This window comes from Mustela putorius, unplaced genomic scaffold (assembly GCF_011764305.1).
Source record: "Mustela putorius furo isolate JIRA1106 unplaced genomic scaffold, ASM1176430v1.1 tig00000281_pilon_pilon_pilon, whole genome shotgun sequence".
Taxonomy (NCBI): domain Eukaryota; kingdom Metazoa; phylum Chordata; class Mammalia; order Carnivora; family Mustelidae; genus Mustela; species Mustela putorius.
In genome coordinates, this window is record NW_025421343.1 from 25,020,566 (window position 1) to 25,092,654 (window position 72,089).

Below are 72,089 nucleotides of genomic sequence, written 5' to 3' on the forward strand. Positions count from 1 at the left end.
TCAGTGATCTCTTTGCAAGTGCTACTTGAGCAGCTTTTAAATTCAGATATAAAGTTGATGCTTTTCTTACCCAATTATTGAAATACAAGTTAATCTATAACTGAGACCCTGTTAAACTTTTTCTTCTTCTTTTTTTTAAATTTATTTTTTATTTTCAGCATAACAGTATTCATTATTTTTGCACCACACCCAGTGCTCCATGCAATCCGTGCCCTCTATAATACCCACCACCTGGTACCCCGACCTCCCACCTCCCGCCCCTTCAAAACCCTCAGATTGTTTTTCGGAGTCCATAGTCTCTCATGGTTCTTGGCAAGTACCTGTTTATGTAATGATTCTTTATACGTTGTAACTCAGAGATTTTACTAAGTTTAGGCATTTTCCTTATTAATCAGCATTTGTTAATGAGGGTGTTGTTAAAGTATTAAATTAGGTTGATAGGAATAACTTTTGTCCTAATCAGATCCTCATATGCCCATGGTACATAAGAATGGTGTATGCATATTTGTGTATACCACAAAATTAGATTTGACTTATATGGTCTCTTAAAAAGAAGTCTGTGTCAGTGCTTACTGGCTCTGTCTGAATAAATTAAGCCTATCTGATATTTTTCTTCCAAGGATGTCTGTTAATTAGCTCAGCTCTACACAACTTGGTTAAGTGTACACATCATAGACTTGACCATTGAATCCCTTCTGTTCTAATTCAGAAAGAGAGCTGCCTCAGACTCCAGATCCAGAAAAACTATTACCTAAAAAAGTTTATTTTGACTTTAAATCCAGGGAGTTTGGTGAATTCAAAAAGTTTTTGCGAATGTCCTCAGTTCACCCAATCAAGCCCTGTTGAAAAAGAGTCCGGATGACACAGGCAATATCACCACCCTGGATAAAACCCGAAAAGTTGTTTTACTTAATTGGAGACGGTCACGATTCTCCTGGTTGTACACAATGAGCAAGAAGACCCTTGCTACCCTCTTACCCTACTTTTTTTGTGTCTTGTAGAGTCCTTGGGAAGGGTTTCTTCCTCCCACCTTTCACATTTGTGTGCTCTAGCCATTGCTAGTAATTGGAGTCTTGTTCTCCCTACTGTTTGGGTACTGGTGTATCTCCGCTTCCATAAAGAAGTGTCAGGGTTTTGGGGCACCTGGGTGGCTCAATTGGTTAAACCTCTGACTCTTGATTTCAGTTCAGGTCATGATCTCAGGGTTGTGAGATGGAGCCTTGCAAAGAGTCTCAGGGCCTTTCTTTTAGCTACTGTATGCCTGAAACTTAGACTCCAGCCCAGGCTCACTGACCTCCTAAGAGAGGGAGTAAATCATCTACCTCTATCCTATAGGGATATAGTATCCATGCAAAGGGCCTAGCATGGTATCAGTTTGAAGGACAAAATCTACAATTTGTTACTATGTGGAATGGTAGATCACCTGAAACCTGTATACAAACACTGGTCTTGTAGGTTCTGTTTTCACAATGAAAATTGGCTACAAGATGATTGAACCACCAAGGAAAACAATTTGCATTCTGAGGACCAGCATAGTTATAACTTGAAACTTCTTGGAAATTAATATTAATCCTCTAGGAAGGAGTCTGGCACATCTGTTGAGTGTTCTCTTTGAATGGGTCTTACTTTGCTTTTCACAGCACTGAATGATGAGAAGGTAGAAAAGGCTTGTCCTGAGGGGTGGCTTGGAAGAGGATCTCCAATGTGGGCCACTGCCTGAAGTAGTAAAAGCAAAGGCATTCACTCAGAGGTGTTTCAATTCGATAACTATGAGAAAATACTTGTGCTTATATCAACAGTCTGCCGCCCTCTCTCTGTTAGTCTCTCTCTGATAGTCATTTAAAAACAGAGTACATTAAGTCCCTACTGTGTGCTCACTCTGGTGAGCCAGAAGTTAAACATATTTAAGCACAATATTTGATAATGCAAATATTTTAAGACTCCATGTTTATCTAGAACAGGAGGTGTTTTAGGGTCACATTTCTCTCATTACAACAGAAAATCGATTGTAAAGACTGTGTTTCTCATTCTAAAGCTCCTCAAGTGAAATTGTGTGTTTCCTGTATTTCCCTTCCTCTACCTTTAATGCATGCACATGAGAGACATTAACTGGGCATGCACCATGGTCCAGAATTCTGAAAAGATCTGGGGAGAAGGAGATAATGAAGGTCCAGTTTCTGCTTGAATGGAGCTCACAGTGTATTCAGACTGTAAATGTTGAACAAATAATGAATCACACCATGCTGTGATAAATGTAGGAGTAGAAGTCCTCCTAGAGCCCTTCAGTGGGCTACCTGCCACAGCCAGAAAGCTTGTGAAGGAGTCTCAAACCCAAAGAGATAATCTTATCTAGTTTACAGGTTTGGGGCATTTAGTGAGATATTCTATCTAGACCACTCAGCATATGGTAATCCTTCCCACAGTTATGATGATGACGAATGCGCTTTGTTTCTTTCTACTTTTGGACTAGAGAAATTTTATTTAAAACTATCTTAACACTCCTAGCATGTTGAACTCATGTCTACTTTCTTTTTCTTTACAATCTCCTTTAAGGAAAAAAAAAAAAAAAAGAAGACGTCTTCCTTATCTATTTTTCTTCTTCTTCCATTCTAGAATACTTGTCTATCAATTTGGCTAAATTAAAACAAAAGATCTAAAGCAGAGATGGGGATGGGGTGGGAAATGGAACTGGGAAAATAAAAGCAAATGGAAATTGGACTGTTGCAATTCTGTGCACATCTTTTCCTAACCACAGAAATCGGAAGTCACATAAGCAAAGCGCCCAGAGAATGAGGATGTTTCCCTTCTGCTGTACCCGAGAATAATAAGATCAGTCAGTGGGGATGGGATAGAGTTTTCCAGCCCATGAATAGAAAGCATGGGACAGATACTGCTCTCAGCATGTCTGCGGTTCTTGAGCAGGAAGACAACAAGTGGGTTTAGAATAACAGAGTTGATTTGTACTTACAAGAATTTTTTAGAGAGGTACTTAATATAATTTCCAACTGCCACGTGTAAATTAATGTATTTTTCTAGGGATAAAGAGTCAAGGGGTAGCAGTGCCCTTGGTGGATGTGAGTAGATAACCATCTTGGAAAAGTATTGAGAGCACGAAGCTACCTGAAAATGAGCAAATGCAGCTGCAGTCTTACTGTGTTTTTTTTATGACATTTGGTATTCTGTTTTTCTAAAAAGGTGAACAAAAGAGACAGTATTGTGTTGAAGTGAAAAATACAAAGTCTATCATTAGCTATGTGACCTTCAGACATCAGCTTCTTCTTTAAAATGAGTGCAAAACCAGTTACGTCACAGGGTTTTTGTGAGGATTAAATTTGAAAAAGGCCTTGATAAAGTGTTTGGCACTCAGTAAATTTTAACAATCACTATATGATCATGTATATCTATAACTATTTAGTAGCTCATGACCGTACCATGCAGCACCCACAGAGGCAGACATTAACTTCTTGTGATAATGTTCTGTTTCAATTTTTAGTCCTTTTGAGGATAAGGCATAAACTGTGATAACATTTCTGTGTAACGTTTTAGTTTAAGAATCTCTTTGTTTTATGGCTAACTGGGTATGTTCCAAGACTTGGGGGGGGGGGGCATGGTTTCTGCCATTACTTGTGCCACAGAAGTCTCTCACCTGGCCCTCCACCTGCTTTAAATGTGCTAAGATGGGTAGGCCCTGTAGCTCGTTTGGGTCTGTCATAAAATCAGCACCCCCTCTGTGACTTGAACAATCTGCCTCAGAGGAGACCAAGCCAACAGAAACACATGCTGCCTGCCAATATGAGGCTCGACCTGGCATCTGCATAGAAAGAAATTTCTTTTTGTGCCAGGTTTTAGTAGCAGCATGTTGGGTCATGGTATGAAGTCTTGATGCTTGGGACCTGTACTGGAAGGCTATGCCATACCTGTCAGCTTCCCCACGTGGTTGGAGGTATTGATCAGGGCAGAGAGACCTGGCTGGTCTCATACTTTATATGTGAGTTAGCATTCTGTAAAAGATAAGCTTCTAGAAGTGGTACTTTTAGAAGCAAGCAACCAAATGTCCGGAAGGTAAATAATGAAAATTATTGATCTCGGAAAAGTTTGTTGTTGCTTCAGGAGTGGTCTGGCCAAGTTTGCAGAATGCCCTAAAACTTCCAGTTCATCTTTCATCTGTCAATTAGCTAATGCCTGACTGCATTTATTATTAGCAGTGCCACTGTCCTGTTTTACCAGGGCACATAGTGACAGTGTCATTAGCTCTCAATGCTCATGGGAGTGGAGCTCTGGCCTGGGCTAATGCAGTGAGGTGGGCAATTAGTGAGATGGTGTATGTTGAAATACTAGTTTGTCATCACAAGATCTATGACATTTCAAGTTGTCCACATGCAGATTCTGAATTAGTAATTTTTTTTCTGAATTAGTAATTTTAACTACACTGACTTGTTAAAGCATTCAAAAATCAGTTGTTAATAATTTTTCCATTTATTTTCCTGGTTCTCTGTATCAGCCAAGCCCTTTGATTGCATTATTGCAAAAAAGGCACAATGGCAGTTGCTTACAGCGGTTAAGCAGAAAAAGAAAAGAGAGAGTCCTAGCCTCATGTCTCCATAAGGAATAGCATCGTTTTTAATGTCAACTTCAAAGGTTTTAATAAGATAACTTTATAAGGATCTATTTGAGAAAATATGTGAAAGTACCTTTATGCCAAGGCAGGACATTTCCAAACTGGGACTCATGTTGGAGAGAAGAGTTCCACTGGGATTATAAATTTGGAACCATCCAGCTAGGAAATACAGTTGAAGCTGTGGAGAATGAAGGAGGTCCTGGAAGAGAGAGAGAGAGAGTGGTGTGTGTGTGTGTGTGTGTGTGTGTGTGTGTGTCGGGGGTGGTGGGGGGCAGATTGAGAGGTGGGGGAAGAGGAGGGAGGGAAAAGGAAGGGAAGGAAGAAGCGGTCAAGTGTACAATTTAGAAAAGGTGGATGAGAAGACCCTTTACTCCCATGGGACGGGACCCAGCTCAGGCTACCCTGATACTCAGAATCTTAATTCCCATCACCATCTCCATCCCTGTCTCCAAAGGGAAGCTTTGCTTCTCTGCTGTTGCTATTTTGGGAGTTTTCTTATTCCTCATCCCCATGAATGTGATTTTAAAAAACACTGTAGAGTCATTATATAAACTGCGGTACTCAAAGGAAGTCCAGAAATAAAAAGAATACTGAACTGAGTGTACGAACATGTTTATTTTCTTTCTTTCTTTTCTTTTTTTAAAAATAATTTTATTTATTTATTTGACAGAGATCACAAGTAGGCAGAGAGGCAGGCAGAGAAAGAGAGGAGAGAAGCAGGTTCCCTGCCGAGCAGAGAGCCTGATGCGGGGCTCGATCCCAGGACCTTGGGATCATGGACCTTTAACCCATTGAGCCACCTAGGCACTTTGAACATGTTTATTTTTTTATGATAATTTTGCGGCATGTTCAGTGCTGATAACAAGAGAGATGCACCATGAAGGGCGTAAGGCTTGTTTTCAGCTGGCATTCATTCTTATTGGTTCGTGCCAATGGTGCCAAAATGTCATTTCCATCTATATATAGCGCAGCCACCTCCCATTCTTCTGCTCCTCTCCCCAGTACAAACAAACTCCACCTTCTCTTAGTTTTCCTCAGGTCTCTTTCAAATAATACCAGGGCCTGTCACCTAGGGTGAGAGGAATGAAGAAATGAATTCTTAAAAGTTAATGAATTTCATTGTTTCATTGCCAACTTCCATGGGAAAATAAGCTGTCCCCCTGCCTTTTTAAAAATAAACCTTCAAGTTGGAAGATAATCAAAGCCTGGCCTGTGAGTTAATGTTGGAGTTTTGTAGGACGACGTCTGTTTTGCAATTAGAGTTTGTAGAGCTTGTCAGAATTAAGGCTATGACAGCTGACTTTTTTATTTTGTAAAACAAAGGAGGCAGGCATTTACCAACATTTCTTGTGTGTGCATCTTATCTAACTGGAGGACTTGGAGTAAAATTTTCTTAGAGCTCATTGGTGTCCTTAGTAGCTAGTGTGAAGTTCCGGATCAGGCTTCATAATAATCTTCAGTCCTGTGTGTGAATGCCAGATTCATGGAAGTATATTGTAGTCACTTTGCTTTCCCTGCTTTGTTCAAACCCGCAAAGGGTGCCTTGGGTGAATAATGGCCTCCAGAGATATCCAGGTGCTGATTTCTGAGGGGCAGAGAGAGAGGGAGAGAGAATCTTAAGCAGGCTCGATACTCTGCGGCAAAGAGCCTGACACGGGGCCCCAATCTCCCGACCCTGAGATCATGACCTGACCTGAAATCAAGAGTCAGGCACTTAACCAACTGAGCCACCCAGGTGCCCCTGGTACCTATGAATGTTTCCTCATATGGCAGAAGAGACTTTCCAGCAATGATTCAGTTAAGGATCTTGAGATGGGGAAATTATACTGGATTATTCAGGGGTTCATGTAATCACATTTGTCCTTAGAACAGAGAGAAAAAGAGAGAGGGATATTTGACTACAGAACAGTGCGGGTAGCAGCTAGAGGCTGGAATCATTCCAGAAGGATCACAAGGGGTGTCCAGAAGCTAGAAAAGGCAAGGCAGCAGATTATCTCCAACAGTCTTTAGAAGAAACCAGCCCTGCCTGATTTTAGACTTCTGAATTCTAGGACGTTAACACATTTCTATTATTTTATGTCCCCGAGTTTGTGGTAATTTGTGACAGCCGTCATGAGAAACTAATACAACCACCTTTTCTCCACCCCTTGAAACTAGTTTCAATACCAGGGACCAAGAGATTTGTGTGGGGGAAGTTAAGGACATACAAGATGGCCATCTCTCTGCAGCATGGAGCTTCCCCAGGGCGAGGTTTGATGTCTGTCATTAATTCTGAAATGTTCTTGCTCATTGTCACTTCAGATGTTTCTTCTGTTGTATTTGCTGTTCTCTGGTATTCTAATCATATATGTTATTTCTTTTGATTTTGTACCACAGTTCTTGGATGGTTTGCTTTTATTTTTTCTTGATTTTCTTTTCTTTGGGAAATTTCCATTGACCTATCTTCAAGTTCACTGCTTTTTTTTTTTTTTTTTTAAAGTAGGCTCCATGCCCAATGTGGAGCTGGTACTCATGACGTGAATGAAGGTCAGGAGTCACATGCTCCACCAACTGAGCCAGCCAGGTGCCCCCAGGTTCACTGCTTCTTTCTTTATCTGTATTGTGTCTTGAGATGAGATCATTAACAACATTCTTCATTTATCTTACTGTGTTTCTGACTTCTAGAATTTTGTTTTGGTTCATTCTTAAGAGTCCCCATGTCTTCTCACATTACCAATCTTCTCTGTTGTCTGCCTTTTTGTTAGACCTTCTAACATATTAGCCATGGTTATTTTGAAGCCCTTGTTTGATAACCCTAACCTCTGTGTCATATCTGATCCTGGTTGTGATGCTTTGATGCTTTGTCTCTTCAGGGTGTCTTTTCTCATCTTTTGTCATTGTAACTTTTGGTTGAAACCTAAATTTGTTGTATGGGTCTTAGTTATGAGGTAAATAGGTCTTTAATGTGAGGGCTTGTGTCAATCTGGTTAGAAGCTGAGCCATATTTAATATTTGTTTAATTATAGGTAACAGAGGCTTCAGATTCATCTAGTGTCCTTGTTTCATCTCCTTTCGGGGCTTTGGGCCTTCTCTCTGTACTGCTTCTGGGAAGGAAACCATGTATTCTAGGTCTTTCAGGTCTCTTCCACTGTTACAGTATTAGAGGTCTACCTGTGTGGTAGTATCATGTGCGCAAGAGGGATGATTCTCTAAACTTCTATAAACTCTCAATCTTGCAGTGGGTCTGTACCTTAAAGTTGTGACTTTCACAAGTATCTGTGTTCCTCTTCATGGGTAGAGCACTGCCCCCCATCTTTCTTGGCCCCTGCTCCTTTTCCTGTCTGTAGCATTTCAGACCTATTTCCTTGAAGCCCTATCTCCAGTTGACTATGGATTTCCTCCCCTTCTCTTGATGAGATAGAAAGGTTGGAATAGGGAGGGATTTTTTTCTGCAAGAAGGGAGGTTTCAGTATCTTTCCCACCTCCATCCAAGTCTTGCCCCTGCAGAGTATGCTTTTGTTATGGAGAAGAATCTGGAATGGTTTCTCAGTGGGTATTTGTCCCTTCCTCCTGCCAGGGTCATGAGGGAACCTTGGTTGGATCCTCACCTGGAAGAAAAGGCCTTGAAAGTGGGGAGATGTTCCTTATTTTTGTGTCTCCCAGGAACTTCTCAGGAACTTCCCACTATCATGCTAGCCCCCACTGAGCCTCCAGCAGTTTGTTGAAATTAATAAGTAAGTGGTCCTACCACTTGTGGCATCCAGGAGCTTCTGCTGCAGTGCAGGTAAGCCAGTGTCAGATGTTAGGTCTCTCTGGATGTGTCCTTTCTCCAGATTTGGGGGTGGCAGTTTACTCTATGATATTGGTTCTCTAAAGGGCAAAGAAGAGTTGAAGTTTTATTGAGGTATAATTGACATATAACATTATGTATTGATGTGTTGTATACTTACATATTACATACTTGCATATTACATATTACAAAATGATTATCATCATAGCATTAGCTAACACCTCCCTTTTAGCACGTTATTACCATTTCTTTTTTGTGATGAGGAATTTGTTCACTTTGTCTTGTTGTAAGGACGAGAGCATGACTTCCAAGTTATTTACCTTTGGAGCTAAGCTAAATGTATTTAAGGAGTGTACTTAAACATGCAAATGAATGCCTTCTCCTTCAGGAATGGGTGACCCCTCAGCAGCCCTGAATTTCTGCACAGATTACTCAGCAGATAGGATGGAGTCATGTGCAAGTACATTTAATGAACTGGTGAGGGTTAGGAGATCTGTGAGAAGGGAGTGTGTGGGTGGGGCAGAGAGAGAGAAGGATGCCTAACTTGATTTCCTGCAAAGGAGAGCTGGACAAGATGCTGGCATGGGGGAAGAAAGTCTGCAAGGGTTGCTGGCTTTTCTCAACTCAAGGAATGAGAAAATCTGATAGGGCAGGAGAAGGAAATGTGAGTTCATGTGAAAGGGACAGTTACAAAGGGGGAGATACCTAAGTTGACAAACTGCTTAGTCTTCAGAGCTTTAAAATTTGACACGCTGCTGCCCTCTGGGGAGAATCCTTGGCACTTATAAAATAACTCTTGAATCTAATTATTAATAAATGTCTATGTGGTAAAAAACTGTTTTCCCTCTGCATTTATACTAGGAAATACTTTATTTTCTCATCTTCTCATATCTTCCCAGAGAATGTAGATTTTATTTATAATTTGTTTTCAAGGTTACAAATCTAACAGAAAGGTATAATTATTATGATTATTGTTTCTATAGTCTTGCCCTGGTCACCAATTAATTGTTTGATCTTGGACAAGTTCATTAAGTTAAGTTTTTAATGTGAAAAACCTGGATAACACATATCTCATAGAGTTATTGTAAGGTTTCAATGAGATAATGTATATAATAAGTGTGGTTGATGCTAGGCACTGGACTGGTAAATAGTAAATACTAAATAATGAGTATCTTATTATTATTGTATTCATTATCTTTATTATTATATCTTCTATTATTATATATATATTTTCCTGTGAGAAAATTCAGCCATGATCTAAATTTGGGAGGGCCTTTTTTCTGGGGTTCTAAAAAATCAATTTATATGATTGACTTCTAGCATAGATGTTAACACTAGTTTATAAAGAAAGATATAGTATGTGTGCATATATATATCCATATGTATATATGCATATGTATTCATATATGTATATGTATTGGTATACATGTATACCGATATATGCATATGTATATGCATATGTATATTTATGCAAATATATATACATTGTTATTTGCTTAGAAAAATTCTGGGAGGATACACAAAAATTATTTATACTAGTTATTACTAGAGAATTAAGATAGAAAATGAAGAAAGAACAGAGCTTTACTTTTTATTTTATACTTTTCTATTCTGTTTAAAGTTTTGCACAATGAACAGTATTACTTTCATTAATATAATTCACTTTGATATCTTTTACCTTTGCCTGTGTATATATGTATATATATATACATATATGTATATTTATGTATTTATAGTTATATTTTCATACCAATAAATTCCCTTGCTTTAGTCATTCAAGAGAAAGTGTCTAGTGAATGGTATCATTTTGTAAAAGAAGAAATAAAACTTGCATGTTCTCCATGAACAAACTTTGAACTGTACAGATTCATGACAAGGATTACATTATTCATTTTAAATGTCGTTTCAATAGTCATGATACAAAATGGGTTTTATTTGTGGTGAAATGAAAGGGACAGCATTGAAGTGATTTAAGGCAATGCAAAAAATAAATTTGAGTAACTATTTTGGACACGGCGTTGGAAACTTCAGCCATAGGAATATGTTAGGGACCAAACATGCTTTTTCATGTTGTCATACTCTTGAGATCACATCAAGAGAAGACTGTGGAGAGTTCTGCAGGGCATAGAACACAGTTCTGTGTTTTATCAGAATGGACACAAATCCTTTGGTTGTCTGACCGAACACTTCATATGCAAGTTCAAACCTTTCAGGAAAAAGTAAAATACTCAGTTAACACCCCCTTCTTTTAAAAAGAGAAAAACACATCCTTTGGGGTATTGTAGTGAACACACACAGCAAAGCCAGCCCTTCTCTTTTGTCGTGCACTCACAATCAAGATGTAAGCGCCCATAAGCCCTCTAAGCCTTTCCCAGGCACTAAGGTTCTTTGCATGCACCACTGAAACCCGACACAATACAGATCTCGAATTGCACTGGGTGCTTAAGGGTGGGCTAAATTATATCAAAACACATTTTCTGGTACAGTGATGATGACCTGAGCCATGAACGATTGTTATCAGTACTGACAGTTTACATTTCCCACCAGAGAACAAATACAAGCCCAAGAGTTTTATGTTAATATCACCTTTCAAGCCATAGTTTTAGAGCAGGTGGTATTACCGAGGGACTGAAGTAGGGGAGAATGTTTAAAGACATCATCTGATTTCATCGCTCCAGGCTGTACTGCTAACTCTGGGTGGCTAACCTGTGAATGTATGCAGCAGATCAGAAGGTGGGATTGGGGGGGGGGGTCGGGGAAGAGAGGGGATAGATGACTCTTTACAGATCTCTGTCTTCTACTGGAAATATCCCTAAAGCAGATAACTGCAGAGAGTGTGTCTGTTGCCTTATCATTCAAAGAATGGCAACTCATAGATCCCTAGACTCAGAGCTAGAAGGACCTTTTATATAATAGAGGCCCATTTCTCCTTCTTTTTTTTTTTTTTTGACTTATGAGGACACTGAAGCCCAGAGAGGCAATTGAGTTACCTAAGGGAATAACACTTATTATAAAAAAGTGACACTGGTATTCAGATGATGACTGGATATTTGTTTCAAGATTATTTATTTTATTTCTTGAGTATTCCAGATTGATACATGATATAGCTATAAAGGCAAATCAGTTGGTCAGAATTTAAATGCCTCCTTCCCATTTATTTATTTTGTGCTACATTTACTTTTGCCATGAAATTGTTTGTCTTTTATAGTGTTGATGAACTATTCTAGTTTCTTAACTGGCTACTCACTTGGCTTAGTAGAGACAAATATCTTCGGTGATCAGTAGAATACTAACAGGTGATCACAGTGGGCTCTCCACTATGACTGCTGAGTACTTATTTTTAAACTCTCCATGAAATGAACCATAGGCCTCACAAAATTCCTTCAAGCTGAGACTTCTTTTTCTGGTTTTTATAGACTTTTTGGCTTAGAAAGTTTTATAAGTGGTGCATGATCATACTGCATATAGGTTGTATTAGTCTGTGTGGACTACCATAGCAAAATAGCACAGACTGGGAGACTTAAAGAACAAAAATTTGTTTTCTCACGGTTTTGGGGATGGAAGTCTGAATCAAGATGGCAACAGTGTTGGTTTGTGCAGAGACCTCTTTTCTTGGCTTGCAGACAGCTGCCTTTTCACTGGGTCTTTGTATGACCTTTCCTCTGTGTGTGACTGGGGGAGGAGAGAGAGTTCTGGTGTCTCTTTTCTTACAAGGACACCAGTCCTATTGGATTGTGGCCTCACCCTTAGTTCCTTGTATAACCTTCATTACCTTCTTAAAGGTCGAATCTTGAAATACAGTTATATTGGGGACTAGGGCCTCGACATATGAATTTTGAGGGGACACAGTTCAGTCAGAGTAGCAGAGATAGAAGTTAGGGTATGAACCTGAGTCTGCCCAACTTCCAAAGTCATATTCGTTTTATGAAACCTGCTGATTCTTAGTGCAGGAAATTAGTGTATAAAATGGCAATAGTAGTATTTTTTTCCTATCATATGAATGTATTTGTACCATAGTTTACAATTTGACTCTGTTGTGCTTCTGCCTACCCACTCTCCCATAGTAGGTGGCTTTGGCTGATGATCCTAACTAAATGGTAGAAAACAAAATATTTTGTTACTGGTGTACTATAGCTCTAGAAAGGAGATTCCTTGTGGGCCTGTGAGTGATAGTGTGCTTACCTGCCAGGTCAGGTTAAGCTCCAGCCATTGGTTTAAGCTCCAGAACTTGGCAAACAAGTCATATGGTTGACTCATCCTAAGCAAGGAGAGTCATTTAACCTTGAGTCAAATCACAAAAATATATATTTTGTACTTATTATGTGCCGGGTGCTCTTGTAATGGCAGTGGGGAAGACTGACAAGGCCTTTGCTCATATGCAGAAGTAGAGGAAAGTAAGCAAAGAAATAAGAATTTCATTGGTGCTCTGGAAATAATGAAGTGAGGTAATAGGATAGAGGGGACTTGGGAATGGGATAGTGTTAATTTGGTGCTCTAGGGAAGATCTCTTTACTATTGTGACATAGAAGCTAAAACTTGAATGATGAGAAGGTATAATAGGGTTTTCCAGAGAAATAGAACCAATAGGATAGGTGGATGGTTGGTTGGATGGATGGATGGATGGATAGATGGATAGGAGAAAAGGAGGGATGGAAGGAAAAAAAGGAGGGAAGGAAGGAAGAAGAAAGAAAAATTATGAAGAAATGGCTCATGTGATTATGGAGGGTTATATAAAATCCCACAGTCTGCCATTTGCAAGCTGGTGGCCCAGGAAAGTACAATGGTGGTACAAATTCTAATATAAACCCAAAGGCTTGACACCCAGGGGAGCAAATGATGTAATTTCCGGTCCAAGTCTGAATGCCTGAGAGCCAGGAGCACTGATGTCAAAAAGGCAAGAGAAGATGGATAACCTGGCTCCAACAAGAGAGCACATTTACCCTTCCTCTGCCTTTCTGTTCTGTTCAGGTCCTCAGTGGATTAAATGATGCCCACTTGCATTGGTGTAGATGGTCTTTACTTAGCCTACTGATTCAGATGCTAACCTCTTCCTCAAACATCCTCACAGACACACAGAAATAATGGTCAGCCAGCTGTCTGAACATCCTTTGTCCCAGTCAAGCTGACACATAAAATGAACCATTACAAACAGGGTTAATGATGGAAAAATTGTGAATTAGAAAGTCCAAGCAGAGGAATAGTAAAAGCAAAGGCCTTGGGTGGGAAAATGGAATTTTTTGAGGAACAGAAAGGCCAGTATGGCTAGATGCCATGAGCAAGAAGGTAAAGTGGCCAAGGTAAGATGGGAGAAGTCAACAGGGGCCAGATTATAGAAGATCTGCTGCAGTGGGGAGAGGACATTGGCACGGATTTTAAATGCATTGTGCCTTCCTTGGGAGGTGTTACAGGAGAATAACAAGGTCTGATGGGCATTTGTAAAATAATCATTTTTGCAGGGTACTCATAGCACTTTTAACAGTTGTAATTTTGTTTCTCTCTTTGCCATGAGTATCTTCCTATGAAGCCCAAGGGGCAACCTATTCTGTGGTCGATTTAAAACTTGTTTTTGAAGAACCCCTGAACCCAGAAAATTAGAATATTTTTAGAAATACAGACCCATTTAAGCTTTGCTTGTAGCTAACCCCTGTCTTGTGTGTCAAGAAGCTCAGGCCACTTGTCTGTTATTGGCTGTCTTGTTTCTCCATTGTTCAGATCACCTGGATAATGTTTTAATGAGAAATGATTTGCAGCTTCCTTTCTTACTTACCTTTTTCCTTCCCTCCTCTGTCTATCCTTCTTTCTTCTCTTCTTTTTTTTTTTTTTTTTAATTTTTTTTTTTTTAATTTTTTATTTTTTATAAACATATATTTTTATCCCCTGGGGTACAGGTCTGTGAATCACCAGGCTTACACACTTCACAGCACTCACCAAAGCACATACCCTCCCCAATGTCCATAATCCCACCCCCTTCTCCCAAACCCCCTCCCCCCAGCAACCCTCAGTTTGTTTTGTGAGATCAAGAGTCACTTTATTCTTCTTTCTTCTCTTCTAATGAGGGAGGCGGTTTATGTTTTCTATCAGTAGGTGCTCTTTTTCTCCATGCAAATTCAGATTCTTGTAGTTACATTTTCTGGGCACTGATTTCATTGTCTACTTATAAACTCCTCCAGTTAACAGAATTCAAAAGCTATGATGGGAAGGAGACTTGAAGCTGGTGTGTGAACGGGAGGCTGGTAGATACTCGCTGCTTGCCTGGGATAGTTGGGTTGAGCCGGATTCGCCCACCAGAGGATTCCGGAAGGGGCTATGCCACTTCCGCCTGCTTCACCTCATCTGTCTACTCTGATGACACCTGGTGCAGCACAGGTGGTGTGGCGTGGGGGCTTTTGCAGCTGTTAGTATAGCATGCTCCCACAGAGCGACTGATGTCTGTAAGCAACACTCATGGGTAAAGCAGGAAGACTAAGAAACCAGAGGTGCAAGGCAGAAAACCTGGGAGGTCAAAGGAGTAAGGAGGACAGGATAAAAAGAAAAAGAAAAAAAAAGTCGGGGGAAAGGGAGAGTCCGTCAAGCTGTGCTACAGATGGTAGCAGGTTTGAGGATATGGAAGGGGTAATTCTAATTCAGTGTGAAGAAATAACAAACGAACAATGGAGCATTGTTCCAGGGGTTGTGGAAAGTGACAAGATATGCTCATTTGTGCCTGTTTACCCATGTGTCCATGATGTTGAGAGCCTGTCTTGGCTGCGGCCCTTTCTGGAACTTGGCTGGGTAGGATAGCACAGCCCTCTATCAGGGCTATCTCTGGTTCCTGGTCACAGCACAGAATTAAGCGAATGCTATTTTATGAGGATCATCATCGTAAATATCTGAATATCTCTCTTTTGGAGGGCCCCATATAGAATGGCCCTCTGCAGTATACCCCTGAAGTCCATCAGCTTCTAGCCTCCTAATCTCTTCCTCCTTCTCCCTCTCCTCCTCCTGGTACCATGTGTCCCTGCATACCATGTTCATCTTGGAGGGCAGGTGAAACATAAATTGAAGTACATAAAGCTACAAAGAGACCCAATTATACTGAAATATGCTATCCACATATTAAACAGCAAACATGATATGGCAGTTATATATGCTTTTTAATGAACATATTAAGGAACATGTTAAGTAAATAAGATCTAGATGGGTCTAATAACTTCATTATATTCAAAAGGCATAAACATACATTGAGATATCAGGGCTGACTGTAATATATGAAAATGTCTATGATTTCTACTGGTGGCAGAGTAACAGTTACGATTGATTTCACTGTGTGTTTTTTTTTTTTAACTTATTCATAATTAAATAACATGGGAAATTTCAGTCAGATGTTAGTAAAAACAGTTTTTGTTTTAAACATTCAAGGTCACAGATGCCCTTTATTCTATTCACTGTCTTCAGGTTAAGAGTTAAGAATTTCTGTCCTAGGAGGTCCCTGATGTAGAGGGATTAGGTGGCTAGCCTACCCGCCCCCAAATTGGTAGGTTCACTCTGGTGCTAGATTCTTTCTATAAAGTTTAAAATATCCCTGAGGAAATGGGGTGAGTGCAGAGGTACCGCCAGAATGCGTGATCTGCTTCCTGCTTACTGTTTCTCTTGGCATTTACCATGTGATTTCCAAATAACATGCCTTCTCTGCTGCTATTTCTTGACTTTTCAGTATTTAACTTTAACTGTTTGTTGACTTCCTCCTGTGGAGGAAGAGCTTGTGACTCTTTTCTGCCCCATACCTACTTTTCTATTATGTTCCCTGGCAGTCAGAAGCCTGTTCAATATGGAAATTTGGTCCTTCACACCTGATAGAATTCGTAGCTTCTGTTATTTGTTTGTTAACTTTCTGCCCTCTCTTTTCCTTGTTTTTGGTCAAGTGCTAGATCTTCTGGACTGAATGACTAATTTTTTCTTACTGTATTACTCCTCTGTCACTTTCTATTCCTTCTTTTTTTTTTTTTTTAACATTCTGGGAAATTCTTTCAACTGTTTTCCTACTGTTTTACTGAATTGTAACTTGTACTTCTCATTTTTTATTTCTGGGATACACCTTGTTCCTTTGTTGGAATGTCCTATTCTTCTTTCATAGATGTTACAGCTTGGTTCTTTGATGAAATTTATTTTGAATTTTTTAAAGAAGATTTTATTTATTTATTTGACAGAGACACAGTGAGAGAGGAAACAGTGGCAGAGAGAGTGGGAGAGGGAGAAGCAGGCTTTCTGCCGAGCAGGGAGCCTGATGCGGGGCTCGATCCCAGGACCCTGGGATTGTGACCTCAGCTGAAGAGAGAAGCTTAACGACTGAGCCACCCAGGCACCCCTATTTTGAATTTTTTTAAAAAAATATTTTATTTATTTATTTGACAGAGAGAGATGACAAGTAGGCAGAGAGGCAGGCAGAGAGAGAGGAAGGGAAGCAGGCTCCCCGCTGAGCAGAGACCCTGATGTGGTGCTTGATCCCAGGATCCTGGAATCATGACTTGAGCTGAAAGCAGAGGCTTTGACCCACTGAGCCACCCAGGCACCCCCTTATTTTGAATTTTTTTAAAATTTCTTTTGCTCTTTGGATTATTCCAATTTCTTCTGAGATTCCCCCCATTTATTTATTTTAGCTTACCTTTTTCATCTAAAAGTCTTTTAAAAATGTTTGATGATCCTGAGGTGTCCATATTTTAGAGGAAGGGGCTAAAAAAGCCAATTGGAAGTCGCTGTGGAGTACTCTTTGTGTCATCCTGTCCCCACCTTGAGTTCATTTGTTGAATGAACAAATCCCCAATGTGATGTTACTTAGAGATGGGGCCTTTGGGAGATGATGAGGTGGAGCCCTTATAATGAGATTAGTGCCCTTATAAGAGAGGATACCAGAGGATACCAGAAAGCTTTCTTCTCTCTTTCTCTGTCTTTGCTATGTGAGAAGGCAGGAAGAAGGTGTCCATCTGCAAACCAGGTGGTGTGTTCTCATCAGGAACTGAATCAGCCAGCACCTCGATCTTGGACTACCCAGCCTCTAAAACCACGAGAAATACATTTCTGTTGTTTAAGCCACACTGTCTATGGTATTTTTCTTACAGCAACTCAAACTGACAAAGGCAGAAGGTCTGTGTGTGGTAACTGGGATGGGGCTTTTTTACTGATGGGTTTATATGGCGCTAAGATTTTTTTGAATGGGGATTGCCTGATCATTGTAAGTCAGTGTATATTCCATCCTCTGTCAGAACTCTGTGTTGGCATCCCATCTATCTTAGAGCAAAGGCCCAAACCTAAAAATACCTTAAAAGGCTTTATGATCCACTTTCTTCTCTCCTCCAGCCCCTGTATTACCTTGAGACCCTGTTTCCTGTCCTTCTCCACCCTACTCATTCTCTCTGAGCCAACTTGGTCTCCTCGCGGGGAGTGTCACCTCACTAACCCCCACCAAGTGTGGTCACTCACTTCCTCATCAGGCCTTTTGCATTTACTCTTCCTACTGTCTCAAGGTTTCCTCAGATACTCATCTCAACTTCCTCAGATTCCTGCTCCACTGTCCCCCTCAGGAAAGCCTTTCCTGACCACCCTATTTAAATCAACGCCTTCCCCTTTGCCTTCTTGTCCACTATTCCTGCTTAATTTTTTTTCCTGTCATTTATCTCCATCTGATATTACTTTATTACTTTTTCGCTCTATTCTTCATTACTTTATTTATTTATTGATGCCTGCTGCCTCTCTCCAACATAGAAGTTGGCTGATAGCTGAGGTTTTTGTGTTTTGTTCACGTCCATAGCCACACGTCCCAGAGCAATGGTTAGTCCGTAGTAGGAACTCCATGCAGTTTTGAATAGATGCATTTTCTGCCATGTGCGACCATTGTTTAGCTGTATAAGATGGGGGGAGGTCTCCAGAGATATGACTTCTCCTTGTTTTAGCATCCATTCCCTGGGCCTGCCCCCTGCCCACCGCCCGCCAAGTTGATAATGACCATCTATACCCATTTTCAGAGCAATCACAATTCCTGAGCCTTTCCAGGATCCTGAGGTGAGAATGATCTTTCTTTTGGCTCCCAGCCCTCTGACATCTGTTGGACTTAGGTTCCAAACTTTCTAAGGTCTGCAAAGTCAGTGACCGCTTTCCTGTTTTCTGCCTCACAGCATTTGGGCGACTTCTTTTACTGTCCTCTCCTCCTGCCTGACCACCTCACTGCCCTGCCTGATGAGGCTTCCATGCAAAGAAAAAAGACAAATATGAATATTCTGGATTTTTGTTAATATAGATCTGAAATGGTATACTCAGGAGGAAAGAAATACTGGAGGGATCAAATAAGTGATGTGATTGTGTATGGGAGATGTTGTAGAACACACAGAAACCTGTGTGTTTGGAGTAGCTTAGCTTTTTGGTCACTTTCAACTGTAAAAGTCATGACTCAATGGTTCTGTGAAATGCTCTGAACTGTTAAGATAAAAGGTGCTATGGACACAAAAAGCATTATTATTAGCTCCATTTGTTGAAGTGATGTTATAATCTTTGTTCATTTTCAGTTTTATTATTCATTTGAGCCTAGTGAATCTTCTCGCCATTTCCCCTTTTGTATTATCACAGTATCTAACAGCTTTAATCAACCCATTTGTTCTTGACAAAAATTACATGGATGACTGTCCCTATTCATAGCACTGTGTTGTTTTTAAAATATCCATTCAACCATAGCTTCCTTCTCATAGAATATCCCATATGTATATTTGGTCTCAGTGTTTCGGTTCCACCAAAGGTCCCTTGTCTGTTTTCCACCAGTATAACCAGCGTTAATACTCATTGTCTCAGAGCATTGTTTTTAATCATTCCATATTCATGTGGAACTTCTATGTAGTTCCATTATCAAGAATCAAAACTAACCAGCATTACTTAATGGAATCTTTAAATAGATTGTTAGAAGCAATTTTACCCACTTGCTCCTCTCTTATCAAAAAATATTCCCTTTTACCTGGCCTTGTCGGACTTGATTACTAGATGGGGAGTGCATTCATAAGATAAAATTCTTAGGTCAAGATTAAAATCTTCTATGAAACTCATTGTTTGACTGCCCTGGAATTCTCTGGAATGTGGCCATATACTCAGTTTTAAAGTGGTTACATTGCTTTCTTATTGGTTAGACATACAGTCCTATTGCTACAAGGGTCAAGTTCTCTGGACTTCTGATGATCCATCTCAGTGTTTAAATTATGCATTTCTCTCCTTGAGGAGTATTTTAAAGTTTGTTTTGGAAGCTGACGATGGTTGCACAAGTTTCTGAATACACTGACCATGATCTCCTGTGGGGTATGCACTACCTGGGGCCTTGTAGACTAGATAGAACAAGTCTGCTGTTATCATATGTTTTGCTTTCAAAAGCAAAATTGAAAGCTAGCCAATAAATCCTTTCTTAGTCCTTGTTAAAAATCAGTCTCAGGCTGATCAGACGAATGCTGGAGGTACAGATACTTTCTGAAGTTCGATTTTAAAGTGAAATTTGTTTGTTTGAAAAGCATTAGTATTTAGTGGCCTGCCCTTAAAAATCTTTTAATTTTGTTTTGATCACTTAAAATCTGATAATTGCCTTTTGTCACCCTCCATGATATTTTCTTAAGAATTCTCTTCAGATTATAGCATGTGTTGGGGTTCTATTCCTGAATGTACTTCTCATAGACATTCTGCTTAATGTTACTGAACGTCAATTTATGTGCATGAGAAATTAGATTTCAAATGCCTATCTTTGTATTGCTAAACCAAATAAAATATAGCCAAAGGGTAAGATGAAATAATTTTGGAACTATCCACTCTTTAGTGTCATGTTTCTCTGCTTCTTCTATTGGCATGTTCAACTTGTGTCTATTTGTATATTAGTATTATGTACGGACAGATATTTTATAGATAAGGAACTAAGAGAACCTAATTATAAGCTTTAATATCAGAATGACTACTTAATTACTCATTTTCAATTTTCCTATTTACCCACAGAAACAATAAGGCAAATTTAGGCATATTTAGTTCTAACAATCTCTGTGTTTCCCTGACTTTGCATTTGATCTATTGCTGGCAAATCAAATCATATTTTTAGTACGTGGAGGTGGTAAGTGGAGGGGGCATGCTATTTATTTATAAATAAATAAATGAAAGATTTTATTTCTTTATTGGACAGAGAGAGAGATCACAAGCAGGCAGAGAGGCAGGCAGAGGGGAAGAGGTAAGCAGACTCCCTGCTGAGCAGACATTCCCCATGTGGGGCTTGATCCCAGGACCCTGAGACCATGACCTGAGCTAAAGGCAGAGGCTTAAACCACTGAGCCACCTGGGCGCCATGTGGCATGCTATTTAAAGAAATTTTTTTACGAATTTGACAACTAACCCCCTAATGCATCTGCCTTTATAAATTTGGATTTTTTAATAATGGGTTTTGGTAAAAGAGTAATTCAAGTTTTAGAAATGAAGTGATACTGTAAATGTACTAAGGATTCTTTTTCAGATGTTACCTTATCTCAAGTCCTTCCATGGATATGTTTTCTGTTTCATTATTTATAATTTCAATAAATTTTGATTTTTATAAGTCTTTTCTAGTTTATCTTAAAGTAGAGCACAGCTGGATTACTCTTCTTTTCCTGCAGAGGCACACTGTAGGGTAATTTGTTAATATCCCCACCATTCTGGACAGATGAATAAAACATGGAGGTGTATATGTTCTCACCTTTTCTCCTCATATGCTGCAGAATTTGTAGTGGTTGGAAAATTGGCAGGGGTATGTTACTGGTTAATTGACTCCATCTCAAGGCTTTTCAGGGTTCTCTTCCAAGTATGTTTTTCTTTTATGAAAAGAAATAAAAATAATTCAAGTAAAAGTAAAAACAAGGGCAATAGGAACTTGGCAGTTACAAAATTTATTACAAATAAAATGACAGGCATAACCAAAAAAATCCTGAATTCTGAATCATTCTTAATAATCATATTTAGTTTCTTCTAAAGCCCAGAGCACAGTAAGGGAAATAAAACTTTCCATTCTTGTATCTCCTGTATGCTTTGTCTTCAAGCATAAGGAACTTCTCTATCATTTCTGATCTGTTCTAGAAAACCTTTAAAATGTTCCCAGGCTCTGATGTTCAGCCTTAGCTCTCCCTGAACCTCTTCTCTCTCTCTCTCTCTCTCTCTCTCTCTCTCTCACACACACACACACATTTATTTTTTTTTAAAGTAACATATAGTGTATCATTTGCCCCAGGGGTGAAGGTCTGTGAATCATCAGGCTCACACATTTCACAGCACTCACCATAGCTCATACCCTCCCCAATGTCCACAACCCATCCTATCCCTACCTCCCCACCCGCCAGCAACCCTCAGTTTATTTTGTGAGATTAAGAGTCTCATATGGTTTGTCTCCCTCTTGATCCCTCTTGCTTTATTTTTTTCCTTCCGTACACCCTGCAACACCCCCACCCTGCCTCTCAAATTCCTCATATCAGAGAGATCGTAGGAAAATTTCTTTCTCTGATTGACTGTCTTCACTCAGCATAATACCCTCTAGTTCCATCTACATAATTGCAAATGGCAAAATTTCATTTCTTTTGATGGCTGCATAGTATTCCATTGTGTATATATACCACATCTCCTTTATCCATTCATCTGTTGATGGACATCTAGGTTCTTTCCATAGTTTGGCTATTGTGGACATTGCTGCTATAAACAGTCAGGTACATATGCCCCTTCAGATCACTACATTTGTATCTTTAGGATAAATACCCAGTAGTGCAATTGCTGGGTCGTAGGGTAGCTCTATTTTCAGCTTTTTGAGGAACCTCCATGCTGGTTTCCAGAGTGGTTGCACCAGCTTGCATTCCCACCAACAGTGTAGGAAGGTTTCTTTTCCTCCTCATCCTTGATAACATCTGTCATTTCCTGACTTGTTGATTTTAGCCATTCTGACTGTGTGAGGTGGTATCTCATTGTGGTTTTGATCTGTATTTCCCTGATGCTGAGTGATGTGGAGTACTTTTTCATGTGTCTGTTGGCTATCTGGATGTCTTCTTTGCAGAAATGTCTTCTTTTCATGTCCTCTGCCCATTTCTTGATTGGATTATTTGTTCTTTGGGTGTTGAGTTTGATAAGTTCTTTATAGATTATAGATACTAGCCCTTTACTTGATATGTCATTTGCAAATATCTTCTTCCATTCTGTTAGTTGTCTTTTGGTTTTGTTGACTGTTTTCTTTGCTGTGCAAAAGCTTTTGATGTCGATGAAGTCACAATAGCTCATTTTTGCCCTTGTTTTCCTTGCTGTTGGTGATATTTCTAGGAAGAAGTTGCTGAGGCTGATGTCAAAGAAGTTTCTGCCTGTGTTCTCCTCAAGGATTTGGATGGATTTCTGTCTCACATTGACATCTTTCATCCATTTTGAGTCTCTTTATGCGTGTGGTGTGAGGAAATGGTCCAGTTTCATTTTTCTGCATGTGGCTGTCCAATTTCCCCCCTACCATTTGTTGAAGGGAATGTCTTTTCCATTGGACATTCTTTCCTGCTTTGTCGAAGACTAGTTGACCATAGAGTTGAGGGTCTATTTCTGGTCTTTCTAGTCTTTTTTTTTTTTTTAAGATTTTTATTTCTTTATTTAACAGAGAGAGAGATCACAAGTAGGCAGAGAGGCAGGCAGAGAGAGAGGGGGAAACAGGCTCCCCACTGAGCAGAGAGCCCAATGCGGGGCTTGATCCTAGGACCCTGAGATCATGACCTGAGCCGAAGGCAGAGGCTTAACCCACTGAGCCACCTAGGCACCCCTGGTCTTTCTATTCTGTCCCATTGATCTATGTGTCTCTTTTCGTGCCAGTACCATACTGTCTTGATGACTACAGCTTTGTAATAGAGCTTGAAGTCTGAAATTGTGATGTCACCAACTTTGTCTTTCTTTTTCAACATTCCTCTGGCTATTCGGGGTCTTTTTTGGTTCCATGTAAGTTTTAGGATTCTTTGTTCCATTTCTTTGAAAAAATTTGATGGTGTTTTGATAGGGATTGCATTAAATGCACAGACACATTTCTGACACACTTTTTTTTTTTTTAAAGATTTTATTTATTTATTAGACAGAGATAGAGAGAAAGATCACAAGTAGGCAGAGAGGCAGGCAGAGAGAGGAGGAAGCAGGCTCACTGCTGAGCAGAGAGTCAGATGTGGGGCTCGATCCCAGGACCCTGAGATCATGACTTGAGCAGAGGGCAGAGGCCCAACCCACTGAGCCACCCAGGCGCCCCTCTGATACACTTTCTTAATTGGGCATGTAGCACATGTCTACAGACTTCTCTATGTTAAGTGGTGTTCCCTTTCTCCATTGTGCAAATGAGAAAGCTGTTGATATTGAAGGCATTTTTTTAATCTTCTGATTTTACAATAAGATACTTGAAGGTTCTGAACATATTGCAGCAGGGATGAGGATCTTTTATTCCTTTTCATTCCTTTTTTTCTGTTCTAGCTTGTGAGGTTTTTAGAAGAAAATGGATGTTCCCTTGAGGAAGAAGGCACTAATTTGAGGGCAAAAGTCAAAGAGTTGACCCTCAGTACTCTAATTTCTATCTCCTGCTTTACCTGGAGGCATAATTAAGACTGGGAGATCTGGGTTCTGGGTCTTTATTTCTGTAAGCTGACCAACATATGTTCATATAATTTTTGCATGCCTAAAAATCTTCCATGCTTTCATCTGATGTTCCTTTCACGGAACTATTGAGACCTTGCCTAGATTTCTAGGTTCCCTTGAAATTTCTTCACTATTTTCTAAGAACTTAGACTCCTGCTAGATTAATATTGTCTACTTCCTGTAGGTTATAACATCCGCAGGTTACATTAGCTGATGGAAATTCTTCTGGATAAATGCATCAGCCAGTAAGGCTACTGTCCCTGAGGGGAAAGATCCCCCCACCTCCCCCCAAGAAGACAGACCATAAAGAGTAAGAAATTTTCCAGTGTTAGTGAGGCCTAGGGGATCTTCTAAGACAGAAATCTTAGAGATCCCACTTAGTTGCTGGCTCACTGTGGGGTTTGTGCAAGTTGCTTCTCCTCTTCTGGATCTCCAGTCTAAAAATAGAATGATTTTCTTACTAAGGAAGCAGCCTATACCGATGGGCATTTTTGTTTTGATTGCTTTTTTAAAACAGCTTTGAATTTATAGAGATATAATTCACATGTCTAAAATTCATCTTTATTTAAAGTGTACAATTCAGTGTCTTTTTAGTATGTTCGTAGGGTTATACAACCATTAGCATGAACTAATTTTAGAACATTTTCATCCCCTCAGAAGAAACCTTATATTCATTAGTATTAAGTCACCTTTTCCCTTCTGTCTCCTTTCCCCGTACCTTGAGCAACCTGTAATTTACTGTCTGTCTAAGTTTTCTTATTCTAGACATTTCTCTTAAAAGGATTTGTGCAATATGTGGTCTTTTTGACTGGCTTCTTCCACTTGGCATAGTTCTGAAGGATCAAACATGTTGTAGCATATGTCACTACATTCCTTTTTATGGCTAATATTCTTTTGAATGGATATACTCCACATTATTTACCCATTTAGCGGTAATGGACATTTGGGTTGTTTCTGCTTTTTGGCTATTTCTATTGATATGTGAATCCTTTTTCACATACATGATTTGTAAATATTTTCTCCCATTCTCTGGTTTTTCTCTTCAGTTTCTTGATGGTGTCATTTGCAGCTCAAAAGTTTTTTAATTTTGATATAGTCAATTTATACACTTTTTCTTTTGTTACCAGTCTTTTGGTATCATACTTAAGAAACCATGACCTAGGGGCGCCTGGGTGGCTCAGTGGGTTGAGCTGCTGCCTTTGGCTCAGGTCATGATCTCAGGGTCCTGGGATCGAGTCCCGCATCGAGCTCGGGCTCTCTGCTCGGCAGGGAGCCTGCTTCCTCCTCTCTCTCTCTCTCTGCCTGCCTCTCCATCTACTTGTGATTTCTCTCTGTCAAATAAATAAATAAAATCTTTAAAAAAAAAAGAAACCATGACCTAATCCAAGGTCATGAGGAGTTACTCTGTGTTTTTTTATGAGACTTTTATTGTTTTGGCCTTTATATTTTGTCTATGATCCATTTGTTTATCTTTTCAGTGTTGTTCAAAACCTTGAAAAAAAATGGTCAGATGGTCCATGTTGTAGTAGTTCCAGATAATGGAAAAGCTGACAAGAATTGAAATAAATGCTGAACACTTATTGTTTCAAGTGGTTGTATTATGGCTCCGTGTTCCCATTGTGTTTCCTTTACCTATACTTCTGCTCTGATAAGTTTTAAGTTTAATTGTGTTCGCTCACATGGCTGGCCAGTTTAAGAACATTTCCATATTGATGTCTGAAACTGACAGCTGTTGGATGTTGAAATAAAGTATACCTTGTTGCTATTGTTATGTTTCTCTGTGATTTTTTCTTTTGTTCTTTATTTACCACCTTTCAAACCCTAGTCTATTTTCTTTCTCTAAAGTTGTTTTTTAGCTTTTCCTTCTCACATGATTATAAAAATGTGACTTTTTCCAGTCTCTTTAGTTTCTCATTTTTATTACTATATTCTGGAAGGTTTTTTAAAAAGCCTTCATTCTCGGGGCACCTGGGTGGCTCAGTGGGTTAAAGCCTCTGCCTTCAGCTCAGGTCATGACCCCAGGGTCCTGGGATGGAGACTGACATTGGGCTCTCTGCTCAGCAGGGAGCCTGCTTCCCCTCCTCTCTCTGCCTGCCTCTGCCTACTTGTGATCTCTGTCTGTGAAATAAATAAATAAAATCTTAAAAAGCCTTCATTCTCTTACATGATTTTTTTAAAAAATAAAAATACAATAATGTTGTTTCATATCATCATACTGAAGTATTCACAGCCTTTGATGTATTATGGGCATTTAATACACATTAAACAGTAAAAGATTTATGCTTGATCTTTCAGATGACTATCAACTGGATTAGATTTCCTAATTAGCCATTGATTTGACCTCACTGGTGCTTCCAGATTTACACATGGACACCTCCTCCTCCATATGTAAAGCTTTAGTGATAATCTAAATAAAGGAATAAGAAAGTTAACTACTGAAGACAATTAGTAATGATCAGGCCTCCCAATGTTAGCCATATATGGCAAAATTTTGACTTCCATGTTTCTTTCCAGAAGTTGTCATACATGTTATTAAGAGAGCCCTTGGCTTGTTCCCTTCACCTCTAGAGAAGCAGTGATCTCTTTTGTCCATAGGAAAACTGTATCCCTTATAGTAGTTGTCTTCCTGCTCCCCAGAAAATAATCTGCTGGAATTCAAAATACAATTATTACGCTTGACCACTTTTCCTATATCCTGGAGCTGACCATTATTAATGGCATCCAATTATTCATAGCAATCAAGCAGCTGACCTTGCTAAACAGATCACAGCAGTGGGTATTTGACAGTCAGTCTGCTGGCTGGGCATAATAGGAGGAGACAATATCATATCCTGGTCATCTTTAGTGAGAACAGCATGACACTTGCAGACATACCAGAATGCTATAATAACTTGATTGCAGGATTTAGCATTTCATTATTTTAAAAGCATATGTATAGAATATACTGGCAGCAGCAAAAAAAAAAAAAATTGATTTAGGTCAGCTTGGTCTTTGGAAATCTCTTTCCTGTACCTTAGATGGCTGCTAATTAAGTGCTTGACCTTTGGTAAGTCATTAGGCTTTCTGAGCCTCAATGTCCTCAACTCTGAAATGAGGGCTTTTGCCTATTTTTATGAATGGTTGTGAAGATTCAGTCATGCAAAAACTATGGCATAATCAGATAAGTAGAAGTTACTCAATTATTGTCCGTTTCTTTCCATGGAGTCGGTCTGAGTCCCAGCTCCAACAGAAGTAAAAGGCATGGCACAAAAGCGTTTTTATTCTTCACCAAAGTGCCGGGTAGGTTTTGACTCTCACATGAATGCTGCTTTTTCATTCTGCTTTTTCCACAAGCCCACAAGTCAAAGGTTTTCCTTTATTGTGCAGTGGTATTAAAGTGTGATATTTGTTTGCGGTGAAGGAACCTAAACATTAAAAACTGACATAAATTTCCAGGTGATTGGCTTTTGACCCTTCCATTTCCTTGACTGTATGTTCCCTCTGAGTTGGCATGACATGTAATAGTTCTGATTCAGCTGTGAAAGGAGCAGCTTGTTTACTTTAGGATGTACATTAATTCTCTCAGGCCACTAGGAGGGGGATTTTCACAAGGAACTATCGTTATGTGAGTTTTAAGCCAAGCAGTTTGAAAGAGTTTGGAGAAAGGCCCATAGTTTATAGTCACTCGAGGGTCACTGGCATGTTCTAATTCAAAGTGACCAAAGAATTCCTTCCTTGTATTTAATTCCTTGTCGCCATTTGAGATGCCCCACTGTCATTTGCATCCCATTTAAAAAAAAATAAAAAGGGATACATACTTCTATAAGATTGCTGGGGTGAAGTAAAGAAAATACTCTCTTTAGAATTTCTCATACACACTGCTCATCAGTGATGGACACATGATGGACACATGTGAATTTAATTTGCCACAAACATCATGAAGTATTAGCATAATTTACTGAGAGAAACAGGAACTGAACTTTGGAGAAGGGGGCTATCAGTGTCAGATTAACCCTGAAGATAACTGGGAGTTTCTTAGTGACCTGTGAAATGGCCTCTTTTTTTTTTTTTTGCATTCCAGGGGGAATTGTCTGGATATGGAAGTAGGTGAAGGAAACCAAGAAACGAAGGGATCCTGTGGTGGCTTGGGACTCAGGTATATTCTACTTGCAAGTCGGGTGGTTCAGGAAGAGGTCCTGATGGCTGTGTAGACCATATAATTCCATAATAGTTAAGGGCATAGTCTTAAATCCCAGTGGACTTAGTTTCAAATGCTAGTCTTTACAATTTATTATTAGTTTTCTTGTCTGGGAAATGGCAGTAACTGTCAAGACTCTTGGGAGAACTTAAATGAAATCACAAATGTGCTAATATCCTGATGCGAAGGGTAGTGAATTGGATAGTACCCTCCAAAAGACATGTCAGTGTCCTGATCCCTGGAACATATGACTGTGACCTCATTTGCAAAAAGGGTCTTTGCAGATGTGATTAAGTTAAGGATCATGAAATGAGATAATCTTAGATTAAACTGGTATGTCCTAAATCCAATGTCAATGGTCCTTATTAAGAGATTGAAGAGGAAAAGACACAGGCCATGTGAAGACAAACAGGTTGAAGTGATGTAGCCACAAGTCAAGGATGCCAATAGCTCCCAGGAACCAGAAGAGACAAGGAATGACATCTCCCCAGAGACTCTAGAAGGATTATAGCCCTATGGATGTCTTGATTTCAGACTGGTAGCCTCCAGAACTGTGGGAGGATACATTTCTGTTGTTTTAAGCCACTCATTTTGTGGTGATTTGTTACAGCAGTCCTTGGATGTCAAGGGCTGAGCATAGTGTCTGGTCCATGGTCAGTGTTTAGTGAGTTGTGGCCTTAGTTTTCAGACGAATTAGATTTTGGGAGGGGAGTGCTTAAAAAAAATCCATTAAAAATTTTTTTTAAAGATTTTAAAAATTTATTTGACAGAGATCACAAGTAGGCACAGAGGCAGGCAGAGAGAGAGGGAGAAGCAGGCTCCCTGCTGAGCAGAGAACCCGATGCGGGGCTCGATTCCAGGACCTGGGACCATGACCTGAGCTGAAGGCAGAGGCTTTAACCCACTGAGCCACCCAGGTGCCCCTAAAAAAAAAAAAATCCATTTTAAAGTTTTTTCTCTCTGGTTCTTTTAGCCTTATTTGCTTATTCTGTCAGCCAGTCCTTCAGTATTTGTTAAATAGCTTCCATTTAGTGCTAAGTGTCCTGGGGGTCTCTAAAAGAGCACTACATGATGGTGAACAGAATACACGAGACCCCAGCCTCGCTGACTTTGCTCTCTAGTGGGAGAGACAGACAAATGGAAAATAAATCCTCACCACAGTTAAGTGCTGTGAAGAAATCTGGTTGAGTCTGGGGACAGAGAAGAACCGGGAGAAAAGCAGAGACACTGGTTTCAAGCAAGTGACTGAGCCTGACAGACTGTGGCAGAAATTTCAGAAAGCAAAAGGTATTTTTGTAGAGGACTTCTGTGTTAAAGCAGAGTGTTGACTTTGAGGTTTGACTTTGCATTAGGTATGAGATGCAGGAGACATTTGCATTTGCCGAGTGGAATATTGCTGCTGTCTATGGGGCAACAAGGCTATTTCCTAGATGTTTCAGGGCAGAGGTTGGCAAACTTTTTCTCTAATGGGCCAGATATTATATAGAGCTTGTGGGCTGTATGGTTTCTGTTGCATTTTGATTTTATGTTATAGCATTAAGCAGCCACAGAAAATGTGTGAATAAGTGCGTGTGAGTCTCGCTATGTCCCATACTTCATTTACTGGACACTTGAATTTCATGTAATTTTCACATGTTTTGAGCTATTTTTCTTTATTGCTTTTTTTTTTCCTGTCACCCCTTTAAAAATGTAATAACCCTTCTTAGTTCCAGAGCCATACTGGAACAAAGAGTGGGATGCATATGGCCTGTGGGTCATTGTTTGCCAACCCCTGTTTTAGAGCACAGCTTTGCTCCTTACAAACAAAGGAACAAAGTTCTATGCCTCACGATTCTGCTGTAAGCAGCAGCCAGCAGGATTGGAGACCTGTGGGGAAGAGAAGATCCCTTGGGCAAGCAGTGTGCTATCCGTGCAGAATTCTCCATTCTTGGTGGCCTGATAAACATTGGCCTGAGCTTGAATTAAGAATGATTTTTTTGTTTGTTTGTTTCATGAATCAACATTTAATGATAATATTTCTTCTTGATGTTTCAGCTATAAAAGTACAAATTATGCATGAAATTGATGTACATTATTCCATCATGAACTAATCTGATAGAAAAACACATTAGGTATTTATATAAAAAACAACTCATTTATAACCATTGAAACATTTCGAAAAGGAGAACTATGTTCCTGAAAATGTAAATGACCAGAAATTGAGGCCATTCAGATATGACCAGGGAGATGAAGCACTGTGTTCTTACCATCTTGCCGGCATTGCCCAGTTGCCTTTATGGCCATAAATTTTAGTATGATAAAAGACATTAAATTTTTTTCTTTTATTCTATGGCATCATTTCCCAAATGATAGTGCATTTCTATATAATACTTTATTTATAACCTCCACTACACTTTGGGCTCTGGAAATAGGCTGATAAACAAGTTGGATTGGGACAAACAAGTTGAATTGGAATTTGTCAGATGTTTTGTGGATTCAGGTATCTTACTATTCAGACCTTGTGGGTTCTCCACAAATTAAGTCAAGTTTTGGCTTCTCAATTTTTAAGCATCTACCTTCTTCCTCCCTCCCTTCCTCCTTCCTTCCTTCTGTTCTTACTTTAAAGATTGTATTTATTTTTTTGACAGAGAGAGAGAGTGAAAGAGAGAGAGAGAGAGAGCGCGAGAACAGGCAAAGGGAGCAGCAAGCAGGCAAAGGGAGAGGGAGAAGCAGGGGCTCCATCCCAGGACCCTGGGATCGTGATCTGAGCTAAAGGCAGACACTTAACTGACTGAATCACCCAGGTGCCCCTCTTCCTTCTTTTAAAACATCATATTTTAGCCATGCTGATTCTGTGAAGTATCCACAAAAAGTATATCTATTATCAGTAAGTTTTTGTATGCTTAACATAAAATGCCAATTTAAATCAAGCCACCCTTTACAGATCATAGTTCTTTTAGAGCTTAAGGAGGCCTCAGAGATGACCTACCCTAATCTTCTTCATTTTATACTTGAAGGAAGTGATGCAGAAGTGACTTGATAATTCACTAGTTTTACCATCCGCTGTAGTTGGTTTCTATTTTACTCCATGATGAGGCTGGCTGTCCTGTGAACACTGAGAAATGTTCGCTCAGTAGCTTGTAGATGGAGCACAATCATTCCCAGCCTCTCTTGTATCATCTCTGGTTTCGTAATAAATACATCTGGGGACATCAGGAAACCACAAGTGGGTTGTCTTAGTAACTTTCTTTTTGTAGAGCCGATGGCTTTGGATCTTGACACTAGGAACTGCTCCATGTAGTATCATTGCCTTTATTAAGAGTTTAAGTTAAGGGTGTGCATGCTCACCTCAGAGAGTAGAAGCAAAATTATTCTAAGGGATCTGCTCTGTAACAGAGGCAGGGTGGGTGCTGTCTGGATGTTAGGGTAGATCACTGAGTGGCTGAGACTTGTGATGGGGTGGAGGCCCCTTCCAGGCATCTGGTTGGTGAGGGACAGCTCAAGCACTCCACACAGTGGTCAGTATTCTCTGAGCAGGCAGCAAATAGAGATCCAGACTAACTGCAGAAATTATTATTACTCTGGGTTGGGGGGCAGGATTTAACTCTTGAGAGGAGCTCTCTCAAGAGATACCTATGTCCTCAGTCAGGAGGTCTAGAAGATTAGTATGGAGAGTTTTCCAGAACTAGGGAAGGGGACCTGAGAGACGAGCCCAGGATAAAGGAGAGGGAAAGCAGTCAGACAATTCAAGCACATATTCTTCCTGTCTGTTTGAGCTCCAGGAGTGTGAGCCCTCAGTGAAGTGAGCTTTCTAGAGAAGCAGAGATAACGAAGGCAGGGTTGAGGGCAATGATTCAGTCTATCCGTCCCTCCAGTGCAGACCATATTCAACTGTTGTGCTGGATCCTTGTCTGCCTTCACATGATCTTTTGGGCCTGACAATGCTCACTTGCTTTCCAGGGATTTTTAATTTGAACACTAATGTGAAAACAAATTCCTCATGAAATCTGGACATTATCACTGTTCTTTTAATGGCTCTTGCTGAAGAGGAAAAATAGACAATATCATTCCATTTCATAAATACCTGTTACTTATATGGAAGAACTATAGTCATTGGTATGGCCTTTTATGTATTTAAAGCCACATGTATAGGGTTATCAGACTCTCAGTGATTTTATCTTGGGTGTAGTTTTTGTTTCTGCATTTCATGACATCTGATTTTTAGCACTATTGATATTTGCATCATAAAAAAAGATAAATAAAATTTAATGTCCCTTTAACTACCCAGTTTCTGTGGTAGAAATGTCTGGTCCTTTCTTGACCCATCTTTGCTCCCAGTAGGCAAGCCTCTCTACCCAATTTCTGCTTTTTACCTGGTCTTAGTTCTGCTTCTGGATACATTGTATATTTCAGAGGATCTTGCTTGGGTCAGTTTCAAGCCCAACTTGTTGCTCTTTCCCCTGTTAACCAGGTTGCCCATACATGGATGTAGGTAAAGCTTCACACACATAACCACTAGCATATACTTATCCCTTAGGAATTATATTTGTTTTCCAGGGTCGGAACTCAATAACTCCATCCTTTAGACTCCTGGCTCATCTGTTCTCTTTGGATTTTGCTTGCCAAAATATAGTTGCTTTGGTTGGATTCTTGACTCCCATCTTGTGTGATTCCTGCTTTGGGGTCTGGGTTCCCATCTGCCATCTTGGGCTCCATCCCTGAATATCTACCTTCTATTTTTAATCTCTAGTTCCATGCACGTTATGGGCATGGAGCTTGATCTGTGCAGTTTATTTTCTTGTCCTGCTTTTTACTTTTTTGCATTCTTTAGGGACTGCTAAAACTCTTTCTTATTCTGGTAGACCCTCTGGGCTCTGATTCAGCCTTTCATTCATTGCTCCCAAATTATTCCCCAGCCTTCCTGTACCAGCTTTTCAAAGAAAATATTTTTGAAATAAGTCTCTTTTAATAGGCTTAAAGAAGGGCACCTGGGTGGCTCAGTGGGTTAAGCTCAGTGGGGAGCCTGCTTCTCCCTCTCTCTGCCTGCCTCTCTGCCTACTTGTGATCTCTGTCTGCCAAAAAAATAAATAAAACCTTAAAAAAAAAAACCACTTTCCTTAAAATATTTTAATTATTTGAAAGAGTATTCTAGGGCTTTCTATCACTTACTGCTTTTGATGTCATATGAACACAATGCCTGCAACTGGTTTTCAGAGCTTTTGAGTTTTGCTCATTTGTCTTCTGATTTTTTTGATTAAAAACATTTTCCTCACTGAGAGGCTTCCTTTTGTACATTGTGGGACATCACTTGGTTTGTAAAATAACCTAGAATACTAATTTTTAAAATCCAATTCATAACCTCATTTTTTAGTTATATTTTGTCATCAAGTAGTATGAGGTAGGCTTCTTTAAGTCTATTTTTTTTTAAAGATTTTATTTTTATTTATTTAACAGACAGAGATCACAAGTAGGCAGAGAGAGAGAGGGAAGCAGGCTCCCTGCTGAGCAGAGAGCCCAATGTGGGGCTCAATCCCAGGACTCTGAGATCATGACCTGAGCAGAAGGCAGAGGCTTAACCCACTGAGCCACCCAGGTGCCCTTCTTTAAGCCTATTAAAAGAGACTTATTTCAAAAATATTTTCTTTGAAAAGCAAAAAAAAAAAAAAAAAAAAAAATTGATATAAGCTTTGTTGAACCCTTTAAAATTATTACAACATGATTTATGCACAGAGTATACTTTGATGAATATAGCCTGTGTGCTTAAAAAGAATGCACTTTCTTCTGTTGTTGGAATATTCCGTGAATGTCAGTTTTATAGTTATTCAGCCTTCATACATCCTTACCGATTTCCTGTCCATTTGTTCTATCAATTACTGAGAAAATAGTTTTGAAATATTTATTTTGTGGATTTATTTATTTTTCTTTAAATTATCAGTTTTTGCTTCATTTAGATTCTCTATTTAGGTGCATACTCATTTGGGGTGTTAATGACTCCTTAAAGAATTGATATTTTTATCATTATGACTTTTTATCTTTATTCTTAGTAATATTTTTATTTTAAGTTTTACTTGGCCTAATATCAATACAACCCTTCCAAATGATAGACTGGATATTTGTGTCCCTACATCATGGGATATAGAATCCTAAGTGGACAATTTTTGTCTTACAAAACCTTAAAGGTGTTATTCCATTGTTTTCTGGCTAGTTGTATTTCTAACACTGTTTCCTCTGAACGCAATGTCTTTGGTCTCTTTAGCTGCAGCTTGGAAAGGTAGAATCCTGAAGCACATACAAATCTCACCCCACATGTTTCTTTCCGTTTGAGGAACACAGCCTACATTCTCTGTTGTCCAGTGCCTCAGGATAGTTGTTTTTTATATATTTTGCTCAATTGTGTATTTCTTTTTACAATAAGAATAATTCCTATGCCTGCTCTTCTGTCATGGCTGGTCCAAAAGCCTCTTGTATTTGTTCAAAACATCCATAGTGATTGGTATATATTGACAAAAAGTCATGTTAGATTCCTGGGAAGTATTTGGTTATTTAAGAGTAAATATCATGCTCTATAAATTAATCTCTCTGATTCTTTTTTAAACTTCCTTTTTTTTTTTTTTTTTTTTTTGCAAATGAGAATTTTATCTGGTGACTATGAAACCACAGCAAAAACCTTAACTAGGCCATGCACCTTGATGGACATAACCTCAGCCAATCAATATTTATTGAGTACCATCTGTGTACCAGATGCTGGGAGGTCTCAGAACTGTTGCAGACTTAAATACTATAAAATAAATCATGATCTGATATCACTTTTTGAGGTTAGGTTGAAGAATAATGTCGCAAAACAAACAAGATTTCACGATTTTAAAGCTTTGGGAGTTGATCTATCTGGAAAATGTGTGTTCTTTGAAAAGCAAAACAAAACACTAAAGACCATATTTTATTTTTAAAGATTTATTTATTTATTTATTCATTTATTTGATTTTTTTTTATTATGCTATGTTAGTCACTATTTAGTATTTTATTAGTTCTTGATGTAGTGAGAACTACATTTTAGTCCTAAGTGTGTTGGAATGATACTGTGCAGCTAACAGTCTTTCCAAGTCTGTCTTTCCTTCTCTATAGAATGAAACTGCTGTGATTTATAATTTTTAAGTTCTCTTTGATATCTAAAATTTGTGATTCTCTGTCTTTGTGTACTTTTTATACCTTTCTTCTGTCACATGCAATTAGGACATAAATAGGGAAGCATCATGTTTGTGAGATTCTGCATTCTGAATGTGATTTTGATTATTTAAAATATGAAATTATAGAGTGCACTTAAGTTGTGGAAAAATGGTTTTCTAAACAGAATAGGTAGTTACCTTACATATATGCTTTTATGTGTCCTCTGAGTCATATCTGCTCTCAGTAGCTGCTGACAATACAAGATTTTACTGCTGAAAGAGCAGCAGATCTAATATGCTGCAAAAGAGCAGGCTGAATTTTATTTTGCCTTGGGTCATCAATAAAATTCTAGTCATGCTCTGATCTTATACTCTTTATTGTTCCCCATGATACATTGCAGGTAAAAGAAAACTTAACTTTTTCAGGCATTGCAAAACTTAAACGAAAAATTAGAAAACACCTGAAGGGTCATATGTTCATGGCAGAGCTTGGAAGGCATTCTCCCTGATGTAGTGACACATGTCAGTGGGTGTGTTTGTTAGGGTCGCTGACTGCTGTAATAAATAGTCCTGCCTGTTAAGTCCCTTGGAATAATAGGACTTTGCCTCTCCCACATGTAACAGTCTCTGGCAGGTGAGTATGTGAGCAGTGCAGCTCTCTGTCTTGTAGTCAGTTAGGAACCCATGTTGATGGTCGCTGTGCCATCCATTCAAGGACTCAGCCAACGCAATATACCATTAGATGGCTGCAGAAGTTATAACTGGTTCAGTCAGTCGGAGAGGGGGAAAGAGCATGGAGAAGTTCAAAGAGGTTTCTTTCTTTCTTTCTTTCTTTTTTTTTAATATTTTATTTATTTATTTGACAGAGATCACAAGTAGGCAGAGAGGCAGGCAGAGAGAGGGGAAAGCAGGCTCCCCGCTGAGCAGAGAGCCCGATGCGGGGCTCGATCCCAGGACTCTGGGACCATGACCTGAGCCGAAGGCAGAGGCTTAACCCACTGAGCCACCCAGGCGCCCCTCAAAGAGGTTTCTAAAAGTTAGTTTTCTTCAGTTCTGTTGGCTTCATCAATTTGCCAGAGAGATGGAGAAATCTCAGAATCAGGAAATAAAGTCCTGAATACCTTATTCCTGAGCCCATGCTCTTAACTACTCTCTTACGTTATCTTTTCTGATCGTGAAGTTACTTGTCTCAGTCCATTCAGGCTGCTATAACAGAGTATCATAGACTTATATGCCACAGGGTGGCCTATATGGAACAGACATTTATTTTTCATGGTTCTGGAAGTTGGGAGTTTAAAATTAAGATACCACCAGCTTCACTGTCTTGTGAGAGCCTGCTTACTGATTCCTTAGACAGCTTTCTTTTCGCTGTGTCTTCACATGGAACTTTCTGGAGTCTCTTTTATAAGGGCACTACTCCTATTCATGAGGGCCCTGCTCTCATGACTCAGTCACCTCCCAAAGGCCCCACCTCCAAATACCATCATACTGGGGATTAGGTTTCAGCATATGCATTTGAATTATGGGGAACAGACATTCAGTCTATAGAATTGTTTAATTCTGGAATTCTACCAAATCAACTATTATTGGAATGCAGTCCTCTATGAACCTATGCTAATAGAGAACAATGAAATTTTTATTTGAATATTTCCTCTGATTTCCCAGACTTCCCCCCAAAGGCCCTCTTTCCCTCTCTCTCATTCTCTCATTTTTTATTGAGCTCTAAATTAGATGCAAGAGCAGAATTTCCTCCTTTTAATGCCTTGGAGATCTGTATTTGCCCTAGGAAATGAGGGGAACATAGACAGGCACACAATCCAAAATCAGCAGTTCTTTCTGTCTTGGGGGCTGCAAGCTTTGTATCCTTCAAGGAAGTTGGGTTTTTTGTTTGTTGACTAATTTTTAATTTAAGTTCAATTCATTAGCATATACTTTATTATTAGTTTCAGTGGTAGAGCTCAGTGATTCATCAGCCTTATGTCATACCCAGTGCTCATTACATCCCAGGCCCTCCTTAATGTCCATCACCCAGTTACCCTGTCACCTCACCCTCCTCCCCTCCAGCAACTCTCAGTTTGTTTCCTGTGATTAGGAATCTTTTATGGTTTGTTTCCCTCTGATTTCCACTGTTTTACTTATCCTTCTTCTCTGCTCCTCTGTTTTGTTTCTTAAATTTCAGATGTGAGTAAAGTCGTATGATAATTGTCTTTCTCTGATTGACTTATTTTGCTCAGCATCATACCCTCTAGTTCCATCCATGTCATGGCAAATGGCAAGATTTCTTTCTTTTTTCTTTCTTCTTTTTTTTTTCCTTCTTTCTTTATTATTATTTTTTTTTAATGATGGAAGGGGTTTTTAAAACTCTCTAACTTAATCTGTTATATGGAATGTCTCTTACCCCCTTTCGTCAGGATCACAGAGGCTGGAAGGTTTTCTTTTTCTTTTCTTTTTTTTTTTTTTTTTAAAGATTTTATTTATTTATTTGACAGAGAGAGATTACATGTAGGCAGAGAGGCAGGCAGAGAGAGAGAGAGGAGGAAGCAGGCTCCCTGCTAAGCAGAGAGCCCGATGTGGGACTCGATCCCAGAACTCTGGGATCATGACCTGAGCTGAAGGCAGCAGCTTAACCCACTGAGCCACCCAGGCGCCCCTGGAAGGTTTTCTTTATCACCATTTTTATTAGCCAATAACCTCAAGTTTCATGTAAAAACTTACCTTTGCACATGAATCTCCTTTGGGATTAAAAAAAAAAAAAGCATTCTGAGTAATTGTTAATGTTCTATTTTCACGTCCACAGAGGTATTTCTGTCTTTTTCAGTGTATGCAACTCAGTTTTTAGTTGTGTCCCTTGAGGGTTTTCTGACTTTGGCTATTTTTCTGGATAGTTATTTCATAATCCTGATAAACAGCACATATGATTTCAGCTAAGCCATAGAAGAAACTACATTTAATAGTATTAGCTAAGATGAAAGACACTTCCATTCAAAAAGTGTCCAAAGACACTTTCTGCCAAAAATTTGAGGCGAACATGCCAATTGTTTTGCTTTTTTAAAAAACATATCCATCCAGGAGAACTGCAATTTCCATGAGTTTTATAGGTAGAAAAAAGTCTTTAACTCAGGCCTGAAATATAATGATAGGAACTCTGGTAGGCTTACCCTTTAACAGAAGATGGGATTGTTCTATGACTTTTGAGCCTGTTGAAGACAAAATTCATTGCAGATAGCAAGTTTGTGGATTCATACAGAAAAAGAAATGACTCACATTTGATAAGATCTGACCACTATGAGATGCTGCCAGATTTACTAATATGCTAATGATCTACTGAATATAGAATAAGTACCTTGTTATGTTATGTGTTTTATTTTGTTGCAAAAATAATTTGGGAGAAGTGTAAATGATACGTGCAAGGGAGTGGTTTTGCCTTTTTTATTGTGGTAAAATACACGTAACATAAAATTTACGGTCTTAACCACTTTAAGTGTAAATTTTAATGGTATTAAATATATTCATCATGTTTTACAACCATCACCACTATCTCTCTCCATAGCTCCTTTCATCTTGTGATGAAATTCCATACCCATTTAACACTAACTACCCTTTCTCTCCTTTCATGTAAGTAGACTTACACAGTTTTTGTCTTTTTGTTACTGACTTATTTCATTTAGCATAACGTCCTCATGTTTTACCCATGTTGTAACATATGTCAGAATTCCCTTCCTTTTTAAGATTGAAATAGTATTCCATTGTATGGAGATACCACTTTGCTTATCCCTTCATTCATTGATGGATAGTTGGGTCACTTCCACATTTTAGCTATTGCAAATAATGATGCTATGAATATAGGTGTACAAATGTCTCTTTAAGACCCTGCTTTCCATTCTTGTAGGTATATACCCAGAAGCAAAGTTGTTGGATCATATGGCAATTTTTTAATTGCTATTTTTAATTGTTTGAAGAACCACCACAGTGTTTTCCATAGCATTTGCAGCATTTTTCTTTCTCACTGTCTGTGCATAAGAGTTTTTTACCATGTTTTAGGGGAGGCAGCTATGATGTAATAGTAAATGCATCAATTTTAAAGACAAAAACAACTGAATATGAGTTCCAGTTCCTGGATAGCGGTCATGTGACTCAGGACTAAAGATTCTAATCTCTCTGAATCTCATGTTTCTCACTTTCAAAAAAATGCCTGTGATACTAAAGGAAGTAATCTATATAAAGGCCACTGAAACTGTTGGGTGCTGTAAAAATGTCGGTTTTTTATTATGATGTAATCAAATACTGGGAAATAAAGATCTGTACTCTTTGCTGATTTTTATATATATATAAAAATATGTATATATGTAATATACATATATATATATATATATATATATATATATATATATGGACACACACAGACACACACACACTCACACATACTTTTAGATAGTGTCCATGAGTATTTCTTTACAGAGCTTACTATTCACAGTACCTGTTGAATTTCAGTAAAACTAAAATTTGATACCAAAGATAATAATCTTATGGAGAAAAGTTCCATTTTGTACCATTAGCTTAAGGATATCAATAGAAGAATCCTTGCTGTGTATAATTGCACTCGTTGGCCAGTAGTGTGCTCTGCCATGACTAATTCTTCTGAAGGACAATATTTAAGACCTAGGGAGTTAGGTGCAGTCTATGATTGACTTAGGTGGGTTTCAGGGACTTTGCCATGTAACATCTTTTTGACCTAGGGCATGTTCCTATGTCTCTGAGCTTTAGTTTCTAAGTTTTAAAAATGAGGGAATGGGAATAAATCATCCTTATAGGCTTTTCCTGACTCTGAGAACCTCTGGCTGTAAAGTCCCTGGACCGGTTCATCAAATATGATCAGATTGTTAACTCCTGCCAATGCTTTTGAGTTCAGGTAGCACAGTGGATCCAGAAGCAATTCGTTGAGAGAGTAAAGTAGTAATAAGTGGGAATAATTTACACCAATCATGAGTGAAATTTCTTAACTGTAGTAAGAGAATGACTTGTGATTGGGTAAGATCTGATAAAGTTTGCAGTATTTGGAAGAGAAGTTATCTAAAAGAATGAATGACTATGCTTATTAGTGTATAATTAATAAAAGTAATATAATGTTCCAGAGCAGGTCTGGCCAGTACAATATTTCGCAACAGTGGAAATGTTCTATATCTGCACCTTCATTATGGCAGCTGCTAGCCACTATGTATCTACTGAGAAGTTGGAATGACTAGTGAGACTAAAGAACTGAGACTTTTTAATGTTAATTAAATTTATTTAATTAAATTTAAAGTAGCCATATGTGGCCAGTGGCTATCTTACTGGAGCACAGTGATAGAGAATGTGATCTGTTTCCTGAATTATAGGCTTCTTTAGAGAAATAAATCTGATTATTCATCTTACTGTGCATTCATTAAAACTAACGCAAGGCATATAGTAGGATGATAGATAGATAGATAGATAATAGATAATTGTGGTAATAAAGATGTTTTTTTTAAAAAAATGATCTGTGGGCAAGTATATTTGGAAAAGACTACATCTCCTGTCACTTTTTTTGAGATTCATAATACATATTAATATACTATATGCTTTGGAATTTTTCTAAATAGATTTATTTTGCTTTAAATCTTATTTCACTACAGACTCTTTTTATGTGTATGTTTGTGTGAGAGAGATTAAGAAAAGGCAGGAGGGAGGCGGGCGAGCGGGAAGAAGAGGAAGTGACAGAGAGAGAGGGAGGGAGAGAGAGAGATGGATGAGCTCGCTCCCGCCCGGATTCTACTCTTCATATATTCAGATGGATAATTTTGATGGAGTGCAGAGTTTTGGAGTAGATACTAGAGGATAAGCATCCAGGAAGCTAGGATAGAAAATATTTAAGGACTCAGAACCTTTAGAGTTGGGAAAGGAGGCTTTGAATCTGGAACTCCACATGACAGTTTGCACCAAGTGAGTATTTTCTCCTTTGGGAAATAATCATTGTTCCTGAATATTGAAAGTAATGTTTGCTTTTAAGTCTTAGGGATCATGTATTTAGAGGTCTTTTCTATTTCTTATGAAGAAATGTCAACTTTAAACTTGAATTTGGTCCTTAAAGTACTAGGATTTCTCCCTATAAAGATTTTTGAAATTTATATTAAAACACAATAGAAAGTCAAATTATTGTCCTTCAACTTCCAAAGTTAAAATTTTGGTTGGAGTTGAATCACATTTAACTTGGATTCGAATTAGATACGGTTAGTATCTAATACAAGAGGGAAAAAATGGAGGCTTTTTGTTTATCTAGCTTTCTATCTTCCTGAGAGTTGATGCATAAAATTGTGAGAAGGGGCACTGCCTGAAACTACTACCTGCTATAACATTTTTTTTTCCCAGAGAGTAAAAAATACTCAGTTACCTCTTGGTTTATGAGGCAATGAAATATTCCAGCACATAAATATTGACGCTGAGACCCATGGGATGTAGGCGTGCTAAGCACATTTGCAAGACATAAAGACCAAAGCTAAATGAAGTTACATCTTTTCCTATAAAATGCAGTCTGTCCCTCAATGGATTTTACCATCCTGTTGTTTTTATTTCCTCCATCTTTATAATTGGAGACACCCTGCTGGCCCGTTGAAAACACCACTAGTTTTTCTTCCTGAAAGTTAGCCAAACTACTGATGATTATTCTTAAAATTCTGATTAGGTGTTTGCAGTTAAAATGAACACATCAGGGAAATGCCAGGATGTGAGCCGGAAGTGGAGAACAGGAGAGTGGCTAAATAAAGGCATTAAAAAAACAATCTGTGAGAGCAGTATTGTGAAATGAGATAGATTTTTAAAATGGAAAATACTGTATTGCTTTTAACTTTCCTCTGAGCAAGAAGAATCTGAATTCTACATACTGAATATAGCTACTCTAATGTTTATCTAGTTTTTATCTACATGGACAGGGGTTCTCTTGTAATTGCAGAAGTTAGGATGCGGGTGCACGTGTGTGTATGTGTGTGTGTGCCCGTGTGCAGATGCTGGTAGGTGAGGAGTTGTTCATTAGCATTCTCTTGTTGAAAGTTGTGTGAAACAGGTTTGGAGCACATTGTGTTGGATCCTAGGACGGGTGAGGGAAAAAAAAATGCGTTTTTTCCCAATCAGGCTTTGCTTTAGAGAATCCTACAGGAATTCCCTGGTGAGCTATGAAACTTGAGAAATGTTATTTTGGTAGTGTATGTCTCTGCTCTCCCAACCAGATCATATATCCTTGAGAATAGAGACAATGATAATGTGCATATTCATTTACTAAACATTTATCCCAGGCCTACTACATTGCAGTCATTGCATTAGGCACTGGGTCCACAATGAACATTTTAGTCATGGTCCTTACTTTCAAAGAGCTTATATTCTTGTGTCAGGGGAGACAGAGAGGAAGCACATAAAGGGCTTCATGTATTTCAGATACTGACAAGTACTGAAAGAGACGTGAAGAAGGTAGTGTGATAAGGAATAAGGGTAGCTGAGGAAGGCCTTTCTGAGAAGTGAACTTGAACTCAGCATGAAGAAAGTTCAGCATGAAGAAAGAGCCGGTCATGAAGGAGATTGAAGGAAGAGAAATAACAAGTGGAAAACCTTAGAGTAGAGAGCTTTAGCTTTCAAGGACAGAAAGAAGCCCAGGCCACGGTGACTGAACTAAAGGATCCATTGGGAAAGTAGAACCAGATGAGATCCGAGAGGCTGGCAGAGTCAGATCTCCTAGGCCCATGACCATGTAGGTCATGTTGACACTGCCATTTTGCTGCATGCTTTACCTTACCTACATGGTCTCTCGTGGCAAAACCACAGCTCTGATTTAAATTTCAACTCTGTCTTTCCCTCTAAAATATGGAACACAGGAATAATGCTCATTTTCACCACTTCCATCCCAGGTTATACTGGAAGTCCTAGACAGAGCAGTTATGCAAGACGAAAGAAAGAAAAGCATCCACATTTGAAAAGAAGAAGTAAAATTATCTGTTTGCAGATGATGTGGTCTTATATGTAGAAAACAGTGTAGACTCAACAATGACAACAACAACGACACCACCACCACCCTGCTAAAACTAATAAACAAATTCAACCAAGTTGCAGGATACAAATCAATATGCAAAACTCATTTGCATTTTGATATGCTAACAGCAAGCTATCAGAGTGAGAAATGAAACAATCCCCTTCACAACGGCATCAAAAAGAATAAAATATGTAGGAAGACTTGTACACTGAGAACTATAAAACACTGATGAAAGAAATTAAAGCAGACACAAATAAATGGAAAGATATCTTGTGTTCATGGACTAGCAGAATTAATTTTAAAATGTCCATATTACCCAAAGTAATCTATGGATTCAGTGCAATCCTTATCAAAAATCCCAGTGACATATTTTACAGAAATAGAAAGAAATAGAGATAGAATAGTAGAAAGAATAGGAATAGAAATAGAAATAGAAAAATCCTAAACTTTATCTGGAACCACAGAGGACCTTGATGAGCCAAAACAACTTTGAGAAAGAAGAAAGCTGGAGGCATTGTACTTCCTGATTTCAAAATATATTACAAAGCTACAGTAATTAAAATAGGTTGGTACTGGCATAAAATTAGACATATAAAACAATAAAACAGCATAGAGAACCCCCAAACAAAGTCTCACATTTTTTTTTTTTTAAGATTTTATTTATTTATTTGACAGGCAGAGATCACAAGTAGGCAGAGCGGCAGGCAGAGAGAGAGGAGGAAACAGGATCCCCACTGAGCAGAGAGCCAGATGCAGGGCTCGATCCCAGAATCCTGGGATCATGACCTGAGCTGAAGGCAGAGGCTTTAACCCACTGAGCCACCCAGGCGTCCCCTCACATACATGTGTGATAAGGGTGCCAAGAATACTCATGGGGAGAGGACAGTCTCCTCAACAAAAGGATAGTCTGTTTTCAGCCCTGGGAAAACTTGATATTTATTTGTATAAGAATGAAATTGGACCTTCATGTTATACCATACACAAATATAAAGTTAAAATGGATTAAAGACATGAACATAAGACCTGAAACTATAAAACTCCTAGGAGGAAACATTGGGGAAAACATGTCAACATTGGTCTTAACAATGATTTCTTGTATATGCCACCAAAAATACAGGCAACAAAAGCAAAAATGGACAAGCAGACTACATCAAACTATAAAGCTTCTATATAGTAAAGGAAACAAACTGAATGAAAAGACAATCTATGAAGCGGAACCTAAAGAGAAAATATTTGCAAACCATATATCTGAGAAAGGGTTAATCTCCAAAATATATAAGGAAATCTTACAACTCAATAGCAACAAAATAAAACAAAATAAGACAGCAAGAAAAAAATAAAACAAAAGAAAAACAAAATTTTAATGCAATTAAAGAATGGGCAAAGGGGGGCACCTGGGTGGCTCAGTGGGTTAAAGCCTCTGTCTTCAGCTCAGGTCATGATCCCAGGGTCCTGGGATCGAGCCCTGCATCTGTCTCTCTGCTCAGCAGGGAGCCTGCTTCTTCCTCTCTCTCTGTCTGCCTCTCTGCCTATTTAAAAAAATAAAAATAAAAAATAGGCAAAGGACTTTAGACATTTAAAAAAAAAGATTTTATTTATTTTTTTGACAGAGACATAGCAAGAGAGGAAATAGAAGCAGGGGGAGTGGGAGAAGGAGAAGCAGGCTTCCCACTCGGCAGGGAGCAGGGCTCAATCCCAGGACCCTGGGATCATGACCTGAGCTGAAGGCAGATGCTTAACAACTGAGCCACCCAGGCACAGCAGGACTTTAGACATTTTTCTGCAGAATACATAAAAATGGCCAATCGATATATGAAAAGATGCTCAATATCACTAATCAGGGAAATGCAAATCAAAAACCACAATGAGGTATTTCCACACACCTGATAGGATAATTTTTATTTTTAAAAAGAACAAAAGATAACAAATTTTTATGAGGATGCAGAGAAATTGGAACTCATGAATATTGTTGATGGGGATGTGACTTGTTGAAGTCACTATGGAAACCGTTGTGGAGTTTACTCAAAAAGCTGTATGATTCAGCAATCTAGGTAAATAGTCAAGGGAATTGAAATCAGGATCTTAAAGATATATCTGTACCCTGATGTTCGTTGTAGCATTATTCACAAATGCCAAGAGAGAAGCAACCTAATTGTCCAGTGGATAAAGAAATTGTGGTATACATACAATGCAATAATATTTAGCCTTAAAAAGGAAGGATATCTTCCCATTTGGGGATATGGATGAATCCAGAGGACATTTTGTTAAGTGAGATAAGCCAGGCACAGAAGGACAAATACTATATGATGCCCCTTATATGAGAAGTCTAAAATAGTTAAACTCATAGAATCAGGGAATGGAATGGTTGTTTCTAGATGCTGGGGATAAGGGAAAATGGGAAGTATTAGTTAAAAGGTATAACATTTCAATTATACAAGATGACTAAGTCCTACAGATCTACATGGCATAGTGCGTATAGTTAATACTAGGTTGCATACTTAAAGTTTTGCTAAATGAAAATAGATACAACATAGACCTTATGTTAAGTGTTCTTATCACAAAAATAATAAATAAGAAGGCAGGAAGAAACCTTTGGGTGTGATGGATAGGTTTATGACGTAGACTGTGGTGATAGTTTCATGGGTGTATACTTATCTCCAAACTCACTACATATATACCATTTGCATACAGATTTTTTATGTCAACAAAGCAAACAAAACAAAGAACTGTCTCATAAGAGGGGTTGAGACTTAGTGCCTTTGTCCTTCTTAATGCTGATAATAGAAGAATTATAATAGATAATTAATGCTGATAATAGAAGGCTACATTTCTAGGGGTGCATGGGTGGCTCAGTCAGTTAAGTGTCTGCCTTCTGCCTTCTGCTGAGGTCATGATTCTGGGATCCAGCCCTGCATTGGGCTCCCTGCTCAGTGGGGAGCCTGCTTCTCCCTCTCCCACTCACCCTGCTTGTGTTTCCTCATTTGCTGTCTCTCTCTCTGTCAAATAAATAAATAAAATATTTAAAAAACAACAACAACCAAACAAACAGAAAACCAAGAAAGCTATATTTCTAAACTACATTACTTTACCTCCTACAAATAAAATACCTATCTATGGATTACTTTTTAATGACATAGAAGATTCACGGGAGGACCGGTCATGTGATGAGCACTTACCGTTTCTTACAAAAGGTGACCGTTGAACTTATTCTTACTTAACTGTTCACCCGTTCTTGTATAAGTATCTATGTGCAAATTGGGGTTTTAGAATTTGGATTTATCAGAGTTTCTCTCTCCTAAAATCTTGGCAGGGGCTTCTGATTCCTCTCTCCCCCTCCTCTACTTTTTCCTTCTTTCACTATTCTTGCCATGATTATCACGAAACTCAAACATAAATTTAATCATAAAAAGGCAGTGGGATGCCTGAGTGGCTCAGTTGATTAAGGGTCTGCCTTCAGCTCAGGTTATGATCTTGGGTTCCTGGGACTGAGCCCTGTTTCGGGGCTCCCTGCTCAGCGGGGGGTCTGCTTCTCCCTTCACACTCACTCCTGGTTTCTCTTTCTCTCTCTCTTTCTTTCCTCTCTCCACCAAATAAAGAAACAAACAAGCAAGTAAATAAATAAAATCTTTTTAAAATATGCAGTAAATTACAGGAGCCTGGGTATGTACTAAATTTGCATTTCCCAATAGCTATAGGTTTGAGATTTTCTACTCCTGTTTTGATACTCACACTTTGCATGCATCTTTAATTGCAGCCCTCTCAAATCCTTTTCAAACAGGGAGAGCATCCTTTGTAAACTAACATATGCCTAGGAAATAAGCCATTTGCAATAGTAGTTACCATTTTCTAATTTCTATAGTCAGAATCTCAGTTTCATTCTTTGGGGTTTTTAGCTTTCTTTTCTTTCTTTCTTCTTAAAAATTGTTTTTTATCCAAATGTAATTATCTTACAGTGCTATATTAGTTTCGGTTCTATTAGTACATTATATTAGTACATGTATATTAGTACACTGTAATGATTCAGCGACTCTATCCATTTCTCTGCACATCGTGGCACGTGCACTCTTAATCCCCTTTACCTAGTTCACCCATCCTCCAACCCTCTGCTCTCGGGCAACCACCTGTTTCCGTATTTAAGAGTCTGGTTTTTGGTCTGTCTCTCTTATTTCCTTTCTTTCTTTGTTCTGTGCCTTAAATTCCCTATGTGGTACAGATAGACCAAGAAGGTGTAACGTTAAGTGAAATAAGTCAGAGAAAGACAAGCACCGTATGATTGCACTCGTATGGGGTTTTTAGCTTTATAGCTGTAACTCCCATTATTTGTGCTCTGCCCAGGTTGCCTCAGATTCTTCTACTTTCCCTCCCAGGTTGTGTGAGGGCTTTTTCTTCTAATAGTTGGTGTCAGAGAGGCTTTTGGGGAACTGCTTTCTGGGGACTGGAGCGGGCACTGAGAGTTCACACCCTGCTGGGAGTTAATCTCTCTCCTGAGTGGCTCTTAGCCAATGGCTGATGAACACCTAGCTCCTGTGCCTCCAGTCAGCACAAACTGACCTGTAGTTTATACTGTAGAACCTTGGGCTCCAGGCTGAGGTTAAGGTTGATGGTGAAAGTGTAGCTGAACCTTCACATGAACTCACACCTTTCCATGGCCTCTTCACCTTCTTTGTCCTGCTTGCTTCATTCCCTTGCTGTTTACTCTTGGGAATACTTCCTTAATAAATTACCTACCTATGAATTTTGCACTCAACATTTGCTTACTTCTAATGAACCTAATCCAAGATACTACTTCTTGAGCTTGAATCTTTACAAACACACATACACACCCCCCACGCACAAGGTTGGAATGCTGACTGTAGAAATAAAAAGGCATATTAATTATTTAAATTAATTAAAGCATAGAGATAGAGTGGAACCACGTGACTATCCCAGTCTTAGGGTCATTAATAACAAGTTCTTTGGGAACTTGTTTGGGATATTGTTAATAAAGACTTGATGCCTGCAGTGGGAGATGAAGGCCAAGTGATGGATTTGGAGTCCAGCAGGTCTCAGTACCACTCATTAGATGTACATAACACAGTATATCTGCAAGCCTTATTATTATTATTTTTTAATCTTTAAAGAAATACAATACTTACCTCGTAGGGTCATTTAGATGATTAAAAGTTGGGACATGTAAGACAACTGTCTTAGTGAGATGTTCATTCTCCAAATTAAAATCACATGCATTACAGCTGTGGAGGAAACATGTTATTTATAGTAAATAAGATTCTTAAATACAAAGAAGGGAAATCTCAGGGCAGACTGGGGTGAGACTTGTAAGATGCTAGGACAGTCTAAATGAGGAGAAAGATTAAAAAAAAAGAATCATTGAACTACAGATTTCTCGTAGTTGTTAATTAAAGCTAAGGCAGGAGATGAAAAACAGGGGAAATCAGATGTTAATAACTGTTCACTGTTGAATTCCCAGTATTTTACAGAATACCTGTCATAGAGAAGGCTCTTCCTCTAGAACAGAATCCCACTGAATACAGTTAATAATTTGCGATATACACCTCATGCTCAAATTAACTTCAGAGTAAACCTTACAAAGCTCTTACACCTCATGTGGATTCAGTCGTTTCCAAAACAACAACATTAAAGATTTCAGTGCCTTTATAGAGTGTCTAGTTAATGAAGCTTTTGAAAATACCACTTTGGTTAGATACTAGGTTGTGAGGACCTTACCAGATCATTATAGTCAATATCCTAGAGTCTGGAACTGGCTCTCCAGGTAACCAGCAACTATAGAACACTACCCCAGCCAGGCCTATTTATGTCTGGACATGCTATTAGTTATAAAATAGCATTATTAATAGGGGATTACTTCAATTTAGTGGTTCTAAACAATAGAACATTTCTTTGTTTAAATCAGTTGGAAGAAAATGGTGCTAAAAATATTGCCAAAGAAATCAGCGAAAGAGTCAAGCTTGCTCATTTATAATCAGAGTGATTGTTGAAAAGGATAATGGGAATGACAGTTATAAAACTGAGAAGCCCAATGAGAGAAGCTGTGAAATTATGACTACAGCAGGAAAAAAAAAAAAAAAGTTTTAGAAGCATTCAGTTCTGAGGACAGATTCGCTATGGAGATAGAGCAAAATAATAGTGAATCGGATTCTGGACACATTTAATAGGAAAAGATGTTGATGCGCTGTCACTCTCCCCTCCAAGTGAAACAGATGGCTCTATAGGGAGGGACTAGTTCTGGAAAATTCCACTGGAATTCACGACAGAGATTGGAGAAAGCAGTCATGACCAAATCTCTAACCTCCTCCTTTCATTTAATACATGGGGGCATAGCAACATTCATTCACGGTGTGGTTGTAGGAAATTTTAGAAAGGACATATGGCAAATTTTAAAAGGTAGTATATCTAATCCAAAAGAACTGATTTAGTTCTTATAATGAAGGAGAATGGCAAAGAGGCAGCCTCTGGACATTTATGTGGATTAAATAACAAAGCTTTGGAAATAGTTGTAGGATGACTAAACTAGCCAGTAAGGAAATGCACTCTTGCATGATGCAGTCATTCTACTGGGAGACGTTTTCTTGAATCTTTGCTAATTGCACTAAGCATTATGAGAATTACTACATTTCCCTTTGGAACACTTCTGTCCACAGTTAACTTTAAGAAGGAAGAAAAAGACAAACGAGTTAGAAAGCCAAGACAAAAGTTCAGAAGAATAGTAGTGGGTGATGGTTTAGTACAAACAATTTCCAAGTTTAGATATAGAGGGCACCAAAGTATGTTTTAGATACCATGCATTAGAATATCAACTTGCACATGTGGGGGGACATTGTTAACGTTTTCCTAGTTGAGAACAAAAGAAAGGAAAGGAAAAGTCTCTGAGTCTTGTTAATTCAATAAAAAGGAAGAGCATGTGCATTCTGATAATGCAATATGAGATTAGCTATCATGTGTATAATTGTGGGTATCATATGAAATTCACTTTCTTTAATTATGTGTATTCACTTTTCCTTAAAAATGAGAATTTGAAGTTTCCCCATACAAATGTATCTGTGCTTCCCAATCAATTAATGTAAGAATGGCCCTCTAGTTGGGTTTTGAAATCTAGAGAGAATCTTAACTGTGGGTTTGACTGAATGTCAAGACATTGCTTTCAAATTAAACATGTAAAAACTTTTAGATTTTTTGTTTTTGGAAATGCTTATACTGAAGGATGAAATAATTCATTTAGCTAGACAGAAAGCATACTCCCACCCTTCACTAAATTAGGTTTCAGAGAACATCAGTTTATATTGCATATACTTCGCAGAGTAAAACTATTAATCTTGGGCTACCATGAATTCATGTGTGTGCTGAGATGGCATTTCTGTAAAAGCTAGTAGTTTTGTAGTTGTGCCATGGAAAACATTGATTATGCATCATCAAGAATCAGCAGGAAAAACAAATGGTTAGACATGTTTTGGTCGAAATGAAAGCAACGTAAATCCTTAATTTGACACTAGATTTATGAGCACAAGGTAAACAGAAGTTGGGCCTTTCTTCAACAAATAATGCTAAATGTTTGTTAATATCTGTGTGATGAAACACATTTATCTTCTGGTTATTGACTGTTCGCATTTTCTTTTCATATATTGTCCTCTAGAGGAAGGCACTTCTTCACTTAAACTGACTGCTTACAAAAGTATTACATGAAGATTTCTCTGTGGACTAGGGTAGGTCAGTAATTAAATTTTCTTGAGTCAGTAGAGAAATTATAAAAAATAAAATCAAATGTTGTGAGTTTTTTTCATAAAGTTAAGCTCATTCTATTAAAAAAAAAAAAAAAACCAAACCCTGCCTTTTTATTCTAAGATTATGTCCTATTTACTTATGTGGTTTTAAATTTCCCTGTTACGAAATGATGGGGACAATAGGAAGTACTTAGATTTTTGTTTTTTAAATGTGTATACTTATTTGGCAAAAGAAAAGTTGACCATATGTTGGTCCTCATTTAAACAAACAAACCGGTAATCAATAAATTTCATAACTGGTGTACATTAGACTTCATACAACTATAGCGGCTGTAAAAATATTGAAATAAGTTTACAATTACTATTAAATAACTGTTGCCCTACATGCCTTGCCTTCTACCCACTTTGGCCACTCAGTATTCTTTCTTGGGATCCAGACCTTTTCACAAGTATTGAAAGGTTGATGCCTGTCTCAGCTGAGGTCATCAGGATACTATTTGTTCATAGTTTACCAGTTCTTAAATATTTTAAACAGAACCCGTGGTAAAATCCAAATCCTTTAAGAAAAACAAAAAACACCTCTCAGCCATGGAATCCCTTAAGAACTGTGTTCAAGACAATCTGGCAACTCCTAGTTTGACTAATATAAGCATAGGGTTGTTTTTCTTCCTTCGTAGAGCATGCAATGTAAAAATCTCCATAAACATAAACAGGGCTTTATGCTTCCTAGGCCTCAGTAGTTACAGGATGAGAAAGAGTGGGAAGACCTTAGAAGCTTCACAGGAGAGAGAAAATGATGGGCCTCCTGCATCTCTTTTCTCTTCTCAAAATTCTTCCTTCAATAAGAGAGATGGGATCCGTGCAAAAATCCAGTGACTGAAAAAACATGCTGCTTTGACAAACAGCAATCTTTAAGCCAAAAAGATGAGGACAAATATCTAAAAAGACTTGAAACATTAACCAAAGGGAGTCAGGGCCAAGTTTAAAATCTTGTTTTGAATGTATTAGATCACATTAAACAAAATTAAAAGAACCCAAAACCCCAAACACCCTCTCTCTTTGTTCTCAGATGCTTGTCTTTTAATAGAAAGACAGGAGGAACAGAGTGAGTAGTTAACATCATGGACCTTTTGAGCAGCTGTCCCGCTAAACTTCAGAGACTGCCCCTCCCCATAGCTGCAATCAGGTGACCATAGCTGGTACTGCCCCTGCGCATTTAAGCTGCAGAAACACATTAAAAAGAGTCAAATAATCCTCTTTGGTGTCGGAATCGCCAAAATGGGTGATGAGCTTGCATGAATAATACTGTCATTTGAAATCTAAACTTTATTTCTCTGCACTTTGAAGCAAAGTGAAGCTAGTTATCTTCATTTTGCTTCTCTTATTTCTTGAAACTCTGCCAGTATGGCTGCAGAAGAAAAGAGATGCACCAATAGTTCTCTATTATAAAAATACATAAATAGGGGCACCTGGGTGGCTCAGTGGGTTGAGGCCTCTGCCTTCAGCTCAGGTCATGGTCCCAGGGCCCTGGGATCAAGTCCTGCATTGGCCTCTCTGCTAGGCGGGGAGCCTGCTTCCCCCTCTCTCTCTGCCTGCCTCTCTGCTTACCTGTGATCTCTGTCAAATAAATAAATAAATCTTTATAAAAGTACATAAATAAAACATTTGGATGCCACAGAGGTTTAAAGTATTGACAAGATGGATTGTATGATATGGTTTAAGGTTTTAATATTAATTATCTTCCAAGAGAGGTCTGGGATGGGGAGGGTTAATGGGCACAGTGAAAAGAGCAGAGAAAATGCCACTGCAGGTGTTTGCTTTAATGGGGTGTTGATGGAAAGCCAAGGGCACGGAAGTAGGGAAATGAGTGAAAGAGAGAAAGTGTTGAAGTGGTTCATGTAAAACACAGGTCTGTGACAATCTAAAGCTCTAACGCCTGGAATTGTTCTGGCTTTTCTTATTTCAGAACGCTGCTTCGCTAACTTTTGTATAAGCCCAATTACCTTCTTGTAAGGACAGGGCAATCAGAGTAGAAATTTCAGGAAAAAGGTTATTTAATTACACATAGAAAGCAACACATTCTTTAAATTCATTTCACAAATTTGGCCGGTAAAATGAGTTATTTCTCTAGGTTTTCCACATATGCTTTTTTTCCCCCTAAAGGTTTTATTTGTTTATTCGAGAGAGAGAGAGAGAGAGTGCATGAGCGGGCACGCACAAGCAGGGGGAATGGCAGGCAGAGGGAGAAGCAGACTCCCTGCTGAGCAAGGAGTCTGACTTGGTACTCAATCCTGGGACCCTGGGATCATGAACCGAGCTGAAGGCCTACGCTTGGCTGATTGAGCTACTCTTGTGTCCCTTTTTCATCTGCTTAAAAAAAAAAAAAACCCTTATATATTAGGACATTTATAAAATACGCATATACAGTAGTATGGAGACTAATCTAATGATGAACTCCTATTTATCCACCCTCAAAATTATCAACTCCCCCAACTTTCTGCTCCTCTCTCTCCCCCAGATTACTTTGCAGCAAATTCCAGACATTATATCCTGTCAGCTGTTAATATTTCAATATACATCTCTAAATTATAAATACTCTTTTGAAATATGTCTATAACCCCATTGTCATACCAAAAAGTGCTATATCATACAATAAATAATTTCTTAATAACATATCCATTTAATGTTTAAAAGTTTATTTCATTTTTATATGTGCTACTGAAGCGAGCACAAGTTTATTTCATTTTAAAAAAATGATTTGTAACTGAGGGTTGCTGGGGGGAGGGGGTTTGGGAGAAGGGGGTGGGATTATGGACATTGGGGAGGGTATGTGCTTTGGTGAGTGCTGTGAAGTGTGTAAACCTGGTGATTCACAGACCTTACCCCTGGGGATAAAAATATATGTTTATAAAAAATAAAAAATTAAAAAAAATGGTTTGTATGATAGAAATAACGGACCTCCCCCAAAGCATCCTCTATTGCAATGGTTAGTGTGTCTCTCAATCTGTAGGATTCCTCTTTCTGATTTATTTTCTTCTTGCCTTTTTTTTTTTTCTTTTTTTGGTGGTTGTTTTAGCAACTGGGCTGTTTGTATACAGGGTAGATTTTGTTGATTACATCCCTGAGATGTTGTTTACATGTTGCTGTGATCTTCTGTCTTCCATAAATTGTTGCTTTTAAGTTTGTTCCTTTTGTTAAGACTACTTCATAGCTGTTATTGTTTACTTTCCTAAGGATGTACAAAATGTGTCTTACTTGTTTCTTATTTGTCTGTGCCATGTTCGCAGTCACTGAAGGCCTTTACCGAGATCTCCAGTGTTTTTGTTCCTTCTTATCATCAAATATTTGGCTATCCTGACATACAATTCATTAAGTCAAGGAAGAAAAATTGCTTGACTCCATTCCTCTAGTTAGTTACCATTTTCCAAATAACAAATTGGTTACATAGAATCCTCTAAGGAATAAAAGTGGTATTTTCAAATTACATTTTTAGTATAATTGTAAACTCACAGATGAAACACATTTAATACATTTTGATCCACAGTGTTAACAATCCTTACTGAGAGTCAACAGCCCTTGGAATTGGACTGAAATGTTGGCTCTCCCCAGGTCTCTGGCCTATAGATTATTTTTGTATTTACCAGTCTCCATAATTGTATAAGCCATTTCCTTAAAATAAATTCCACCCTCTTCACATGTGCATGCGTGTACATGCACACACACACACACACACGCACCCTATTGGTTCTGTTTAGCAGAACCCCGACTTACACAATTGTTCAACAAAATTTATGTTAATTCAGTGGAGTTTTTCTGAGTGTCTACTAAGTTTAAGGCATTTCTTTAGGTGCTGAATATACAACAGAGAAGAAAATAGCCAAAAAAAAATTTTTTTGACCTCATGGATTTTAGATTTTACTGTTTTGATCAAATAGTTCTTTCTTTAAAATGCTTTGATTCATCACTTTTTAATTATTTTTGCTAGTTTTGTTCAGTATTTTAGTTCTACATATTACACATATAATTGTTGCAATAATTATTTTGCAAAACACCTCAATATGTGTTTAATTCACCCAGTTTATTTGCCTGCTATTTCCATTGCTCATCAAACCATTTTTCTGGGGTAGTTTTCATTTCCTGGAAGTACAATATTCTAGAAGTTCTTTTATTTTTTATCTATTTATTTTTAGATTTAAAAAAATTTTATTTAAATTTTGCTTAGTTAACATTTAGTGTAATAATTATTTCAGGAGTGGAATTTAGTTATTCATCACTTACCTATAATACCCAGTGCCCATCATAACATGTTAGAAATTCTTTTAGTAAGGATCTGTGGGTAGTAAATTATTTGGCCTTTATTTAATCTGAAAATATTTTATTTGCATTCTCTAAAGTTTTGCTATGTGAATAACTTTGGTTTTAGAATTTTCTTCTTTCAAAATATTTAAGTTACATTTGTACTGGATTTCAAGTTTAAAAAATGGTCAATTATCTGTCTTTACTCTGACTACTTTCAAGACCTCTTTGTCTTAATGTTGCACTATGAATTATCTAAGTGTATACTTAGATTTAGATTTTTACCTCTCAGGCATAATTTTTCCATCATGAATCTGATGTTTAATGACTTTCTTTTAGTTTGGAAAATTATCAGCTTTAGCGTTTGGAATATTGCTTCTACCTCTTCCTCTCTTTTCCTCCTGCAACTCTGATTAGACCTAGCCTTCTCAGTATCCTAAAGCATCTTTCATATGTTGCATCTCTTTACTTCCCCATTTTATATTCTGCAGGCTTTGTGTGGCCCAAATGGCCCAAAGCTCAAGGCTTTTCAAATAGCACAAGTTGCAAGACAACACTAAAAAATGATGGACTTGTGGTTACAAAATTTTAGGGGAATGATTCTTTCCCTCCTCCTGCCTCCAAGTTTGTATCCTGTCCTTTTTTGTGAGGTGGGTTTATTCCTAGCTTGGTCTATTTCTATTTTTTGTAACTATTTCTGTATCTGTTGTGTGTGTGTGTGTGTGTGTGTGTGTGTGTGTGATATTCTGTTAGATTTACAAGCATAGCTAGGCTCTGCCTTTTTTCTGTTGTCCAAAAGTCCTAAGTGAGGGTTGACAATAAGATCTAGGTGTTAGACCCCAGTGAAGCAACATGTCTATGTCTATCTCCTCAGGAACTTACATTCTATATAGGAAACTACTCCACTGGAGAATTCAGAGTCAGTAACAAATTTTAAATAAGTAAATCTCTTGATTCTACTGTCTTAATAAATTATGTATAATATAAAACTTTCACAGCTATTAAATTAAATAGCATGAAGTAAACCATAGAGATAAGTATCTTACTTCCCCAGTGGATCATCATCAAAGCCCATTTAGATGTGCACATTTTGCTTTACAAAATGGAACTTCAAAAACAATTTTAAGCAAAGGAAATGCCATGATTAAATAGGGATTTCAATGAGGAAAGGAGGAGTTTGGATTAGAGGAGCAGTTCTTAGCCTTGGTTGCCTAATAGGAAGATATTGATAGCTTTAATATAGTTTTGATACCTCAGATATTTAATTTAACCAACCTGGGATGGGGTCTGGGCATCACAATTGTTTTCTAAAACAACTCCCTCCAGGTAATACTATTTTCAAGCCACTGTTCAGAAGTATAGAGCTAAAGCAATATAAACAGAGAGAAGGATTTAAACTTGAAAGATAATTTTACGACAAAATTTTATGACCTGATGACCATGGGATGTGAGAAATAAAAGTTGACCCTGAGAATTCTAGATCAGATGACTGAAAACATGATAGCTACCTTTGTGTTACTGTATGTTAGGCCAAGGGCTAGCTGTGTGTTAATTAATTGAGTCTTCATAGTTGTGTCAGAGATGGTTACCTGTTCACTAAACTCTTTTCTTTTTGTTCTTGTACAAAGAGCTGGACTACATTTTCCAAACCTTTTTTGCAATTAGGCCATGGCGTTGAGTTTTGCCTATAGAAATATGTGCAGGCAGATTGATATGTACCATTGCAAGTCTGACCCATTTAAAACAAGAAAAAACCTGGCTTTCTCTTTTACTTTCTATCTGCCAGTTGAGGCTGTGCTCATGTTGTGTAATGTGTGGCATCTTTCCCTTCTTTCCTGAGTCCCTGAGTGAATATATAGAGAAGAGCCCAGTATAACAACTTTTATTTCCCTGTCATTGAAAGTGAGGGAAGAAACTAAAATTTTGTTGCTTAAGCCACTGAAATTTTTGGGTTTATCTGTTAAAGCAGCTAATGTTACCTTAATAATTCTACAAGATAAGTACTATTATTAGCCTTATTTTAATGTTGTATCTGTGTGGAGCATGAGGTATGGATGTGCTCCTTCTCCCTTGCTTTTGATCTAGACCTCCTCCTGTCTCCTGGCTGCCATGATAGCAATCTGCTTCTTATCATGTGTGGCTGCCCTTCTATCCCTATTGGGTAAATCTGAGGAGGCTGAAGCTGAATTCCTCAGGGCTGGTAAGCCCAAGGAAGCAGTCCTCATGTGAGTTACCCATAAATTACTTACTTCCATATATATGGCATTTATAGCGGGATAAGTAGGGTTTGTGGAAAGATTTTTGAGATGCCTGTATTGCACTCCAGTGGAGGTACCTATAGGTGTGAAATTGGTGGCCAGTGTGATAAATTCACTCATAAATCATCAACATACAGGTGATTGTTGAAGCCATGGAATTGAACTCTTGAGGAGACAAAGCAGAGAATAAAGGAAGTACACTAATGGTAAAGTTTAAGTGCTAACAATATTTAAGAAGAGAATCTGGTGTGGGAGACTAAGAAGAAAAGTCAGAGAGGTTAGAAAAAAATGGGATGAAGTATTGTCAAGAAAATCAAGAGAAGAGATATCTTTAAAATGGATAGTTTATCAGTAGTGACAAAAGATACAGAGTTCAGTGAGCTAAAAACCAAAGAAAAGGCCATTTATCCAATTAGGTGGTAAATGCTGACCTTTAAGAAAGCCTTCTCAAGAGGTTGGCATGATTGGAAGTTAGATTGAAATGGTTTGACATGTGACAGAGAAGTGAAAACTTGTGGGCAGTATGTGTACATTACCTTTTCAAGATATTTGGCAATAAGGAAAAAGGTATTGTATAGAATAAGCATTTTTATCCTTGAATCAGCTGAACACTAGAAAAAAGTGAGCATTGGGACAGCAGGGAATGTGTAAGACCAGTTCCTTTCCTGTGAGAAGTTTCTACTCTTAGGGAAACATAAATGAGTCATCATTATTATTTACCTCAATAATATTTACAAGTAAATATTAAACAGAAATGGGACTATGTGTGAAAAAGTTAGTACTTTGAGGACAGGGTGATGGTTTAAAGTTATTTTGTAAAATTAGAGTGGTAGATTGAAACAAAGTGACATTCTAAGAACCAAGTTTAGGAATTAAAAAATAATATGGAGAGCATAATTCTGTTGGAAAATGGGGAATAAAGAAATATATTACAGAAGAACAGGAAAGAAATGAACTTGGAGATGAATCAGACATGAGGATGAGTTGCTAACAGAGTAATGATATACAAATATGATTCATATTTAATGAATGGGGAGGGAAATCCCAGTTCCTTTTTGTGTTTAATTCTTCTCAGGCAGGAATACTGTATTTATATTAAGGCCCCATGAATTAAGAGTACTGCAGAGAAGCTGAAGAGTTCCATAAGGAATTATATACCTAGGGAATTGTTCACATTTGGAAAGTTGAAAGGAAATGGTCATATTTAACATTAAAAAAAACAACCCTGGGGAGTGATTTCAACATCTAGATAAAGTTCTGCAATTAAATTAAGTGTGGTAGTAAAAAAAAAAAAAAAAGAATAACCTGTTCCACAAAATTGTTATGTTGGAGGTAGGATAGGGAAATGTATTAGAGAAGCCATGTGGGAACATGGAGTCTGATGGGGCTGACAAGGATGCACCACCATGAAAGCCACTGCGAAACTTGGAGGGAGGTTCATGCATGTCAAAATGTGAGTAGCAGGCTGAGTTGTCACAAGCAGTCCAGGGAGACAAGGCATGGGCAAGAGTGAGGTGTGTATTCTAGGTCCGGAAGGATGGAGGTATTCAGAGATCAGAGAGTTAGGGCTCTATTTTATAGAGGAAGGTGGGTACCCCAAAAGCAAAATGTTGGGTCAAGACGTGGAACCACCAAAGTTGAAAGTATCCAGGCTAGAGGAGGACTGACTTGGAGCTGAGTGAAGCATCTTCCCAACCTCTGAGAAGAAGAACCCTAGCATGTGTTGCCGTGATTGTATATTCTTGTAAAGTTTGCAAAAGCAAGATTGTTTTGGAATTTTGCTGTTGATGTTGTTGGGGAAATGACCATCTTTTCCCAAATTATACATGTTGAGCCTCACTGTCTCTATCTTGGCATTAAGATTTAAGGCACAGACATCAACAAAAAGAATTGTTGTTTTGCCTCAGACTAAGGGCTTCTGTATTTACTTTGTTGATAGTTATTAGAGAGCAAACTTAGCCAGAAAACTGAAAGTGGCTGGGAAGAGGAGTAGCTAAGTAGGTCATTTTCCATGATCACAGATAAAATTAATGTGGTCGGAAGATAGCAAGTCAAGGCCATCTTCCAATAGGGGTGTGTGTGTGTGTGTAGTACAGACTATTAGGTGTTTTGGATTTGGTTCTCTTGAATTACATGTTATTATCTTTTGCTCTTTTCTTCTATTGAGTTGTTTCTCTTTTTCTTTTCAAATATATGTATTTTTGTATGCTATTTGGTACTAGGGATATATGAACTCAGAATTATATCTTCCCTCCTAGATTAGGAGCTCCGTGAGGGCAGGGTTATTTCTTATTTAGACTCTAGTTACATTGAAGAGAGCCAGTGCACACTAAATGAAGCTTTTAGGTTTTCTAATAGTTCTGCCACTGAACTAGGAATGGGGATAGGCAATGACAGATTTCCCTGAGGAGCTGAGGCATGGGCATGCAAAAATGTGAAATTTGAAATAATCTGAGCAAATTTGATAAAATCCCTGTATATCCTTACCCCACAGTACCTATATTTTAAAATAATTTCTAAGATCATTGAAATAACTTTGAATATATCCTATTTTATTTTATTTTTTATTTTTTTTTTAAAGATTTTATTTATTTATTTGACAGACAGAGATCACAAGTAGGCAGAGAGGCAGGCAGAGAGAGAGAGGGAAGCAGGCTCCCTGCTGAGCAGAGAGCCCGATGCGGGACTCGATCCCATGACCCTGGGATCATGACCTGAGCTGAAGGCAGCGGCTTAACCCGCTGAGCCACCCAGGCGCCCTGAATATATCCTATTTTAAAAGCAGAAATTGTCAAGATTTAAAGGAGACATCATCTAAATCAATCTTTTTAATTTCCCAGAATGTGGGAAAATTGTTTGAAGATATTTATTTGATATTAATATGTTGCTTTAATTTTCACTCATTCATCTAACAGATACTTTTTAAAAAAAAGATTTTATTTATTTATTTGACAGAGATCACAAATAGGCAGAGAGGCAGGCAGAGAGAGAGGGAGAAGCAGGCTCCCTACTGAGTAGAGAGCCCGATTTGGGGCTCGATCCCAGGACCCTGGGATCATGACATGAGCTGAAGGGAGAGGCTTTAACCTAGTGAGCCACCCAGGAGCCCCTAACAGATACTTTAAGGACAGATACTTTTTTTTTTTTTAAGATTTTATTTATTTATTTGACAGACAGAGATCACAAGCAGGTAGAGAGGCAGGCAGAGAGAGAGAGAGGAGGAAGCAGGCTCCCTGCTGAGCAGAGAGCCCGATGTGGGACTCCATCCCAGGACCCTGAGATCATGACCTGAGCCGCAGGCAGAGGCTTAACCCTCTGAGCCACCCAGGCGCCCAGGACAGATACTTTTAAGCATAGAATATGTACTCAGTTATGTACCAAGGTTTGGGGTTACATTGATAACAAGGGCATGATCTGTGCTTTATTGAGGCTTTAGTCAGGTGTGTGTTAATCAAAATGTTCATGATGTTTGAAATGATATATAAGATGAAAATTAATGTTCCTGGCACCATATAACAGTGGAAGCTCATCTAGATCTGTGTGTATTAAGAGGCAGGGGATGTTCAGGAAAGGCTTCTCAGAGGAGGTGATATCAGAGCTGAGGTTGAGGATGGCTAAGAGATCCTTTTGGTAAAGTAGTATGGAAGGAAATGGAGGGACTAGTTTATTTATTTATTTTTTAAAGATTTTATTTATTTATTTGACAGAGAGAGATCACAAGTAGGCAGAGAGGCAGGCAGAGAGAGAGGAAGGGAAGCAGGCTCCCTGCTGAGCAGAGAGCCTGATGCAGGGCTCGATCCCAGGACCCTGAGATCTTGACCTGAGCTGAAGGCAGAGGCTTAACCCACTGAGCCACCCAGGCACCCCATGGAGGAACTAGTTTAAAAAAAAAGAAAGAGGGGTGCCTGGGTGGCTCAGTTGGTTGGACGACTGCCTTCGACTCAGGTCATGATCCTGGAGTCCCAGGATCGAGTCCCACATCGGGCTCCCAGCTCCATGGGGAGTCTGCTTCTCCCTCTGACCTTCTCCCCTCTCATGCACTCTCTCTCACTGTCTCTCTCTCAAATAAATAAATAAAATCTTTAAAAAAAAAGAAAGAAAGAAAGAAAGAAAAGTTTATGGAGAGAAAACACAATTGTCAAAATGCTTGATGCAAAAACCAGAAAAAAACTAGTAGAAAATTTGGGATGTCTGAAGTGAAAACAAAGGAAAGATTGATATATGGTGAGGATAGAGGTGGAGGAAGGGGCTCTACCATGCAGGACATTATATATCATGACAGGAATTGTGGCTTCTTCTTTAAACAATGAAAAGCCATGAAAAATATTTAATATAGGATATCATGTAATCAGATCTGAGTTTTTGCAAAAGTCCTTCTGGCTCTATTGTATGGAAAGGATCAGAGGAGCTAAAATGCATAGAGGAAGAACAGTGGGAAGCTACTTCAGTGGTTCCAGGAGGAGAGATGGCAGTTTGCATATGGTGGTGTCATTGGAGACAGAAAGAAGTGGGCAATTTTAGAGGATCTTAGAGGTAAAAAAGACATGTTTTTTGTAATGGATTACATATAAACAGGGTGAAAGGGTGGTATCAAGTTGACTTCTAGGATTATCGCCTATACAAAATAATATATCAAGTAGGCAGTGGGATATGTGAGTTGGACTCAAAGGGTAGGTTGATCCTAGAGATCTGAATTTTTCTCCAGATACTTAACTATGAATGATATTTCCTTACAAAAACATGAGAAGAATATGTAGGAGCAAGCCTTAATGATGTTTAGAAAAGGATGAATCTGAATATGAGATGTAGCGAGATAATACCAGGTGAATCTTTTCCTTGGAAGCCAAGGAAAGGCAGTGTTTCTAGAATGAGGTAATAGGCAACATAGTCAAAGGCTGCTAAGAGGTCTGGTAACATGATCAATAAAAACATTAATTGATTTTAATAATGCGAGATCACTTGTGACTCAAGAGAAAGCTGTTTTAGTTAAGTGACTATTTGGAAAGGATTGAACAGGGAAGTGAGCGGAAGTTAAGAAGAGATAAGTGGAGTCATCTCTGAGAAGACAGTTGGCTATGTAGAGAGAGAAGGGGGGAACTAGGGCAGCAGAATATGAGATATAAAGTGGAACTTTTGTTTGTGAATGTCAACTGGGATCTCCTGTGTAATTAATGGTTCAGAAATTTATATTTTTTAAGTAGGACTTGAAGAATAATTTTGGTATTTGAATAATAATAGAAATTTATAGTCAAAGTGTAATTTGCTCTATGTTATATTCCTGGTAATAGCTGTTATTTGTTTATGTCATTGTCTTTAGATTAGAATATTTTTTTACCATGAGAGTATACAGTCTACTTAACAATAAGGCCATGGGTTTATGTGACCATTTCAAGTCCACAGAGGGCATTGAACAGCAAGGGCTGCCTATTCCTTGATGTTGCCTTGCATTGCAACAAGAACGCTTTGTGCACTGGGATTGATTGGGTTTATGCTACACTGGAATGGATGGTGCCAGAGCAGGCACACTCATAAGAGAAATAAATGCAAGAGACCATACAATGCAAGGAAGGTGTCTAGAGAAGAATGCTCTTTTATGTTCTGAGATGGTAGTGAAGATGTGGCAGTAGAAGTAGGAAGAATCTTTCATTTGGGGACTGCTCCGAAAGTGCCTGTGTACTCTTGTACATTTGAGCTATGAAGTATCGTACACATTTTATTTATCATCATAAATGAGGACTACAGTATTTATTGAGGGAGGTTCAGAGTGTTCAACTCATGACAGATAATTTACTCATGTGGTATTATGTACACATTACTGGTAGTGTCAAGGAATAGAATTTACCCTTGAAGTATTTAAATATGTCTAAATTTAAATATATAAATCATGCATATGGCAGGCAGTGGGACATGAAAGCATGGTGAAGACCATAGGCTTCTTGAGTTTACCATTAGGGTTTAACATGGGCAAAGGTTTTACATTTTTGAGTCTCGGTTTCCTTATATGTCTTAGGGGGATGTTAATAATAGTAAATAATAGTACCTTCCTTGTAGGGTAGTTCTGAGAATTAAATGAAGTTATGCTTTTGAAGCAGGAAGCAATGGTTCATATTAGCCATTATTATGAGTGCTTTTAAGCCTCTTTACAACCTAAAATTCAGCTTCTCAAACTGATAAAACTGGGTGCATTGTGCCAGAGTGTACTAGAAGCCACAACATAAATCTAGGATATCTTCCTGAAGTGCATATTTTCTTAATATTTACTATCTTTTTTTTTTTTAAGAGAGAGTGAAAATACGAGACAGCATGTGCATGAGTGAAGGGTGGGAGTGGGGGAGGGAATAGCAGAGGGAGAGGGAGAGAGAGAGAATCTTAAGCAGACTCTGTGCTGAGTGTGGAGCCTGACACAGGACTCGATCTCATGAACCTGAGATCATGACCTGAGCCAAAATCAAGAGTTGGACGTCTAACTGACTGACCCACCCAGGCACCCTGATATTTACTACTTTTTTATATTTTTACGTGAAGTATAAAAACATTGAGTTTTCTTAGAGGAAGAGAAGGCTTCAAAGAAAGATGCTGTCCTTGGTGGGTGTGTGAGGAACTAGAGAATGTGCATCCATCCATTTGTTTCTGTGGCCTGTGGTTCCTCAGTGGCAAAAGCCATGGCTTCCGTTGGAAGATACAGCAGCAAAGGCACTTCTTGTTTAACCAGCAATTTTGGTAGATTAAAAATCAAGAGGATTACATGGATTAGTCTGTGCAAATCCAGAAATGATTTTCTGGATTTGGGAAGAAACTTGACATGTTTTAAACTAGCACTTCAACTAAGAAATGTTCTCAGGATCTTGCTGTTTTAAGTAATCGAAAACACTGTCAACTCAGATTGCTTCTGAAAGTGGCAAACTAAGATGTTTTTAGAGACACTAAAATATAATGTCTTGCATTACTTTTGGTAAACATCTCGATTCCCTTATTTACTGTGAGTAAAAGAATTTGGCAAATTTTCAATTCTAACATACAGAATTCTTAGAGAATATACTGTATGTTTTCTCCCAATTTTATAGATTTGCCAAAACCTAGATATATACTTCCATATTAACATTTGGGTGTTAATTTAAAAGACAAATTTGATTAAAACATAGGCAGAAAGACAAAGTAGATGTGTACAAACAGAGCAGATTCTATGTCATCTTTTCCTATGTGGTTTCTGTATGGGTAGCTTCAGATTTAACCTTCTTAATCTTTTGAGAGAAAATTGGAGACCATAAGTTGGAGTAGTTGTGATTTTTTCTTTGGGGTTTGGTGAGACAAAGCCTCTTGTTTGGGAGAATCCCTTTCTTTATCCTTTGATCTAATTCAAAGCCCACTTTGGCTATTGCTTCCCCCATGAAGCCTCTAGACCATCTACCCACCAGAATTAATTATATCTTCACCTGTGCAACATTCTATGTTCACTAAAGTACAAAGCAGTAATATCCTTACACATCTGTATTTCCAATGACTTGAACTCCTTTGTTCAGATTCCAGTCTTCTTCATTTTATGGATTCAGGGACAGGCATATAGGAAGTCCTCAGTTCCTGTCTGTTAATTGATGTTGGAAGGGTTGAAAGAAGGTTTGGTAACCACTCGTAGTAACAGGTGGAACTGAGAGTATATGTAAAGAAGGGTTGGTAACCACTCGTAGTAACAGGTAGAACTGAGAGTATATGTCTGTAGAGGCTTTCCAAAGGTATCAGAAGAGCCAGTCATTAATGGATTTTCTCACAAAAATATCCCTGAAGCAAAAACAGGACCTCAGACGGTAGAAAAGTTCCCAAGTTATGCTAGAACATATCTGGTCCTTCTCTAAAACTATGTCAGGAATGGATTTGTGTCTAGGAGTACAAATGGGGCACCTTGGGAATGAATTTGTCTACTGTCATCAACCTTCAAGTTATAAATCTATAATATGACAGGTAATTACATGTTTACCACTCAAGAAATTTATTAATCAAGTAATTTATTAATCATGTAATCTCTAAGCCCTGAAAGCTGTGAATCTGTAATATGACAATTAATTACATACTTATTAATCTAGTGATTTTCACTCAGGTCTGTGGAAGTTGCTCTGAGTGGGTTAGGGATCCAGAAGAATGATCAGGTCTGTTCTCTGGTATGTAATGGGTTAATGTCCAGTGAGGGACAGGCAAAGCTGATGTCCACGGAACAACAAGAGATAGTAGAAGTCACTATAACAGGATAAGGAATGAGATGTATCCTTTTGTTGGAAATTAATCAGTACTCAGAGCTGAGGATATTAGGTGGTGACTATGCTTCTTTCTTTCTTTTTTTTAAAAAAAGATTTATTTATTAGAGAGAGAGAGAGCATGAGAGGGTGGGAAGGGCAGAGAGAGAGAGAGAGAGAGAGAGAGAATCTCAAGCAGACTCCCGGCAGAGCATGGAGCCCAGTGCAGGACTTGATACCATGACCCTGAGATCATAATCATAGCAGAAATCAAAAGTTGGACACTTAACCAACTGAGCCACCCAGGTGCCCCTGACTATGTTCACTTCTTAAGAAGGTGCTAGGTAAGTTTTCATAAGATTTCAGAAGATGCAGCCAAACTAGACAATCAGCTTTCTTCTCCCATTTTTCACCTGGAGTTATACAAGAAGTCTAGAGATTCCCCTGACAGGAGACTGTGCTGAAATTTCGCAAGATTGGAGAGGTTTTTGATTCCCTCACCTAGAGGGACAGAATCAAACTGGGGGAGGAAACTACCAATAAATGTCAATGGGAAACAAAAGAGCCCCTCTGAGAGATGAGGGGATGTTTTTCCGAAGCACAGTGTGGTGTACTAAGTTCCCAGATGTTTGCTGAACTGCAGTACGGATATTTTATGCTCTGGGGCTGGCCAGATCTATACCCTACTCAACTGGACAGTTTGGGCAGGGACAAATAGGAGAGAAATAACAGACGGAAGAGGCCATGAGACCACAGTATTGTTGGGAAAGGGAAAGTGATGCTTTTCCTGGCAAAACCTGACATCTCTTCGTCTCTGGGGAGCACAGCCAGTGCTGGCATTAGGCCTGAAGATATTTGAAGTCAGAACCTGGCTGGAGCTTCCCCTTGCTGCCAGGCAGGAAGGAAGGTATGCTTTCTGAGCTGGTACACCATACTCAGAGAATCTGAATGGATTTAGATGGGATGGCATATTTTTATCATAATCTACAAGGCTACTCTGCAATGTCGATTTTCATTTTCTGACACAAGTTAAGAGTGGGTTCTTTTTTTTACTTTCAGATTTTTTGAGCTTTTAATTTTTATTCCTAATTTTATTGCATTATAATCAGTGAATTTGTCTGGGCTATTTCTGCTTTCTCTACTTCATTGAATATTTTTTTGTGGCCTAATGATTTTTGTGAATTTTTCTTGGATACTTGGAAGAAAACATAATCTCTGTTTCCATGGTAGGGTTTTTAAAGTATGTCATTTTGATATACTATATTAAGTATATTTTATTTAGGTTTTCTTTGTCTGTATTTTCTGCTTCTTATTTCTTCTATTTCAGTATTTGCTAGCTTTCACTTATTAATACTCAAACTGTCTTCTATAATATATAGTTAATTCTACTGTTACAGTTTTATTGAGAACTATATTTTTTAACATTTTAAAGCTTTCTTCTTTTTTCATCTTATGTTTTTTGCCTTTCAGTCAACCCATGTGATATTATTCTCATGATTTTGGACTTATCTTTGTAGTAAGAAAGTAATTTAATTTGTTTATTATTTCATTTTCAAATTTTCTAAATTAATGTTTGAGGTTTGACTTACGTTTATAGTATATATTTCATTTTGCTTTGTGATCAAATGCAGAAGACTTTTCCATTTAATAAATAAAATTCTTGTATCCTTTTGAAATAAAAATGTTTGGTCTTATTTTATCATATTACTTTATGTTATGCTTTATTTTTTTATAGTTTTATGTTTCATGGCTTTCTCCATATTTCTGGTAATTAGAAAAGTTTTTTGTTGTGGTTGTTTCCTGTAAAAACTGTAATTTTATGTGATAGCCTTAATTATTTCTTTGGGCAATATTTATTATTTTTCTATGATTAATGATGAAATGAGTATAATTTTCTTCTTTCCTTTCTTGTCTCTTCTTTATGATCTAATTTTACTTAACTATATGATATTTCCAGTGCTTGTTTTTGCTACATCAAATAAACTTCTTCCTCTATTATTCTTCTACTACTGGCTTCCTCTATTATTGGCTTGTCCAGATTTCACTATTTTTGACTTCCAACTGTTAACAGCAAGAAAGTCCATGTCCTCACATTACCTACCATCCTTATTTCACATTTCCTGCGAACATTTTGCTTATACACTAATAAGAGTTGTTTCATCTCTTCTGTCACCAACAGCCCCACCTTGTCTGTCTCAGTCCTTCTATTGCATCCATGTAATGCCTGCAAATATTTCTTCTGTGACTTGCTCTCCCGTCATCCTTTGGGAGCTTCTAGGAGGTTCATCTAGAAGGCTTCATGGAGATGATAGTCTTCATATTCTTACTGTTCTTTGCTGTTGCTAGGACTTCTAATACTATGTTGAACAAGAGTGGTGAGAGTGGGCATCCTTGTCGTGTTCCTGATCTCAATGGGAAGGATGCAAGCTTTTTCCCATTGAGGATGATATTTGCTGTGGGTCTTTCATAGATAGATTTGATGAAGTTCAGGAATGTTCTCTCTATCCCTATACTTTGAAGCGTTTTAATTAGGAACGGATGCTGGATTTTGTCAAATGCTTTTCTGCATCAATTGAGAGGACCATGTGGTTCTTCTCTCTTCTCTTATTAATTTGTTCTATCACATTGATTGATTTGCGAATGTTGAGCCATCCTTGTAGCCCAGGGATGAATCCCACCTGGTCATGGTGGATAATCTTTTGAATGTGCTGTTGGATCCTGTTTGGTAGGATCTTGTTGAGAGTCTTAGCATCTATATTCATCAGTGATATTGGTCTGAAATTCTCTTTTTTGGTACGGTCTTTGCCTGGTTTGGGAATCAGGGTAATGCTGGCTTCATAGAAAGAGGAAGTTTTCCTTTTGCTTCAATTTTTTGAAACAGCTTCAGGAGAATAGGTGTTATTTCTTCTTTGAAAGTTTGGTAGAATTCCCCAGGGAATCCATCAGGTCCTGGGCTCTTGTTTGTTGGGAGGTTTTTGATCACCGCTTCAATCTCTTTACTAGATATTGGTCTATTCAGGTTGTCAATTTCTTCCTGGTTCAATTTTGGGAGTTTATATTTTTCCAGGAATGCATCCACTTCATCTAGGTTGCTTAGCCTATTGGCATATAACTGTTGATAATAACTTCTGATGATTGTTTCTACTTCCTTGGTGTTCGTTGTGATCTCTCCCTTTTCATTCATAATTTTATGTATTTGCGCTTTCTCTCTTTTCTTTTGGATTAGTGTCGCCAGTGGTTTATTGATCTTATTGATTCTTTCAAAAAACCAGCTTCTAGTTTCATTGATACATTATCTCTGGTTTCTACCTCATCGATCTCAGCTCTAATCTTGATTATTTCCCTTCTTATGTGTGGAGTTGGTTTGATTTGTTGTTGATTCTCCAGTTCTTTAAGGTGTAGAGACAGCTGGTATGTTCTGGATTTTTCAATTTTTTTGAGGGATGCTTGGATGGCTATGTATTTCCCCCTTAGGACCGCCTTTGCTGTATCCCATAGGTTTTGGATCGATATTCTTACTGTTTTTATATATTGTCAAACTTGAGTTTTATCTTTTGAACACAGTCTTATGTTGAATACCAATGAAGAAACATGAATGATGTATTTAGTAGACGTTTTTGTTTTTTCTTGTTTTACCCCTGGCCCTTCCTGACTCCTGCTATCTGTCTGGTTATAGGTGCAGGGCTCTCAGAAGCCTTGTTTCTGCAAAGTGACTTTGGCCCCAGCTGACTGGTCCAGAGTAGGCACTACACCAAAATTCAGCCTATCAGAGTCCCAGGTACAGAGATTTGGGGGAGAGGAGTTAGAGATGGAGGGAAAGCCTTCTTTCTCTGGGTGGCTGGACCTCTAACTAAGGCTGTTGATGGTCAAGTTTGTCACCACTGTGCGACGAAAACAGAGAGAAGTGCATAAATGGGGAAAAAACACAGAGAGATGCAGAGCTAAATGAGGAGGAAGACCTTCTTTATAGATTCCTGTCTATCCTTCCAGTTTGTTCCTGAGGCTTGGGTGCTCGTTCCTGTGAGACATCTTCATAACCTTATAATACATTCACCTATTTTACTTAAATAGGTTTCTGTTATTTGCAACTATAACAAATAAACCAACTCATACCCTGTATGCTATCATAGATCACCAGTTTACCCAGCTAAAAAAGAGTGAGAAGGGCGCCTGGGTGGCTCAGTGGGTTAAGCTGCTGCCTTCGGCTCAGGTCATGATCTCAGGGTCCTGGGATCGAGTCCCGCATCGGGCTCTCTGCTCAGCAGGGAGCCTGCTTCCTCCTCTCTCTCTCTCTCTCTTTCTGCCTGCCTCTCTGCCTACTTGTGATCTCTCTCTGTCAAATAAATAAATAAAATCTTTTAAAAAAATTAATTAAAAAAAAAAGAGTGAGAAAAACCAGATTAGATTATCCTGTCTTGTATCTCAGAATATTGTCAGTTGTGGGGCACTGTGTGAGTTCAAACACAGACCTTTTATTCCCTAGCTCAGTTACCACATTAGATCTGGTTTAAGTACCAGGCACTTACTGGCTGGTCAGTATGATAGTGCAACATTAAAAGCAACTGAAAGATTCAGTCATTTGGATTTGCAGCGGCTCATTAAGTCAGCCCCGTGAGCTGTAGTCAGGTATGTTTGGATTCCCACAGTTTGCTAATCTTTCCCTCAAATTCTGTTGTTACCTAGGCTTGCAACCCAGCCAGTGGGTGGTCTTCTTAAAAGCAGACTGACAGAAAAGCACACTTCACTAAAGAGGGCTATTCCAGAATCACTGACAGGCTTAAAATCCAAGGCTTACCAGCAGGGTCAAAGTATCCAGAGACCATGGGATCTTCTCTTGGTGCCTTGAAGAGCAACCTGAATTCCTTAAACTTGTCCTGAGCTGTTGTGGGGAGGAAGGAACTATGACCCTATGAATCACCTTGGTGTTAGGCATCTTGAGAATGTAGGCCAGCTCAAAATACATGCAAAAATATAAAGTTTAATTAGTGTTTAGCTTAGAACTTGGTTGAAAACTTCATTAAAAGTCTTTTTATTTCTTTTCCATTATAAAAACAACGGGTATTTTATTATAAACTCTTAGAATATAAAGGAAAATGGAATGAAGAATTAAAGTCACTCCGAGTCTTACCAACCAAAGAAAAATACTGCCAACTCTGGCATTATGGTATTTTTTTTTTCAGAGTTTTAAAAACTTCTCAATATATATGTTCTTTCATTTACTGGGCATAATATTGTATATTTACAATTCTGTATTTCTTTTTTAATCTATGGATTTTCTATATGTGAATGTTTACAAGGGCCTCATAATATTCTATGAGACGGATATTGCACAGTTCATTAACTGTGATTTGAGGACATTAATGTTTCTTATTTTTGGATATTTTAGTGTTGCAATAAACATCTTTTGCATAAAACTTGTTGTATGTATAGAATATGTTTGTAGGTTAGATCCACAGACATTTCTGCCCCGATTTGGAATATTTCCATTCTGGCAACAAAGTGAGTCTACCATCTTGGCCCAGCTTCACTAGCTACAGGTCTGTGAAGTGATGGGGGCTTATGGCAGGTCTGGGAACACTGAACGTGAACTGCAAATTCGAATAAATCAGAAATCCGGGTAGATCACTTTGTTTTCACCTCACTGCCTCCCAAAGATGAAAACTGGCTGAGAATGTGCCTGGGATTTGGCTCTGCCAGCTGGCAAGGTATCCCTGAATAATGGGAGATTATTAGAATCCTGCCCTTTTCCAGAGAGCTTTTATCCACATTCATTTTTGTGTTGTGCCAATTAGAGATGGCACAGTGGTTTTCTTTGTATGCATCCTGGCAGCCCCTGTCCACATAGATTTGGGAGGAAACTCCATGTGCACATCACTTTGACTTTCTGTAATGAGGCATGACAGTAGGATTTTGGGTCCCTCATCCTAAATTCATAAGTAGCTATATGCCTGAAGAGATTATCTGTGGACTGTTTAATGCCTTGGCGTCTTTATGCATGAAATGTCTCCTAGAGAGGACTCTGGTAATCACACTGAGTATACAGCACAGCTCATTCACTCCTTGAAGTTTGTTTTTTTTCTCCCCCCCACCCCCCGCCCAGTAGTGACGACCTTATATCCATCCATACCGGAGGCACAGTGAGCCACAGCAGCAAAATAGAATTTGCCACAAGGTGGAGTTGGTCAGACCCCATGCCA